Source organism: Camponotus vicinus, unplaced genomic scaffold, assembly GCF_025532165.1.
Source record: "Camponotus vicinus isolate PSW18456_S1 unplaced genomic scaffold, iyCamVici1.0 SCAF_10, whole genome shotgun sequence".
Taxonomy (NCBI): domain Eukaryota; kingdom Metazoa; phylum Arthropoda; class Insecta; order Hymenoptera; family Formicidae; genus Camponotus; species Camponotus vicinus.
The window spans coordinates 15,154,087-15,226,175 of record NW_028141946.1 but is presented as its reverse complement, the minus strand read 5'-3'; the positions used below and the strand labels follow the sequence as shown (position 1 = coordinate 15,226,175).

Below are 72,089 nucleotides of genomic sequence, written 5' to 3'. Positions count from 1 at the left end.
CCAGAAGAAATTGAATTTGTAAAGTTTTTATTGAATGTTGGAGATGATACATTAAATGATCTTAATGATAATATACAAATTCCTGAATGTTGTATAACATCTATTAACGCTGATATTGTGGAAGATATATATGGTGATTTAATAAGAAAAAAAGAATTTGTTAAAATGTCTAAATGTGCCATACTTTCTGCAAGAAATATTGATGTAGATGAAATTAATAAGAAAGTTGTGGAATTATTAGATATAAATGAAAAACGAATTTATACAAGTGTAGATACTGTCGTGAATAATGACAATGGTGACATGAGTGAAGCATTGTTACCAGAATATTTAAATAGTTTATCTCCATCGTCTCTTCCTCCTCATGAATTGCGTTTAAGACCAAATTGTATTATTATGTTAATTAGAAATTTAAGTATCAACGAAGGTCTTTGTAATGGCACTAGATTAATGATTATAGAGCTTACAGATCATTTATTAAAATGTAAGATTTTAACAGGTGACAAAATAGGAGACATTGTTTTTTTGAATCATATAACGTTATATTGCGAAAATGTATTTCCATTTACTTTTTCTAGGAGACAATTTCCAATAAAATTAGCTTTTGCCATGACGATTAATAAATCACAAGGACAGACGTTTGATAGAATTGGATTAGATCTTCGCAAAGATGTTTTTAATCATGGACAACTTTATGTTGCTTTTTCGCGAGTTCGTTCTTGGCAAGCATTAAAAGTTTATCTTGGTAATCAACGAAATAACAAATTTGTTAAAAATTATGTATATAAAGAAATTTATATTTAATTTTTTGTTTTTTAAATGGGAAAAAAATATTTTGTTAAAGTAATAATAATAATAATAATTTGTTCAGGGAATATATAAAAATTTTTTACAAATATAAATTTTAATATTGGAAAATTTTACATCTTATTTACTAATAAAATGCAGTGTGTAACGGAAATAATTTAAAATATTTTTATTAATACAAAAATATTTAATATTTCTATTTTATATATTATAGATTATATAATATTATAGATTAAAAAAAATTATTAGATAGAAAAAAAACACATTTTTAAATATACATAAAAAAGTTTCGTCAAATGGATGTTATAAGTAATGAAAATAATAACCGTATTTTAAATTTAATTATCACACGCTGTTTTTAGCTACGACAAACACTATTTTTTATAATAATATATAAATTTTATACTAATTCTATACTAATTTCATACTAATATAAGAAATATAATAAATCTATATTATTAAAAGTTTGAATTATGTAAAGTAATATTACATAAAAAAAATCACAAGTACAATATCACAAAGAAAATATTTTTATCAATTTTTTGTTGACAAGATAAGGTAAAGTAACAATAACTATGACATTATGTGGAAGTTGGATTCCTCTTATTTTGATCTTATAAAAAAATATATAAATTAATTTTATATATATGTGTGTGTGTGTATGTGTACTATATAATTATAATTATATAATTATATAATAATTATATATAAGTATCAAAATAATGCGTTTCACTAATTGAAAAAAATGGTTAAAAAATATGTATTCTGTCAATACAAAGTGTTTGTGTCTGTTTGATCACAAAGCAATTAATTGACGATTAAATTAATTGAAGTTTAGAAAAAGTCATCCTTGATACGTCTGTATAGCTGACTTATTACTATCATTATAAATATTAACTTATACATTTTTATAAGAGTTTTAACAATATTGTCTGTTAGGACCTTTTAATAAAATAAGATGTGAATAGATTCGTAAAAGCAGGTTTATTAGGAACGGTTAACAAAACGTGGTGTGTCTTATATGCAAGCTATTTGCGAAGCTTACGCGAACTAACTAACGATAACGAAAGTCGTGATAGTAGCGCCACCATGTCAGGAAGCGCGGATTGCAAAATGAACTAAATGACTAAATATAAAAATTAATACCAACACCTCCTCTCAATACGCGCTTTAACAAACATATAGTAGTAAAGAAAAAGGAAATGGTTAGACATCAATGTTCTTTATACCTATAGTATCAATACAAAAATAATGCTTTGTTTTAACAAGAGGTTTAGTAAGTACATCAGCGGGCATTTGTGCGGAAGACATGTAGTTTAAAATAAAATTATATCGCTTTATAGCATCTCTAACAAAATGAAATCTTATATCAATATGTTTTGTTCGAGGATGTACTACATGATTCTTTGCTAAATGTTGAGCTCCTATATTATCATTATAAATTGATAGCTTTGTAAACTTATCTAATCCTAATTCTTTAAAAAATTCGCAAATATATATCCCCTCCTTGGTAGCCTCAGCAAGAGCCATATATTCGGCTTCTGTAGATGAAAGGGCAACCGTGCGCTGTTTTTGTGATTTCCAACTGATGGGACCTCCTGATAAAGTTATTACATAGCCTGAATATGACCTTCTATCCATTTGGCATTTTCCCCAGTCAGCGTCAACGTACAATTGAGCAGGATCTCCAGATTTCTGAAAAACTATTCCATAATTAACAGTACCTTTTAAATATCTAAGAACTCTCTTAGCCGCTGCATAATGAATTGTCGTGTTACAGTCATTAAATTGAGAGAGAACGCTAACAGCATGGGCAATATCGGGTCTCGTTGCGACTGCAAGATACATTAATGCGCCCACTAACTCCCTGTAAGGCCTCCTCTCGTCCCTCTCATTAGTATTCGCTTTATGAAGGATAGTGTCTTTGTCCATAGGTGTAGCTATTGGATTACAATTTTCCATGCCATATCTCTTTAGTAAGTCCAAGATGTATCTTCTTTAGAGATAGAGTAATTCTTCCTTGTTCTTGTTGTATCTCTATCCCTAAACAATAATTAGCCTTTCCTAAGTCCTTCATGTCAAACGTCTTAGATAATTCCATCTTGATGCTTTTAATCCAATTCGGATCGGTAGATGTAATTAACATATCATCCACATATATAATCATATATAAGGTGTGACTTTCCCTTCTGCCACGATACACACATGGATCAGAAATAGTAGGCTCGAGATTTAATTCCTTTAATTTCTTGCTTAGTCTCTCATGCCACTGTCTCCCAGCTTGTTTAAGTCCATAAATGGCCCTTTTTAAATAACATACAGCATTATTACTGTTATTCAAATCCTTAATTAGCTCCTTGGCGACAGCTCGTATTTGTTTCTTTTCATCTCGATCATTTATTAACTCTTTTAAACAATCTTCTAGAATAGGTTTCTCCATATATATATCTTCCTGAAGATATCCATATAGATAGGCACCTGTTATATCTATTTGTTCAATTGACATATTTAACTCAACCGCTGTTGCCATTATCAGACGAATAGATTCTAGTCGTGCCACCGGTGAAAAGGTATCTATAAAATCCACACCAGGCCGTTGAGCGAAACCCTTCGCTACCACTCGTGCTTTTCGCTTTTCAAGACTGCCGTCAGATTTAAATTTGTTAGTTAAGACAACTCGGCAACCAATCACCTTTCCACCTGTGGGACGCTCAACAATTTTGTTACGTCCGATGGACATCGTGATTCTTTTCTTTCTTTGAAGCTATACAAAAACTATACGATAACCATGTGCGCGGGTAACTCTCGGCGATATCCAAATCAAGGAAACGAAAAATAATAAATGAGTCTAGACTACGCGGACAGCATGTTATTATAAATAGAAAATTTCCACTAAAATAAAGAACTGTAATAAAATCAAACTCGCACATGTTTACAGTTGGGACGTCCGTTACCATTGGAACTCTAGTAACAAAGCGATCCTTCTTAAGAATCGCACCAACTATAAACATATGTATATCTAACCCTTGCAGCGGATATCTGAGATCGAGAGACTCGAAGCAAAAATATACAAGAAAAACTAGAACTAAGGATGGTCAGTCGTTGGAACTTAGAAATTTTAAACAAATCGGAACCATAACCGCAATAAAATTTTTATAGCGCTCCACACGTGGAGCTATGAAAATAGAAACCCTCCAGGGCTGCAGAATCTTAAGCTAGTAATCAAAAGGGGAAACTAAACAATTCGCCTGGCCACCCTTAAGCGCTAACCGAAACGCGAAAAGACTCTCGCAAGTCATAAAATCTGTCCGCTAAGCTCCCACTCTCTGCTGGATAGAGCCAAAATTTGGAACCAAAGGGGCAGCCTATTACAATCTTAGAATCGCCTTTCCCTCCAAAATCAGCCTCCTTGTTCTTAAGAAGGGGGGCAACTGAAATTATCTCATTCGCCCAAAAGGGATTCCCACTATCCAGAAAAGAGGAGGAGCAATGACTTTAAAAACTCGAGCGCAAGACGCGAGACACAGTCTTTCCGTACTCAAAAATTCTCCTGGAGCTGCCAGTACTTTTTCCGCAGTTTGAGCGTCTGAGTCTTAGCTTTCGCGAGTTAGATTAACCGAAAAAAAACGCGAAGTGCACGAAGTGAACGGAGTCCAACATCAACCAGGTCACCTGTTCTCCAGCATTGGGGCCTCTCCGACCGCGACTAGAGACTCGCCTTGACTAAATCGTTATATATATATATATATATATATATATATATATATATATCAACGCTCTCAATAAGTAGTAAGTCTAGATCCTCTCTCAGTCCTTATTTCTCCTTCCCATTCGATTGAAAAACGATCTTTAAGTAATTAAAGAGTTGAGTTACAGATCTTTAAGGTAATAAGAGTTTAATCAATAATACTCCCGATCAGTTAAGATTCCATAGTAACCATCAATAGTAATCTATCGTTAACGGTTCAATTCCCCTCTCTCGTGTTAACCAACTGTCATTGGGAATGATCCTTGATTTTTCCTCTAATCTATAGAAGATAAATTTCGACAATTTAATAATCGTTTAATTACTTCTTGTCTCTTTCCTCTTCCTAATCATCCTCCTCATCTCTCCCTGTTCGTCTAGAATCTCCTCAAGGCGGTTCACGAACGATTTCTCGTTCGTCTAGAATCTCCACAAGGCGGTTCACGAACTATCTCTTTGTTCGTCTAGAATCTCCTCAAGGCGGTTCACGAACGATTTCTCGTTCGTCCAGAATCTCCTCAAGGCGGTTCACGAACGATTTCTCGTTCGTCCAGAATCTCCATAAGGCGATTCACGAACGATCTCCCTGTTCGTCTAGAATCTCCACAAGGCGGTTCACGAACGATCCCCCTGTTCGTCTAGAATTTCCTCAAGGCGGTTCACGAACAATTTTTAATCCGGCTCACATCTCCGAAGACTGACTCCCTATCGAACACTCCTAATCTGAAATTTTTCTTAAAATCCATTTGGAATTTACGTTATCTCCTTTCAATTTTTGTTTTCCTCTTTTAACTAACCCTTCACTTATATTTCTTTATCATCAGTAATCCACAATTAAGAACATTTTTTTAAGGATATAAACGGGCTGTTATCCCGTCTAAGATTCAAGTATCTTTTCCCAATGACAACGGTAATATAGTTAATGGTAATTAGTTAGCAACACCTCTTGATGATATTTCAATCTCCCTCATTTACCGTTGAATTATTATTAGTGCCGGGCCACGGTAAACGCAGAGCGCAGTTGCGGCGCAGGAATCGTTGGAATAGGGCTCTCAAAAAGAAATTGGCCAAGAAAACCACACCCCTTCTTGCGAACCAAACCCCGAATAATAGTATAGAAACAGAAAACTTAACGGATTCCCCATCTACCCCACACAACAATAGTAATAATATTACCAATCTTAGTAATAATAGTAATAATAGTAACAATATTAGCGATATTAGCAATAATAGCAACAATAGTAATAATACTAATAATAGTTTACGAAATCTCGACTCACTCGACACTCCCTCGCCTCCTAACTACTCTCCAGTCTCCTCTCCCGAACCCCCTCGTTCCCCCTTACCTCCTGTCTGGGAGCGTACCCCTCCCATACCTGTCATCACCCTTGATTCAGACCCTCCTTCCCCTTCCACCTCCTCAGAGATTTCTGAATTCGGCGAGGCTCTGGAAGATTTTGCGAGAGATCTTCCCGACCTTGAAGAGGATCCCCACGACTTCGACTCCCTTCCCGATTCCCCGTCGGAACATCCTCACCATAACGAAACACTTGAATCTCCCCATCCTGATTCTCTAAATTATTTCTTATCTCAGTTCCCCTTCTTCGATCTCCCCATACCTGAAGGAACATTCTGCGTGGGCCCAGGCCGAGTTAACCACCAAGACCTACTGAATCACATAACCACCGCCCCTTCCAATTCCGTCATCCCCTGGTACTTCCCGGGTTATCAACTCCCTTTAGCTGTCCCTATCCAAGCCCTCTGGAGGAGGTTTCCTCCTTCCACAGTTAGGATTGAAGAACTCTGACCCTTCGCTTTTTCCCTCACCCAATAAATTTGTACATAATCCCCCACTTCCTGTAACCTACACACACTTATCCGCAACCGACGAATTTTATGCCTCTCTTAATTAGTAAGAGTTATTCATCTTTTTTTTTATTTACACATTCACCTTTTTATTTTGCTTTATTTCTTATATTATATTAATTATATGTATATTGTATTAACCAGTCAGAATTTAATTCTTAACGTAAATTCTTCCCTGTATATTCTGATTGATGACCTCCGAACGATTGTAACACCCGCGAGAATATATACACACACACACACAGATACCTACTCACCCATAGCTACAACTGCTAAGATGTATTTTTCTTTCTTTATTTTTGCATAATATATGTATTTTTAATTTAATGTATAATTTAATTATTTAACCCGTTCTCTTCCCTAAATCCTGAGATCGCACTAGGTCCCATCCCGCGTAATAAGGATTAAATTCCTTTATCGAAAAGGGACCACCGAACGAATAGGCTTAAAAACGCAGCGTTATAGAGACCTTCGGTCGCTGACCTGTGTCAGGCCCTTCACATTCGTTCGACCCGATCCATACACACGCCCGAACAAAGTGTGTCACGGGGTAAGTAAGTTGCGACCTTCCATACGGCCCATCCATTCCAGGGTCTGGACGTAACAATTTCAAATGTATTGTTTTTTATTAAAATCTTTATTTCAGATTTAATTGCTTGTCTCCATTCCTTATGATCGTCTCCATTCATTGCCTCGTCCATGGATATCTCTGTCATATTAGCTGCTTACATAACTAAATTTGCTTCATGATCCATATTACCCTCGGATTCATTTTTATTCTTATTATTAAGATTTAATTGTGTCTCTTCTGCATCTTCTTCTTCGATGTCCTCCTCTTCAATACCCTTTTCTGGATTACAATTGTCAGTAGTAGGAGTTATTTGATGATGAAACAATTTTCTGGGACCTCTTTTTCCAGTTCGTAATATCTTTGGTCTTCCACGAGTTCGACATAGATCTTCACATACTTGCTCATTAATTTCTTCCAGTTCTTCTCTTTCGTTATTAGAAGCATCTAGATGAACTTCATCCAATGATTTCGTATCCTCTTCGCTCGATATACAGGGCGATCCTGAAAAACGTTATGTCTTTAAAATGACGTATTCCTGACACCATTCTAAGACAACTTTTCCTTTACCAAAATTTGATTTGAAGCGTAGTTTTTGAATTATGAGCAAAAATACACTCACCCGCAAAAAAAGCGGTACACCTAAAATTTGAGAAAATTTCATCAAATTTTAAATGATCATAACTTGGTAAATAATGATGATAAAAATATGTTTAAAAAAACAAAATGAAGGCTGTAATGTCCACTTTAAGAATATTTAAGTGGCAATTATGCTCAGCCATTGTTTTCAAAATGGCGGATAAGGAAGTGAAAGGATGTAAAATTGATTATTAAAGGATCGAGTTTGGGACGGTGCACGGCGTAAATCAGGTAACGCAGCCCAATGAGACCAAATGCTCGTGAAAGTGTGGAGTGTTATCTTTAAAATGTTTTTTTACCGAGCTCGATACGATGATTTTTCGCTGAGTTATTCCGAATTTAATTAAAAACGCTCTTTTTTCTTCTTCAATTTGCAGCTCAGCGAATAATTATCGTATCGAGCTCGGTAAAAAAGCATTGTAAAGGTGATACTCCACACTTTCACATGCATTTCGTCCCATTGGGCTGCGATACCTGATTCACGCCACGCACTGGAGCAAAGCGGGAACCTTTATTTATCGGTTTTGTATGCTTTCATTTATCCGCTATTTTGAAAAAAAATGGTTGCACATAATTTCAATTTAATTTAGGTGTGTGTGTGCTCGTTTGTATACCACAAGGATAAGGACCCCGTGGTTCGTCAGCTCCACAGTATTTAAAGACTCCAAACCCTCCTTGTGGCGTGTGTGTGTGTGTGTGTGTGTGTGTGTGTGTGTGTGTGTGTGTGTGTGTGTGTGTGTGTACGGGCGCACGCATGTGTGTATTAATAGTGGGTATGACCTCCTCGTGCGCGTATTACCTCATTCATACGATCAGGCATACTCTGTATTAGTCTTTTTATTTCATCCTGCGTAATTGCATCCCATGCATTTTGAAGAACTCTTTGAAATTCTTGCAGTGACTGAGGTGCAGGTACGTGATTTCGTACTTTCTTGCCGAGATTGTCCCACAAATGCTCAATGGGATTTAAATCCGGACTACTTGCTGGCCAAACAAGTCGATTTATGCCAACTTCATCGAGGAAATCAAACACTCTTCTCGCAGTGTGTGGTCGAGCATTGTCTTGCATAAACAAGAAGTTCTCTCCGATAAAGGGTGCATACGGAACAACATACGGAAGGAGTATGTCTTCCACGTATACATCTGCGTTCATGTTCCTGTCAAAAAAGTGCAAATCTGTATGAGCGTCCGCTGAAATACCTGCCCAAACCATCACAGAGCCTCCATTGTAGCTGTACCTTTCACTTACAGTACAATCTGCAAATCGTTCTCCACGACGACGATAAACTCGTTCTCGTCCATCTGGAGAATAGAGACAAAAACGAGATTCATCGCTAAAGAGTACTTTGCCCCAGTCTGCGTAATTCCAGTCTCTATGCGCAACTGCAAAATTGAGTCGAGCTACGCGATGACGACCTGTAAGAAAAGGTACAGCCGCTGGCCTGCGCGAAAACAGATTTTGTTCCGCTAATCTTCTCCGAACGGTGTCAACGGATACATTGCAATTGTGGACATCCCTTAAATTGTTTCGAATTTGAACAGCTGTTCGATGTCTGTCTCTTAATGAATTTAAAACAATAAATCGGTCATCGTTTTCATTGGTACGTCGAGGGCGCCCAGAACCAGGCCTCCTCTTGAAAGAATTGGTGTCTAAGTACCTGGCATAAGCACGTTGCACAGTTGACACTGACAGATCAAGTGCCTCAGCAACGTATCTTCGACTTCTGCCATCTTCAATTAAAGCAACAACTTGAGCAGCTTTTTCTGGAGTTATCGTTGCCATAATCGAGAAGTAATTTCGAGAAGAAGTAATTAATTATGGTTTCAATAGATGAAGTCGCAAGGAGCAACGCGTCTAGAGAGCTAGCAAATCAATCGCATAACTTGTACTTTAGTCTTTCAATGTACCTGGCATAAGCACGTCTCAAACGGAAAAAACATTGAAAGACTATAGTACAAGTTATGCGATTGATTTGCTAGCTCTCTAGACGCGTTGCTCCTTGCGACTTCATCTATTGAAACCATAATTAATTACTTCTTCTCGAAATTACTTCTCGATTATGGCAACGATAACTCCAGAAAAAGCTGCTCAAGTTGTTGCTTTAATTGAAGATGGCAGAAGTCGAAGATACGTTGCTGAGGCACTTGATCTGTCAGTGTCAACTGTGCAACGTGCTTATGCCAGGTACTTAGACACCAATTCTTTCAAGAGGAGGCCTGGTTCTGGGACGCTCATACAGATTTGCACTTTTTTGACAGGAACATGAACGCAGATGTATACGTGGAAGACATACTCCTTCCGTATGTTGTTCCGTATGCACCCTTTATCGGAGAGAACTTCTTGTTTATGCAAGACAATGCTCGACCACACACTGCGAGAAGAGTGTTTGATTTCCTCGATGAAGTTGGCATAAATCGACTTGTTTGGCCAGCAAGTAGTCCGGATTTAAATCCCATTGAGCATTTGTGGGACAATCTCGGCAAGAAAGTACGAAATCACGTACCTGCACCTCAGTCACTGCAAGAACTTCAAAGAGTTCTTCAAAATGCATGGGATGCAATTACGCAGGATGAAATAAAAAGACTAATACAGAGTATGCCTGATCGTATGAATGAGGTAATACGCGCACGAGGAGGTCATACCCACTATTAATACACACATGCGTGCGCCCGTACACACACACACACACACACACACACACACACACACACACACACACACACACACGCCACAAGGAGGGTTTGGAGTCTTTAAATACTGTGGAGCTGACGAACCACGGGGTCCTTATCCTTGTGGTATACAAACGAGCACACACACACCTAAATTAAATTGAAATTATGTGCAACCATTTTTTTTCAAAATAGCGGATAAATGAAAGCATACAAAACCGATAAATAAAGGTTCCCGCTTTGCTCCAGTGCGTGGCGTGAATCAGGTATCGCAGCCCAATGGGACGAAATGCATGTGAAAGTGTGGAGTATCACCTTTACAATGCTTTTTTACCAAGCTCGATACGATAATTATTCGCTGAGCTGCAAATTGAAGAAGAAAAAAGAGCGTTTTTAATTAAATTCGGAATAACTCAGCGAAAAATCATCGTATCGAGCTCGGTAAAAAAACATTTTAAAGATAACACTCCACACTTTCACGAGCATTTGGTCTCATTGGGCTGCGTTACCTGATTTACGCCGTGCACCGTCCCAAACTCGATCCTTTAATAATCAATTTTACATCCTTTCACTTCCTTATCCGCCATTTTGAAAACAATGGCTGAGCATAATTGCCACTTAAATATTCTTAAAGTGGACATTACAGCCTTCATTTTGTTTTTTTAAACATATTTTTATCATCATTATTTACCAAGTTATGATCATTTAAAATTTGATGAAATTTTCTCAAATTTTAGGTGTACCGCTTTTTTTGCGGGTGAGTGTATATATATATATATATATATATATATATATATATATATATAATATTATGTATGTAATATTCTTATTTCTTTTTTAGTTTTTTCCAACTTTATTAATATTTTTTAGTTTTTAACTGTCACAAAAACTTATGTTAAGATGTGCCAAAATGTTATTATTCCAAACTTTTGTGTTATATGTATAGACTCTTTCTGTTTCTTTTATGAGTATTGAAACAATCTTTACAAATATTAATCAATAATTTATTACAAAATATCTTTATAAAATGTTACAAATTATTAATACTATTATACCCGCGATGAATATATAAAAATTAATAATTGATTTAATAATTTGATTAATCAAATCAATTGATGATATATTGTAAATTACCTTTCATTAAAATTTGTATCATTTTATATACTTTGATATTTTACTGTAATATTCTGCATAATTCTTTTTATTGGCGTAAATTTATGTTTTAAAAGCTCGTAAAAGAAACTGATGAAAGAATCGTATATATATATTTGCATTTATATAATTTATACTATCATTTTATTTTATTATATTATTGTATCTTAAGTTAATCAATTGTGATTTGATGTAAACCGAAAGTTAATTCTAAGCCAAAAGGCAAGAAATAAAATAACTGACTATAACTATATATACATATATAAAAAGAAACATTTTTGGTAAATTAAAAGAAACAATAAAGGTAATATATTTAAATCGTATTTCCTCGAATTTGTTACTCATCTTAAATATTAAAATTTTAACTTGTTTGTATTTTTTAATTCTTCAATTATATCTCATGTATGAGCATGTAAAAAATAAGCGCAATATAAATTTATGATCATTAAATAATATTGACTGTAAATATAATTGATACTGTATATATATATATATATATATACATAGTATCAATTGTAAGAAATAAATAGCGCGCGCCTGTATTGTTCTAGTACAATAAAAATGTCATTAAAATAAAAATTCTTTTTTAAAAATATCTACATGTAAAATGCCTTCATATTGTCGCAATGTTGCGGATGAAAATCCGTGTAAAAACATTGGAGCCACCGTGGCTAAGGCTCGCGTCGTGACCCCGATGTTGATATTATTCGAATCAAATATTCGAAATTTTGATAATCGAAAACAGCAGTAAAAATGGAGACAACGAATATTAGCAATGAAACGATTGAAAATGTGCAACTTCTTGCAAAATGTGATATCTCGAAGGAAGACCTGACGGATGCGATCGAATATTTCCGCAGTAAATATATATTATTAACGAATAATTGAAGGAAACGTTTGTTTTTATAATTACATTTTAAATTATAATGTGAAATGATTATTTACAGATATTGTGATAGACTTTAATTTAATTTCTACTGACGCACCACGAAAATTTTCTGACAATGCCAAATTGATTGGCGGCAAATTATTCGAGAAATTTGTTAAATTATTGGATCATCACGAAATTTCAAACGAAGTTGAATATTATAAAGAAGAAGATCAAGAAGACATTATGTGCGAAAATATGCCAAGTACGAGTCAAAGTCAGAGTGAAAGTACATCCGATGAAAATTATGAACCTCCGCTAAAAATGTCAACATATGAAATAGTGCCATTTGATATAAAATTCAAGATTGTAATGACTGCTCATCCGCATTGGTCCTTCCATACATTGCAGAAACGATTTAAAAAGCACTTACGTCGTCCTTCTGATCTGACACGATTTAAAAATGCTGTTCTTTCAGGTGACACTTTTAAAGACAAATTAAATATTATTAAAGCTAATGTGTACGATCGTTTTAAAAAAGCAAGAAACAACAGACAATTAATTACACGACGGTTGCTGCAACAGTGCTATAGCTGCAGCCGCGCAATTTAATGACAAGCAAGAGAAAGGCGAAGATCCTAATGTTTTTCGATTTGTAGCATCGAATGCGTGGTTGACTGCTTTTCTACGTGAATATAGAATTTCTAATCGTCGCGTAGTCCGATATATTTCAAAAAAAGAGGCAATTTCACCAGAAGCTATAATACAATCAGCGGAACATTTTCAAACATTAATCCAAGCAATTTCACCGGATTACAAGCCTGATTTTGTAATTAATACGGATCAAACGAGCTGTGAATATAGAGTCAATGTATCGCGTACTTATACGCACACAGGAGAAAAATTGGTTCAATTGTATATCGGCGATTTAAATAAAGTTTCGCATTCGTATACCGCCCAGTATTCATTAACAAAATCCGGTAAGCTGTTAAATAAAGTGTTCGTTTGCTTACAAGAATACGCTGATACATTTGGAGTGCGTGTACAGAAAGATGTAGATGATTTGTTGAAATTATGTAAAAATGTTATTGTCGTATGTTCCAAGTCTGGAAAATTAACAACTTCACTATATGAACAATATTTGCAAAGTGTTGTTAAGCCGTATGTCAGGAATAATTCTTTTTTATTTATTGTTGATTCCTGGGGAGGACAAAAGAATATTCATATTTATAATCAGATATTCCGCGACGAGAATAACAAATCGATATACAATTTGCAAATTATACCGCCAAAATGTACACCGATTTGCCAGCCTTGCGATGTTTATTTTTATAGACAAGTTAAAATTATTATTAAAAAAATACAAAACTGCCCAGATTTAATTACGGGTGACAAGTATACAATTAAATACTCGAACTGACGCGATTCGCATACAATCGTTAACACATTATTTATTATCAGCACCGAAATTTAAATGCTTCAATATGCGTGGTATGCGACGGAACACCTTGTTCAGAGGCCCTAATTCCATCCGTTGAAGAGAACAAGTCCAACCAGTGTTCCGTGTGCCACGTGTTCCAAATAATTCAGTCCGAAGTCATTGAAGAGTGTTCTCCAGAAAGTCTGCGAAGAAATGATGCTGCGAAGTAGAAATAACACAAGACGAAGTCCACGGCTCCAAGAAAAACAAGAGAGTAAAGAAGATATGGAGAACAAAAAAGCTTCTATGGGAAAGAAAAATAGAGCATTAGGTGATATAACCACCAAAATAAGGCAAAAAGAAAATTCCGAAGAAAAAATTAAAAAAAAAGGAAACATCATCACAAAAAACAGTTCCAAGAATTACAAATTTAAAAAAAAATGAGGAGAAGGAGGAGGAGGAGGAGGAGGAGGAGGCGGCGGCGGCTGCACGGCCTATGGATATGGAGAACAAAAAAGCTTCTATGGGAGAGAAAAATAGAGCATTAGGTGATATAACCACCAAAATAAGGCAAAAAGAAAATTCCGAAGAAAAAATTAAAAAAAAGGAAACATCATCACAAAAAACAGTCCCAAGAATTACAAATTTAAAAAAAAATGAGGAGAAGGAGGAGGAGGAGGAGGAGGAGGAGGAGGAGGAAGAGACGGCGGTGGCTGCATGGCCTGAAGGAAGCGAGTAATAGATAGATCGATGCGTAGATCGATGTGTAGTTCGATTGAGGGGGTACGGAGAGTACAAGATATATAGTGAGAAAGTAGAAGATGGACAGGAAGATGGAAAGTGGAGAGATGGTGGAGGAGATAAGAGAGCTGAGGAAGGTGATGGTGGAGATGGTGCTGGTGCTGAGGAGGTTGGTAAGGGGGATGGAGAGGAGAGAGGAAGCCGGTAGAGAGAGTGGGAGTTGAGGTTAGGACGGAGAGGGAAGGTGCAGGAGAGGACAGCAGAGTGGAAGATGAAAGAAGAGAAAAGAAAGAGAGAAGAGGAGGAAAGGAAGGTATGAAAGTGGAGGAGTCATTGATAGGGAAGGGGAAAACACAGAGGGGAGGAAGGAGACAAGAGAGAAGAAGGCGGAAGGAAGGAGAGCTGTAGATGGAGAGAGGAGGAGCAAGTGGAGTGAGGGGAAGGATGATAGAGGAGGAATAGAAGAGGAGGAAGAAAAGGAGAAGGCACAGGATGGGGAGGGGAAAGAAAGGAAGCGAGGGGAGAGGAAGCGGATGGATGAGGCAGGCGGGAAGAAGGAGGGACGGGGGGTAGAGAGGGAAAGGGAGAGTGGAGGAGAAGGGAGTGTGGAAGATGGGGAACGGGAGGAAGATGGTGGAAGAGGAACAGGAGGAAAGAAGGAAGAAGAAGAAGGCTGGGGTGGGAGAAGGAGAGGAGAAAGGAGATGATTTAGGAAAGGAGGGCAAGAGGATAGCAGAAGAGGACGCTTGGAGGAAGTTTGAAGAGAGAAGGGAGAGAGTGAGGAAGGAAAGAGAGAGAAGGGAGTTAGAGAGGAAGGAAAGGGAGAGAGGGGAAGAGATGGAGAAGTGGAGGGAAAGAAGGAGGAATGTAGTGTGGAGAGGTGTAGAGGGGGGTGGTGCGGAGGAAAGGAAGGGGTTGATGGAGGGGATTGTGAGGGAGGAATTAGGGAGAAAGGTAGAGATTGGGGAGGTTCGGGAGAGGAGGGGGAGCGCGGGTGTGGTGCTAATTGCGAAGATGGGGAAGGTGAAGGATAAGAAAGAGTTGCTGGAGAGGGGATGGGAGATAAGGAGGAATTGGAGGATGGGAGTAGATGAAGACCTGACGATGGAGGAAAGAAGGGTGAGGTGGAAGCTGGTGGAAAGGGCTAAGGCGGAGAGGGCGAGGGGGAGGATAGTAGTAACAACAAATAGGAGAATTTGGATAGATGGAAGGGCATGGGGAAGGGACGTGGAGAGAGATAGATAGTACGAGGAAACAGAGGAGACGGAGGAGGAGAGTGACGAGTAGTAGGAAAGGGTGAGAGGGGAAAGAGGGTGAAGAAGGTAGAGAATGGAGAGGGGGTGGGGGAAGGGGTGGAGGAAGAAGAGGGGGGATGAGTAGGGACAGGGGGGAGGAATAGGGATAGAGGAAGAAAGGTAGGAAAAGGTGGGAGAAGGAGTTGAAGGGAAATGGAGGAAGTGGAGGGTGGGGAGAGGAGGAGTCGATAACCGCTTGGTCGTTGTATAATTTTGTTCTGTTTGATCTTACAGTTATTTTCGGTTCAGGATGGAAAAGGGAAAGGAGAGGATGAGAGCGAAAGGAAACAGAAACGAGATAAGAGGAGAGACAGGACAGAGGAAGCAAAATACAGGAGAAAGGGAGAGGAGGGAGAGAAGGACGGAAAGCGGGCAGCCAAGAAAGGAAATAAAGAATGGGAGAAGAAGGGACAGGAGAGAGGAAAGGAGAGTGTGGGAGGGAGAGCAAGGAGGGGGAGGATGCGTAGGATGGGTGAGGGTAATTAGCATGTAATGGTCGCACAAGGGCCAGGTCGGGGGGGATAAGTTGTTGTATAGATTGTGAAAGGTTCGGGAACGCTCCTTTTAAAAGCGCCTTGTATCCCTAAGGGGAATCAATAAACCAATCATCAATATGCGTGGTATGCGTCCAAATTAGCTGAAGAGAAATCTTTTTTAATGTTAATCAAATATGCTTTCCTCCAAATATTTTTAATGCTAAATGCGTGTGTAAAAAATCTAATTCATTTATAAAATGTTGGTAGTATGAAAAAGTTCTATGTTTCCAATGTTTTTACACGAATTTTCATCCGCAACATTGCGACAATATGAAGGCATTTTACATGTAGATATTTTTAAAAAAGAATTTTTATTTTAATGACATTTTTATTGTATTATATCATTGTGTGTGAAAAATATAATGCGTTACCATGACTGTAAACTTAAGCTTTTATATTATTTTACATTTAAACAGACAAAATTTTCTTATTTTACATAAAAAAAACGGAATAAATTTAAAAAAGAAAGAAATAATTATAATAAACTATTCATTACATGTTCTAACATTAACAATAAAAAAAAAAAGTCATCGGCGGGACTCGAACACCGTCGTCGCCGGCGCAAAAGGGATCACGACGCGAGCCTTAGCCACCACAGTCACGCCGCTTCGGTGAAAGAGACTGCAAGTTTATTGCTTATGTTCATGTCGTTGTCGCGGCACGCCGTTAGCCCAACCATTTCTCCTAAACAAAGGCCCATTCACCCAAATCCTCTTAGGGTTTTCATACTCTAGGTATAACCTACCGAACGAGCTATGTCCCGTTTAAAAAGCGATTTCGCATTTCTAAGCATCTCCTTGTTAGTGCGCGTCTTCGATATATCTTGAAGTCCTCGCCCCGGGCGTAACAATATTATTTACATGACAATTATATATCTTTTTTCGCAATCAATGTGTTATTAATTAGAAGTTAAACTGCTGTTTGTATTTAAATCATTGAATAAAGAATACCAGGAAGGGAGCATGAAGCGAAAACTCAGTGGTAGGGATGGAACGGATTTACGTCATAAAACTGAAGCAATTCCACTAGTGACACCTGGTGGAATACAAGCCAAGTTTGTAACACAACTTCAATTTCGTTGATATGATCGAGTGTGTCGATAAAAAAATTGAAACAATTTTATGATTTATAATGAGTGAATTGGTAGAAAGATGGTAAATTGTTATACAGGGTGATTCTGAACAGACGTTTGTCTTTAAAAAGATAAATTGTCGAGTCTATTCTAAGACGATTTTCCCTTTACTAAAATTGTCTACGAGGCTTAGTTTTTAAATTATTAAATAAAATAGTTCGCGAATTACGGAACGAGTACAAGAGGTAGACAGGGACGGCGCAACTCACCGTCCGATACAGGCGATCATGTGGGGCGCGCGACGCGATCAGCTGATTGCTGCACACGATGAGTGTAACAATCAGTGTGTGTGTGTGTGTGTGTGTGTGTGTGTGTGTGGGGTGTATTTATGCACGCGTATCCACACATGCACCGTACTTTCTCTCTTTCTCTCTCTCTCTCTTTCTCCCTCTTTCTCTCACTCTCTCACTCACTCACTCACTCACTTATTCTTACCTTAATAATGAGATTCTTCATACTGCTGATAAATAGCAGTGCCCAGTGTGTTGCACGATAATAATCGTCGTCGACGAGACGTCGTTTCTTCAACACGCAGTCTGACACAAATAAGCGAAGTTTTTTCTTTCATCACTTTCGACACTTTTACAAATTTACTCGCGCACTTAATCACTCACGATTGATAAAAGGAGGAATTTACCAACGGTTACGGTACGAATTTAATAAACGGTTAACGCATTTAATTATTAATTACACACTCGATTAAAGAAACGCGTTAACAGAACGCGATACTCGATGCAAAGCGCGCGATGCGACGACCGACGACAAGCAGATCAGGTTAGTACTAGCGCGTAATGCTACACGTTTATGTTTGGCAGCGCTAGAGGCGCTAGTACTAACCTGACCTGCTTGTCGTCGGTCGTCGCGTCGCGCGCTTTGCATCGAGTATCGCGTTCTGTTAACGCGTTTCTTTAATCGAGTGTGTAATTAATAATTAAATGCGTTAACCGTTTATTAAATTCGTACCGTAACCGTTGGTAAATTCCTCCTTTTATCGTTCAATCGTGAGTGATTAAGTGCGCGAGTAAATTTGTAAAAGTGTCGAAAGTGATGAAAGAAAAAACTTCGCTTATTTGTGTCAGACTGCGTGTTGAAGAAACGACGTCTCGTCGACGACGATTATTATCGTGCAACACACTGGCACTGCTATTTATCAGCAATATGAAGAATCTCATTATTAAGGTAAGAATAAGTGAGTGAGTGAGTGAGTGAGAGAGTAAGAGAGAAAGAGGGAGAAAGAGAGAGAGAGAGAAAGAGAGAGAGTACGGTGCATGTGTGGATACGCGTGCATAAATACACCCCCCTCCCCCCCACACACACACTAATTGTTACACTCATCGTGTGCAGCAATCAGCTGATCGCGTCGCGCGCCCCACATGATCGCCTGTATCGGACGGTGAGTTGCGCCGTCCCTGTCTACCTCTTGTACTCGTTCCGTAATTCGCGAACTATTTTATTTAATAATTTAAAAACTAAGCCTCGTAGACAATTTTGGTAAAGGGAAAATCGTCTCAGAATAGACTCGACAATTTATCTTTTTAAAGACAAACGTCTGTTCAGAATCACCCTGTATATAAGGATATTCAAAAACTGAAGGACGTACCGAAAGACCTCATATGTAAATATATTTATGTTAATAACAGATTTGCAAATTATATATAAACGTTTGAAATTTACCGCTGTCCTTTCGCTTCCGATGACGTTATAAATACGTCATGAAAATACGTCATAAAACTAAACCATTCCGGCTCCATCCGTATTGGCACATGCTCCTTCCTGGTATTCTTTATTCAATGATTTAAATACATCGCCATATTGAACTGTACCGGTGCACTACCTCAAGACCTAGGGCAGGCAGTGCAGTGAATTGTTGCATTGAACAGCACTGCACTGCTAAAAAGAACAGCAGCATCTGACATCATTTCTGCTAAAAAAGAACGTTTCAGTGTACACTTTCAGAACTAGTGCAGCCAGTTCAGCTAAAAAGAACAAATCTAATATTTTTTTAATATTTACAAAAAAAAACGTAAAATTTGTACTTTTCATTCAAAAACATATTTCTAATAGTTTTCGGCAATTATATCCAGTATAAAACGATTGCTCCTTAATTGCTTCTTATTGCTCCATCGTTACTTTATGATTATTGCATTTTTTTATCGAAAACAAATAATTTTTTTATTGAGCAAAAGCAAGGCATTAGCTCTAGGCCATACAGCGCTGTGTTACATAATTCGTTATCTATAGTAAGTACTTGTCCTGAGTTTGTACTATATGATTTGTACTATACAGTTTAAACTATATAAATAAAATTAAACTTATTACTAAAAGAAAAATTAGATATTGCATAATGATATTGATACAAACATTAAAAGAAAAAATATTAATACATACATAATACCAGAGCTTATTATATAAAATTACGCTGTATAATTAAATGAAAGAAAATAAAAATTCTCAGTGGGTATAACATAATTCACATGTAAAAATCTAAATTAGAAATTAGAAACAATAAGCATCTAAAAATAGGATTAAACTTGAAAATGCTTATAACGGAGCAGAAAATACTAAGAAAAGAAAAATTGAAACTTAAAAATTAAAATATATATGTACATATAAGAAGAAAAGAGAAAATTAAAATTATTCTGAGTAATAAATTAAGTTTAAATAGAAAATTAAAAAGTTTTATAGAAAGTTAAAAATTAGGAATTAGAAGGCACGTTGGTTATAACAATTAGATATTATATATACTTAAGCTAAGTTTTCGAATAGTAGACTGAAATTAACAATTAAATATTACAGTTAATAGCGTTTAAAAATTGACCTAATGCAAATACGATATTTTCATTTTGGAGATTCGTTAATATAGACCTGACTGGAATAGGGAAAGTATTAACTGATATTAGTATTTTTTTAATAAATTGGGTTTTCTGGTTTTGAAAACGTAGACATTCCTAGAAAATGTGATCGAGAATTTCGGGGGAATCACACGTGGAGTATTTTCCTGAAGGAACAATGTTAAACTTAGCCAGGCTGGAATTTAAAGAGGTGCGTCCGGGTGGCACTCGATGACCACGTTATCAATTGGCCAATTCAAAATAGGACTCTCTGATTGATCAATCATTGCTGGTTACTCTAGACACAGGTCGATATTATTGGCTGTAATCAATCGCAACGTGGTCAAACATTCCCGGTGTGTTCGCATTTCATTCTGTTGATCGAGACTATGATTCTACGAGATATGTTGTAAAATTGGAATCATGGGTATCTTGTGGTATTAAAATAATTTTCTATGTATCATGTGATCTTGTTCTCGCCAGAAGATTTACAGCATTTGAAGAAGAGGTCAAACTGATTTTGTTCCCAAATAGCTGAGAAATCCCTATTCGAGGTACAAATTTGAAAGTCAGTGCCTGACCTAGGGGTCTCTTTAGCGAGAGAGTCAGCTCTCTCGTTACCAATTATACCACAATATGACTGGGGATCCGTAATTAACTTGATCATTCCTCCGTTTTTAACAAATTGATTAATACTATCTCTAATTTTGTTGACCAAATGAGATGTGTTATTTTTAAAACTGATATTTTGTAGAGCTTGTAACACAGATTTAGAGTCAGAAAAAATCGTTATATTGTTCATGACGATTAGTTGAAAAAGAAGTGGTTTCTAGAATAGCCATAACTTCTAATGAGAAGATAGAAAAATGACGTGTAGATTTGAATTTTAAATTTATCGATTGACCATTGGAGGTGATTGTAAAGCCCGTAAACTCCTATTCGGCGTTTTAGATCCGTCAGTGAAAAAGCTTTGTGAATTTGATAGTTCTGATTGGAATATTTCTTTGAATAGTGTTTCATTTGAATGAGACTCTTTATCGAACATAATTCCTGAAGAAAGATTAATTTTCAGCAGGAATATAATGTAGTCAAAAGGATTTAAAAATAAAGAGGCCATATGTGCTTTTCGAGTGGGACCCGTTTAACCACATTAATATTGACCACGGTGATATTGACCACGGTGATATTGACCACGGTGATATTGACCACGTTGTGATTGACCACAGTCCCGATTGACCACAGCCCCGATTGACTACAGTCCCGATTGACCACAGTCAATCAATGGCCAATCCAGAGAAGATGCGTATAACACAAGTGAATAGTTATTTATACAATTTTGATGGTTATAGTTTTACATGATAAAATTGATGGTTACAATTTTATCCAGTTTCGAACAGAAATTACGTCTTGTTCATAAATGTAATTGTGTTTTGATAATTCTACCAAATCTTTAAAACAGAAATACATCTTTTTATATAAGGTGTAGAACGAACTGTGACATAAAAGATGATCGAAACGCAGCAAAATCATTGAATCACTTTACTGTCACACGCCATCTCTAGCATCGGGGGTCTCTTTTATCAGATATATGATATTGGATACAGTCACTAACGTTTTATACTTATTCATCTCGCGATCTCTTATCGTGAGCTCCGTGAGTGAGGCGACAGCCTTTCAAGCGATCCGCGACTTGGTCATACACGGTGTGAAGAGAGAGAAAATGCATATTATAATTTAAAAAAATTAAAATATAACATTCATATCGTGCAATGATTAGTTTTTTTTACCTTTGTAAGGTTTTATTTAGAGGGCATAAATATTAGTTTCGATAATTTAAGGTTAGCTTAGCTTTTTAGTTAAGCTTAATTAGAACGAATACGTTTCTTCTTTCGCCTTTTCGCAGACAATACTGTCATAGAAGAAAATAATTTTCTAGGTTTACTTGATACAGTCCGTTGCCAAATAATATAAACAATTCGGAAACACTTGCACTAACAATCGAATTTGTTTTTTTATTGCTTAATTAACTCCCACATTGTAGCCATTTTTTTTTGTGGGTTTTCTTATGTCAAATTTTTTTTATTATAAGTAGTAGTCAGACCCTATTGTAGTTTCTTTATTATAAACTATCATAAATAATATAATTATTTTCCATTATACTGAGATTATAAGTATGTACATTATTTTAAGTTATTATTTTATTACAAATTAGAGTTAGAATTAAAATTATTTTCATGAATTACATTATAGAAAATAGGATATAAAGAATATTTTAACATTGATTGAATGCACGATGAATCTAATCTGCAGATTTCTGTCCTAAATAAATGTCAATCAATGGCTAATCCAGAAAAGATGCGCACAACAGAAGTGAGTAGCTATATAAAATTTTGATGATTATGTACAATTTTATCCAGTTTCGGATAGAAATTACGTCTTATTCATAAAGGTAATTGTGTTTTGATAATTCTATAAAACCTTTAAACAGAAATATGTAGAGTGATGAATCGAATGATTATTTTGTATACAATATATAAGTTTATCATATATAATACACATATAATCACATTTATTATTATAAATTTTAAATTTTACTTTAAATTTTATTTTGAAATTATTTTTTATATTATGGAAATGATACAGGATAAGATTTTACGAAAGAAAAGAAGAGATAAAATTGTATGTTTGATGCAAAACACATTTAGCGATTCTTCCTCTATAACATATTTCAAGAACATTGAAATATTACCTCCCTATAAGATCGCGTCACCGCACCCCAGCCTCTCATCATGAGAAGTGATATTCTTTCTCTTTTAGTAAGATGTTCCATTTTGACTAATAGTATGAACCAGCCAGTAATTAAACTCCGACCAGCAAATAGATACTTCAAACGAAAATTAAAGTCTTTAAAAAGAAAATTCAAATTATATTCTGGTATTTTTATCTAAAAGCTCTACTAGTTCTTTATTTGTAAACTACTGCACTTTAGACTGATATCATTTTTTTTCTTGTATACAAAAAAAGTTTTTGGAAATATTTTCAATGAAACATTTAGGGTTGGAATGACTGGAATTACAGCAATGACTGTTCAACGAACTGTTAGACGGTTTACTGATACAGGCACTGTAAGAGATCTACCTAGATCAGGGAGACCAAGGTTAGCAGGAAATAAGGAGAAATCATTGGATGTTTTATTATCATTCACCGAAAATCCGCATACTTCCGTCCGTAGGGCTGCTCAAGAGCATGAAATAAGTAAATCGTCTGTTCATAACATACTAAAGAGAGCGAAGTTTCATCCGTTTAAAGTGGTACTTGTTCACAAGTTAAATGAAGATGATTTTGATCGCCGTGTTGAGTTTTCTGCGGATATGATGGCACGCATAGATGAAAATCCCAACTTTCCATCAAATATTGTCTTTTCGGATGAAGCAACATTTGAACTAGACGGCACTTTAAATAGGCATAATTGTAGATATTGGGCAGATACAAACCCTCATTGGCCACGAGAAGACAAATCTCAATATCCACAGAAATTAAACGTTTGGGCTGGAATACTCAACAACAGAATAATAGGACCGTTTTTTATTGATGGTAATTTGACTGCTGAAAAGTATGAGGACATGCTACGGAATCAAATAGTTCCTGCAATAAGAGAGATTGCTGGAGACAACTTTGAGGACATATGGTTCCAGCAGGATGGCGCTGCGCCTCATTACGGACGAGATGTTCGCGCTTACTTAGATACAGTGTTTCGTGATCGGTGGATAGGACGTAGGGGCACAATTGAATGGCCAGCTAGATCACCTGACTTGACACCTCTAGATTATTTTTTTTGGGGCTATCTAAAAGATCGAGTCTATAGAACAAAACCTCAAAATTTAGCAGAATTGCAACAAAGAATAGTAGATGAATCAGCTTTAATTCCCATCGAAATCATTGGAAATGCTGTTAGCGCTTTCTATCAGCGGTTGGCTTACTGCCAAGAAGTGAACGGAGAGCAGTTTGAGCATTTGCGTTAAAGATGTTGTGCATCCTAGTGGCTACGACTAAACGTGAGAGGCAAGGGGACTTACGATAATCAAGCACCCCAAAACGTGAGAGGCAAGGGGACTCACGATAATCAAGCACCCCAAAATGTGAGAGGCAAGGGGACTCACGATAATCAAGCACCCCAAAGGGAACAAAATTTACTACGTCCACGTCGTTGTTCCTGGATAACGCTAAAAGTAAATCTAATATTCTAATGGGAAAAAAACTTGAAGGTCAGCGGCAAGGTCGAGTCTGAGGTTACTACTGAATGCACTTTGTTCAAATAAATTACTAAGGTAAGTTTGAATCATTTCCAGAAGCTACGCTTCTCAGAGGTATCCAGACCTTGTTCAAGTTTAAATGACCTTTCAGTGACCGTCAAGGTCACACCTGACCTATGAACTGAGAACATTTTTGGACGTAAAATTTCCCGCTCTTTCGATTGCCGACATCAAAAAAGGGGGTTTCTGTTTAAAAAAATAAAGTTGACCTTGAAATAACCTTGAAGGTCATCGTCAAGTTCAAAACCAAGGTCATCATTGAATTCCTCGTTGAAAGTTACTACAAGAATGACCTTAACATTTTTGGAAAATACTTTATCTTGGGAGTTATTCAGCTGTATCGGAACTTTATACAGGGTGGCCCATTTTAATCCATCCAGTCGAATATCCCGAAAACCAAGCCCGGGAAAGAAAAATGTTTCAGACAAAAGTTGTTTGGTTTCGAGGGGGCCATAAGATGGTACCATTGGTTTGACCTTGAAGAGTCATTTGAAGGTCACATGAAGGTCACCTTCAATTTCTTAAATGGAACATACTATTTATCATTACACATTCTTGTAGCCTATCTCAAAAGCTTTCCAAAACACTATAATTAAGTACCTTTTCGTTAAGTGCTTTTTGAGTTATGAGGCTTGAAATAATTTCTTAATTTTATATAAACCGTAAAAAATCTTGTAAAATATTCATTTTTCGATTATCTTACCTTAATACTTTTATGTACAAAATAATGAGAGGAATCAATTGGTGTAAAGAAAACACATAGTTGTTTTGAAGAAAAAATATGTAATTTGCAATTAACAATTAGAACAATCGAGATTATAATTACAATCGAGATAAGCTACAAGAATATGCAATGACAAAGTAGTAGGTTCCATTTAAGAAATTGAAGGTGACCTTCGCGTGACCTTCAAATGACTCTTCAAGGTCAAACCAATGGTACCATCTTATGGCCCCCTCGAAACCAAACAACTTTTGTCTGAAACATTTTTCTCTCCCGGGCTTGGTTTTCGAGATATTCGACTGGATGGATTAAAATGGGCCATCCTGTATATATATATATATATATATATATATATATATATATATATACAGGGTGACCCATTTTAACTTAGGCAGCCAAATAACTCGAAAAATAAGCAAGATAGAGAAAAATGTTTTAGACAAAAGTTGTATGGTTTCGAGGGGGCCATAAGATGGTATCATTGGTTTGACCTTGAAGAGTCATTTGAAGGTCACGTGAAGGTCACTTCAATTTTTTTAAATGGAATACCCTATATATTTTTGTACATTCTTGTAGCTTATTTCGAGAGCTTTCCAAAACACTATAATTAAGTACCTTTCCGTTAAGTACTTTTTGAGTTATGATGCTTGAAATAATTTCTTAATTTTACATAAACCGTAAAATATCTTGTAAAATATTCATTTTTCGATTATCTTACCTTAATACTTTTATGTACAAAATAATGAGAGGAATCAATTGGTGTAAAGAAAACACATAGTTGTTTTTAAGAAAAAATATGGAATTGTTAATTGCAAATTACATATTTTTTCTTCGAAACAACTATGTGTTTTCTTTACACCAATTGATTCCTCTCATTATTTTGTACATAAAACTATTAAGGTAAGGTAATCGAAAAATGAATATTTTACAAGATATTTTACGGTTTATGTAAAATTAAGAAATTATTTCAAGCCTCATAACTCAAAAAGTACTTAACGAAAATGTACTTAATTATAGTGTTTTGGAAAGCTCTCGAGATGAGCTACAAGAATGTACAAAAATATATAGGATGTTCCATTTAAAAAAATTGAAGTGACCTTCACGTGACCTTCAAATGACTCTTCAAGGTCAAACCAATGATACCATCTTATGGCCCCCTCGAAACCATACAACTTTTGTCTAAAACATTTTTCTCTATCTTGCTTATTTTTCGAGTTATTTGGCTGCCTAAGTTAAAATGGGTCACCCTGTATATTGTGACGTTGCCGTCCCGAGGCGCGTCCATCCGCCCCGGAAATCTTCACGGGGCGCGAGCGGCCGCGCCAGAAAAAGATTGCGAGAGCCGTAGCGAAATCTCCGGAGAGACGAGCCATTATCCTTTTTCGCGCTAGTATTAATTATTTTTTTTGTATCATTTTTGTACGTCGGGCAACCCGCCGGAGGGAAACCAGAAGAGGTCCAAGAGGAATCATTACGACAGCCGATACGACAACGCCGGAGGAACAGAGTCGTGGGTGGATTTCGCCCCCTTCAAATAACGGAGGGAAAACAGCCAAGAAACAGCTGTCTTGAGCCGGAGTAACCGGACCGGATCGGCGCCACCCTCCAAGGACGGAGGACGAAGGACCAGCATCCGGAAGACCGCGGATAACAGGGTCACCGAGATTCGGAATTTTAAATTATCGGGGCCGTTACGGCCCCCGATACGGCGTTGTCGCGGGGCGCAGTAATACCTCGCGTGTCGCGGCGCTATTGGCCGCTAATCCGCGCACCCCTGCGCGCAGAATTGACGCCGCTATCGACCCTGGATCGCGAGATCCAGGGACTCACTCTGGTGCGGGCGCTCTCAGCTTGTAGTCGTTTTGCGAAACGTATATTGTCGTTGTCGTTTTGTGTGTCGCAGCCGAGGTTGTCGAGAGGACGAGACCGAGGATCATCCCCTGTCAACGGGAGCGAGTATCGGTGAGGTTGCCCATCGCTATTTTGTACGCCACGTACGCGATTCCGTCCGCGGACCGGCCGTTCTGTCGCCGTCGCCATTTTCGTGTCTCGTTGTCGCTCGGGCATTGTACCGAGCTCGCGATTTTCGTGTATTTCGGGCGACCGGAGACAAGCGACCGAGGCATCAAGGACGATCGTAACGTCGGCCGTAGCTGATAAAGAACCGTTCGTCTCTCTCCGGGATTCGGGGTGTCGTAAAACGCGTAGTGACCGGCTCTCGTATATCGACCACGTGCGCGGTAAATCGCGGGGAATGCGTTCGCTATCCGTGCTGTCGAAAAGAGTTGTCGAAACCGCGTAAGACCTCCCCGCAATCGATCTCCGGGCAAATTTCGTCTGCAATTAGCGTGTATGTGAGCGTGTGATCGTGTGCGTGTGACGACGTGGCAAATGTCGTGCTGTCCTTGTCGCTCTTGATACTTGTACGAATTGCGTTTATTGCGCGGTATTTGTCGTACGTTGGAGTGTGTCGCGGTGCATAATAGATTAAGAAAGTGTCGAAATTCGAGGGTTTCGCGTAGATAGAAAGCGTTACGCCGAAACGAGGCGAAGCGGCGTCCGACGGCTATCGAATTCCGAGCGAATCGATCTTGCTCGTAGCAAGCGAGATTTTTCGTCTTCGCAAATCGCTTGATTACTATCGCTCAATTATTAAGCCTCATTTCAAGCATAGTGCTGCCGATTAAAAGAGCGAGTAACAAAGGGAATAGATCTGTTAAATGCGTCCTCGAGGAGATTGTCGAAATTTCCGTTACGCTCTCGAAACGCCGTTCGGTTTCGCAAAGTCCGGCCATAAAAACGGGCCGGGAGGACGATAAATATCTCCGCTGTCTTATGATCTCGATTTCGTATTGCTATTGTTATCACCGCTGTCGATCTGTTGTACGTTATTTCAAATTTTCGCATTTATGTTAAACTCAGTTATAGTTCGTTGATTCAGTCTCGCTAATTTATGTCATTATTACTATTTCTTTCTAGAACTTGTTATTTCTTTCCCTTTATATTCTTTTCTATTATATTTCTTTTATTTAAATAAATTTGTTACATTCTCTCTTCTATTAAATTCGCGTAACTTATTTGAGTGTTCGTTTGTCGTGTGTGTTAAATTCCGTTGTGTTCGTCAATTTTCGTAATCACCGACAGCTTCGCATAAAATAATTCTAGATCCTTTTCAACGGACCCTGCCCCTCTACCGTTAGGTGAGCTGGTCGGCCCGTGGCGAAACAGGCTAACGTTCTTCGCGTTATTCTGACGATTTTGCGAACTGATACGTGGAAGACCGTATCTGGCGCCCATCTTCGAGATTTCGAGACGGCCTTCGCTTCGCCGCGGCGCGCGCGAGAACACCCTCCATCTTAGTTCCTCCGAGCGCGAGTATCTCTATCCGCCTTGTGTTTTTGACGGCGTTTTCGCTCCCCATTAACATCCTCCTCTCCAACACCCGAGGAGGATCGAAAAATTAAAAATAAAAAGACGTCGCAATATATACAGGGTGATTCATATAAAGTGACCGATGTGAATATTAGCTAAAGTTGAAGAGCTATGAAAAAATTTTTATACCAAAAGATGTTTGACACAGAGGGGGATATCATATGGTACAAATGATATTCTTATAGATGAAGGCATTAAGGAGATTTCAAGATCAACTTAATTTTTTTAAATGGATCGCCATATTTTTGATCTATTAGACTGACAGTCGATTTTAAGACGAATTCAACGATATATGATTATAAGGTCATTTAAGGTCTTTACACAAGAAGAAAAGTTCATAATTGTAAATGTCATGTATTTTTATTTATAACAATAAATGCTCAAAATTTTGACCTTGAACTTGTAAACAAACATGAATTCTATGTGTTAAATGATTTACTGCTGCTCTTAGGACGTCCGTTGGAATATTTTGAAGAGCTTCGGTAATTCGGACAATCATGTCGTCACGGGTTGTTAGTGGTTGTTCATATACGATAGCTTTGACATGTCCCCATAAAAAATAATCCATTGGAGTTAAATCAGGTGAACGAGGTGACCATTTTACAGGTCCATTACGTCCGATCCATCGATTTGAATATTTCTGATTTAATAAAGTCGTCGATTCTCTTGTAAAATGAGGCGGTGCGCCATCTTGCTGGAACTACATTTGTCTTCGAGTGTATAAATCTATATCTTCTAATAACGTTGGTAGATGATTCATGAGAAAATTTTGATATATTCTACCATTTAATGTTCTTTCGAAAAAATAAAGTCCGATTATGTGGCCATTTAGAATGCCGTACCAAACATTTACACTCCAAATACGTTGATTATCAATTTGCTGCATCCAAAATGGATTCTCTCGCGACCAGTAATGCATATTATGCCGATTTACACTACCATTACTTTTAAAAGTTGCTTCATCGGAAAAACATGAAATGAAAGAATTGTGGATTTTGTTCTAGCATTTGGCAAGCCCAGTTACAAAAATTTATCCTATTTTCAAAATCTGTTCCATGAAGTTCCTGAGTAAGATTTATGTGATATGCGTGATAGCGCCTGAAGCGTAAGATTCTTTGTATTAAGGAATATGGCAAATATATGTTTGGCTTGATATTCTATGGATGCTAATATGCGGATTCAAATTATTTCTTCATTGAGTACTTTTCGAGTTATGAGATTTGAAATAACCCAGTAAGCAAAATGTTAGCAGGTTGGCAGCAGATTGGCAGCAAATTCGATCAGATTTCCATATCAGAACCGTAGCCATCTGTGTCCGCATTAAGCTTTTGTTTTGGCGACAGAGTCTGTAAAACATAACCTGTCAACATATTGTCAGCAGAATCTGTAAAACATGATCTGACAACAGATTGTCGGCAGAACCCGAGCAGAATCTGTGCACGCAATCTGATGGCAAATTTACAGCAGAAACCGAGCAGAATCTACGCATGCAACCTGATGGCAAATTGACAGCAGAAACTGCACAAGATTTGCGCTTACTTTTATTAATACTATATAAATGCAACAAAATTGATTATTACAAGTGCTAAATAAGAATATTATCGGCAAGTTAATTACAATTTTCTTCTAAAATGACATACATGTCATATGTTATATCGTAATATATGTTAATGTAATATATGTTATATCGTAGTTATATCTTATATAGCGAAGGACTAATTTAATTTAATTAAATTAATAATAAAGTAAATGTAACTTGTAAAACTGGAGATGTAATTTATTTAGAATTAAATTCTTGCTTTATGCCTCAAATAGGCAGTACATGAATAATTTTCCATTTAGCATATTGATTCCAATCAGTTTAATATTCTGAATCTCATCTGCTTGTATCAGAAATTAAAGTGATAGAAATTAAAATGATAATTACTATATTTTCAGTCTTATCTTCATATTCGCGACTTTATATATATTTCTGACAAAAATTAGATTACGAGAAAGTACAGCTCCCGTAGCGGTAAGTGAAGGAACTATCGAATCATGCAAACTCTGTTCCGTTTCTGCCGTCAATCTGCTATCAGAGATTGTGTGCGCAGATCCTGCTCGATTTTTGTTATCAATTTGCTATCAAATTGCGCCTCACAGATCGTGTTCAATTTCTACCATCAATCTGCCGTCAGTTATATCAGCAGGCTCTACTCGATATCTGCCGAGAATTTGATATCAAATTTCATTGCGCAGATCCTGCTCGGTTTCTGCAACCAATCTGATATCAAACTGTGTTGCGCAGATCTTGCTCGATTTCTGCCACCAATGTGCCGTCAGTTACATCAGCAGGCTCTACCCGATTTCTGCCGACAATTTGATATAAAATTTCATTGCGCAGATCCTGCTCGGTTTTTGTTATCAATCTGCTGTCAAAATTGCGCCGCACAGATCCTGCTCGGTTTCTGCCATCAATGTGTCGTCAGTTACATCAGCAGGCTCTACCGGATTTCTGCCGACAATTTAATATCAAATTTCATTGCGCAGATCCTGCTCGGTTTTTGTTACCAATCTGCTGTCAAAATTGCGCCGCACAGATCCTGCTCGGTTTCTGTCATCAATGTGCCGTCAATTATATCAACAAGTTCTGCTCGGTTTCTATTGACGATCTGTTGTCCAGTTATGTGAACAGATTTTGTTGTATGTCTGCTGACATGCTGGCAACATGATCGAATACATCAATTCCTCTATGCAAACTGTAGTCTTTCTGCCTTTAAAATTTGTAATGGGTGTTTGACGAAAATCTGTTCTAACAGATTTGGCTATCTGGGAATTTCTTAATTTTACATAAACCGTAAAATATCTAGTAAAATATTTATTTTTCGATTATCTTACCTTAATACTTTTATGTACAAAATAATGAGAGGAATCAATTGGTGTAAAGAAAACACATAGTTATTTTTAAGAAAAAATATGTAATTGCAAATATGTTAATTGCAAATTACATATTTTTTTCTTCAAAACAACTATGTTTTTTCTTTACAACAATTGATTCCTCTCATTATTTTGTACATAAAAGTATTAAGGTAAGATAATCGAAAAATGAATATTTTACTAGATATTTTATGGTTTATGTAAAATTAAGAAATTATTTCAAACCTTATAACTCGAAAAGTACTCAATGAAGAAATACTTTATTATAGTGTTTTGAAAAGCTCTCGAGATAAGCTACAAGAATAAGTAATAAAAAATAGAGAGTTCTGTTTAAAAAATTGAAGGTGACCTTCACGTGACCTTCAAACGACTCTCCAAGATCAAATCATTGCCACCATCTGATGGCTCCATTCAAGCCATACAACTTTTGTTTGAAACATTTTTTTATTTAACGCACCGTTTCGGAGATATTTGAGCGTATTATTTAAAATGGGACACCCTGTATATATATATTAATATATTAATATATATAATTAATATATTAATCATACAATAAATTGTGAATATTTCAGGGAATACGATTTAACACAAAGATATTACAGTATAAAACTTTTTCGATGCTAGATTAGAGGAAATTTTCTAAGAAATTGGAAAACATTTATAAATAAGCCCCATCAACATCGTCTAAGCAATTTTCCTTTTGGAAACATAATAATATTCGTGAAAATTATTGGGGTGAAACTAAAGCAAGACAAATTAAATGCATATTGGACCAAATTATTTTAAATTTTGATTCCTATAACTTAGATTATTCGTGGAAATTAAATCAAGTAGGTATATGCGAACATACGCAGCATATTTTCTTATGTGATATTCTTTCTTATTACAAACTATCGGAAATATTGTAATTATTTCCCATTATATTGAAATTATAAGTTTATTTTCAATTATTTTAAGTTATTATTTTATTACAGATTAGAGAAAGCCATTTTCAAGAGTTATATAATAGAAAACTGTTATGGCTAACATATATCTGCGTGGCGAGAAGAATAGGCGTACATATTGAACTAGCAATATACCCTAGCAATATATTTCCTTCAAAAACTTGTTTGGCGTGGAAACCGAGGTAATATATGTACCTGATCTTGGTTTTGAGATCACTTAATTTTTCTTTTACTCCTATCATACACATATAATTATGTTTACATTCACACAATGTAAGAAAAAGATGTATAATCTAAAAGACTAAAGCATTACAATAAATAATAATTTTTTTCGGTACTTTTGCTAAAAAGAACTTGCTCTAAATAGGCTAAAAAATTTATCATTAAAAATATATAGTATTGATATTTATATATGTCTAACTTTATTGTACTCTTTTTGTTTTATAATCATTTATCCTTAATTCTATCTACCTATATTCGCACGCACGTCTTTAGGCTGTCGTCTCTCAGAGAGAAGAAGGGACGGAAGTACGCAGGCGACGATGTCGCCACTCGGCTACGCCAGCGCCCTTATCTATTATGCGCGCAATACTTAAACGCTTCTGTACATTCTCCCCACCGTTGAACCTTTGTTCAACTAATCTTTTATTATAGGTAAAAGAGCTACATTTTTCGTGGCGCGCTTATATATTCCATTTACTGTTTTTACTTCTATCACTCTAACGATATTGTCTTGCCCAGGGTATAATTTTACAATTCTTCCTGTGGGCCAATACAAGGGTGAAGTTTTATTTTCGCGGAGTATAACTAAATCGCCTATTTGTAACTTTTGTTGTTGCGATTGTTCACTAGGTTTTTTAGTGCGTGTCGTTATTTCCGTGAGATATTCTTTATTCCATCTATTCCAGAAATCACGTTTTAGTTTTTGTATATGTTGCCAATGAGACAATCTATTGCTAGTAGTATTAGTAAAGTCATTTTCTGGAACCGATGAAAGCAAGTCACCAATTAAAAAATGACTCGGGGTTAACACGCTTAAATCGTCTGGTTCAGCTGATAAAGGCGTTAGTGGCCTGGAGTTCAACACAGCTTCGATCTCGATGATTAATGTGTTAAATTGCTCGAATGTAAATAACGTATTTTTGGTAACTCGATATAAGTGATACTTAAAAGATCTGACCGCGGCCTCCCAAATTCCTCCAAAATGAGGAGATCGTGGTATGAATTTCCAGGTCACCTCTTGCTCTCCCAACCAGTGTGTTAGTCGCTCTTTATAAGGTTGAGTATTAATAAACTCATAAAGATCATGCAATTCGTTTCTCGCGCCGACAAAATTAGTGGCATTATCGGACAGTATGATATTTGATTTGCCTCTACGTGAAAAGAATCGTTTAAGCGCCGCTATAAAGGCTTCCGTACTTAAGGGGGGAACCTGGTTTATAGGGCCAAAAATTTCGAAATTTTTTTTTTTACTTTAATCGATAGTAGTACTCTCAAAGAAGATACTCGTAAAGTTATAGAGCGAAATTCGAAATATTTTTATAGTTACAGCTTGAAGAGCAATGTAGGAGCGCGCAAGTATAGGAGCGCGCGGTAAGAATTAAGGTTGTGCTCCATCTTTTGGTTTCTGATACGGTATTATTTTGCTTGGCAAATGTTTGTCGAAGCATATTTGAGTCAGTGTTCATGTACAGGAAGTCTGTGTACATGTTTATATGTGTAAGTGTAGCTGAAATGGCTGATTGATTTATGATTACGATTAAGAAATTTTCAAAAAGAAGGGCTCGTGATGAATATGAAAAAAGCTGTAATAGCAACATTATATCACTATTATTCTACAAATGAACAGCCAAGGCATAAAAATTGTCTGATGGAAGCCGAGAGTTGGTGCGAGTGGTGCAAAGCTGATGCCAGAAGTGAAGAAAAAAATTACGACCATCGCTCTCGAATTATTACATCAGATATTGAAAAACATCTTATTTCTATTTATGAAGAACTGTCAAAAGAAGAATTTTTAACAAGATGCTTAGGCGGACATACGCAAAACTCTAACGAGAGTTTTAATTCAACGATCTGGCGTCTCGTTCCGAAACATTTGAATTCTGACTCGAAAATTATTGAAATCGCCGCTTTTATTGCTGCAGGAATCTTTAATGAAGGATATTCCACTATATTGCAAACAATGATGTTGCTGGAAATAAACATGGGTCAACAATGTAAAATATTCGCCGACAAATACGACGAAGAACGAGTTACGAGACTGGAGCGGCGCTGACTAAGCAGCACAAAAGAGGCTCGTATAGCTCGTAGGCTTCACGAAATCCAACAAAACGAGTTTTATGAGGAAGCGGAAGGCTTGTTATATGGACCTGGTATAGCAGATTAACTGTAAATTACCAATAATTATTCTTTTTTAGTACCGCAAACTTTAAACGCGATTTTCTCGAAACCACTTTTTCCAAATTGGCGGGAAAGATAGAGAAAAAACTATCCTACCAATCGACTTCTTCTAACATTTTTTAGTTACATAATTGTAAACCATTCTATATGAACTAAAAACATTTAAGAAAAAACTAGTTTAAATAATTTATTTTTGCATAAATAGGTCAAAATTTTAGGGTCGAAATCGCTATTTTTTACTAAAGTCCCATAATTTTTATAATTTTATATATTTTTCTTAATTTTTTTTAGTTCATCGACGATAGAATTTTATGACAAGTAAAACCAGATCGATTTTTTTTGTTTCAGACAAGAAATGGAGGCTGTATTTTTCCCGCCAATTCGCAACTTCGGTCACGAGGCACAACCATAATCATCAAAAAACTCAATATAAATATCATTATTTTTTTAATAAAAAATATTTTTTGTATTGTTCAAACATGTAATAAATTGTCCTTAAAGTTTTGAAAAGATCGATTTTATTGTTAGTTCTGAAAAAATTCGCAAAGTTCACCTTATTTTCAGCGTTCTAAACCAGGTTCCCCCCTTAATTCACTGACCAGCTCCAAATGAACTGCTTTAGTCGACAGGCATATAAAGATGGACACATAAGCCTTAACCTTATTACGATTACGTAGTTTTTTCTCTTTTAACAAAAAGGGACCGCAATAATCAACACCTGCGTTCGCAAATGGACGCGTACATTCGAATCGCTCCTTGGGCAGATTACCCATTACATAGTCTATCATTTTCGGTTTTGCTTTAAAGCATATTATACATTCATGAATGATTCGTCTAATTCTATTTTTTACGTGTACTGGCCAAAATTTTCGTCTCACGTGATATAAAGTGGCTTGAGGTCCAGCATGTAATAATGAAACATGGGCTTCTCTAATAATTAAATCTGTTATGTGATGTCTTTCCGGTAAAATCATTTGATGTTTGTGTTCATATTTTAACTCTGCGTTCGCTAATCTACCCCCTACTCGTAAAATTCCATTTAAATCAAAAAAGGGGTGTAAGGCAGTAAGTTTACTGTTTTTCTTAAGTGTTTTATTTGCTTCTAACCGTTTGATTTAATTGTTGAAGGACTCGATTTGAACAAGCCTTATAATCTTATTCATTGCTTGATTTAGTTCTAAATTAGTTAAATTACCTCGTATTTTAGTGTTTGTACGACAGTTATTTGCGAATCTAAGACATCATGCCACCACTCTGCGAAGCATAGTTATCGTTGAAAATTGTTGTAATACGTCAAATTTCTGTTCTGTCTTCAAAATGATCGCTGTCTTTTTCTCTGGTATCTCAGATATTGTTGGTTGAAAGTTAGGCCAATTTTGCTCGGGTTCTGCCAGCCATTCCGGACCTCTGCTCCATAAAAGATTATCAATAAGTTCCGAGGGAAGGACTCCTCTCAGAAACCAAATCAGCTGGGTTATCGTGAGATGCAATATGTCTCCATTAACATTGTTCGCTGAGTTCTTGAATAACAGCAACACGCTACAAATGTCTTCAATTGATGTGGTCTTGTGTTAATCCAGTGTAAAGTTATGGTTGAATCTGACCATAATATGATCTGATCAAAAGGTATCTTGAGCGCTTCCAAAACTGCTTTACAAAGCTGTGCTAGCAACAAGGCTGCACATAATTCCAGTCTAGGTAGTGTAAGTTTTTTAAGCGGTGCGACTCTCGATTTGGAGCAAACCAATACCACTTTGTAAGATTGTTCAGAGTCCGACGACCTTATGTACAAAGTTGCTCCGTAAGCCGCTTCACTCGCATCTGCAAATCCGTGTAATGCAGACTTCTAGATTTAGTTGTACTGATTTGTCGTGGGAAGGTAATGCTATTCAATACTTCCAGTGTGTTTCGAAAGGTTCGCCACTTTTCGTTGATTTCATCAGGAACTGGTTCATCCCAGGTCAATTGTAATTTCCATAGAGCTTGTAATAGTATCTTTGCCTTGACGATGACTGGTCCTAAAAGTTCAAGTGGATCGTATAAAGATGCGACTTGTGCCAATATAGAACGCTTCGTTATCATCTTCTCTCGTTGTTGTAGGTTGATTCGATATAACAAACAGTCTTGTGGACTCCATAGAATTCCTAACGTTTTCTGTACATCAAAGAATTCAAGGCATATAGATTCTTCTGTTGTTTGATCAATCTTCTCAATGAGCTGAGGATGGTTGAAAGACCATTTTCGAAGATTAAAGCCTACTTTTCTTAAAAGACTCGAGATCTGACCCTTTAAAGCTTGAGCCTTCTCCAATGTCTCGGCACCTGTTAAAAGGTCATCCACATACATGTCCTGTGCTATGATGTCTGCTGCTTCTGGATAATTTTGTCGCTCATCAGCTACCAATTGTTGTACTGTACGAATCGCCAGGTAAGGCGACGAAGTCAATCCATATGTTATTGTATTAAGTTTATAAACCTTAATAGGTTCCTCTGGATTATTTCTCCATAAAATCCTTTGGTATTGACGATCATCTTCATTTATGAAAACCTGTCTGAACATTTTTTCAATGTCAGCTGTATAGACTACATTATGTAGTCGAAATCTCGTTATTATAGAAAAAAGATCCCGTTGCGTCACAGGTCCAGTGAACAACGTATCGTTCAACGAAAGGCCAGAAGTAGTTTTCGCTGAGGCATCAAATACTACTCTCAGTCTTGTTGTAGTGCTAGTATTTTTGATGACTGCATGATGTGGAAGGAAATAACCACCATGAAAGCTTGTGTCTTCAATCCTGGACATATGTCCTAAGGCTTCGTATTCATTTAGAAATTTTCTGTAGTCTTCATACAGTTCGGTATTAGTGCTTAATCTTCTTTCTAATCCTTGAAATCTCTTTAAAGCCATATTGTATGACTCGCCTAATTTATCCTTCTGATCGTTGAACGGCAGTCTTACCGTATAATGTCCTGAGGCAGTCCTCTCAACTGTTTGTTTGTAGTGTTCTTCACAGGTTTCCTCTTCAGTCGATAATATTTTCCGTTTAGGTATTTCTTCTGTTTCCCAGAACCTTTGTACGGTCTCTTCTAACGTACTTCAAGAGAGGTGGCATAGATTGTCTACTGTCGGACATAAACTTTACCAGTAACAATCCAACCGAATCTAGTTTCTTGTAATATAGTTGCGTCTGAATTCAATTTGATTTGGCCAGAACATAACAATTGATAAAAGTATTCTGCTCCGATGAGCATATCTATGTGACTAGGTTGATCAAATGTCGGATCTGCTAGTATTATATCTTTCGGAATGTTTAATATCTTACGCTTAATAACTCCTGACGGTAAGGGCTCAGTTACTTTAGGTATAATTAAATAATTAATGTTGAGGGTAAATGCATCAGTTCTGGACTTGATGGTTACTCGAGTAGTGTATCTAATACGGTAAATTGTTTCTCCAATTCCGCTTATGGGAATATCTACTGACTTCTTGGATAGTTTCAACTTATCGCAACATTGTTCGGATATAAAATTGGATTGTAATCCAGAATCTAGAACTACTCTGCATGAGGGATATTGTCCTGTCGCATCTGCAATATTTATCAATGCCGTGGACAGAATTATCTGTGATGTATTTTTCAACGTCGAACTCAAGCTTTGTATAGTTGCTTTTGTTACCGATGATTCTACGTTATGTTCTGTCTCTGTTTCAACTGATTGTGACGTGTCATTAGAACGGACTGCATGTAACATAGTATGATGTCGACGATCACATTTTTTACAACTACTCGCTTTGCATTCATTGACTCTATGATTATCTCTAAAACAATTAAAACAGAGACCTGCCTTTTTTATTGAATCTGATCTTTCGTTGTAATTCATGCCCTTAAACTTTTCGCAATTTTGTATCTTGTGATTTTCTCCGCAAATATGACACTTACATGTAGCTTGTGTTTCTAATAGAACTTATTTTGTTTTACTCGAGGTAGCTTTACTTGAGTTCAACGTTTTATTGTTTGACGTGTTCTCTCGGTTGAACGTTTCATTAGGAATAGTCTCTAATACGTGACATCTATTACGTAAAAATTTAAAATACTGATCTATGGTAGGCATTTCAATGCCGTCTAAAGATTTTTCCCATTCTACTCGTGTTTTCTTATCTACTTTCGAACCAATCAAGTGCAGAAGTAATGCATCCCATCCCTCTACTGGTTGCTCTAGATTTCGTAAGACGTGTATGTGTCTGAGCGCTGTGTCGATCAATGTGCTTAAGCCCGATGCTGATTCTTTCAACATAACCTGTAATTCAAATAATGCTTTAACGTGATTTTGTATAATAATGCATTTATTACTGTATCTTTCTCTCAATAAATTCCACGCGATTTCATAGTTTTCCGCTGTAGCTGATAACGAGTGTATGACTTGAGCAGCATTATCGATTAAACATGACTTTAAATAATTAAACTTTTGAACTGCTTGTATTTTTGTATTATCATGGACTAAAGTTTTGAATGAGTCTTGGAAGTTTAACCAGTCTTCATACTTTCCATCAAATTTCGGTAACGTTATAGTAGGCAATTTAACGCTTACCTCATTTGTATGCAAATTCGTTAATTATCTTAATACTACTCGAATGTCTGCATCGTTGTTCGCATCATTGACCGACGCTGTGCTCCTCTCTCTAACATCCAATAATTCTTGGGCTCTCGCTATTTGCTCATAATAGTTATCTTCGAATAATTGTCTAGAATTGTCGTCACTGCTATCCTGTTATTTCAATCTCCATGTGAATATTTTCGAAATCTGATAACAAAGATTTTGCTTTTTCAAAGCGCGCTTTTAATATGTTATAATCACGATCTGGCACGTAAGTATCTAAAAAACCTTTAAATCTCGTTAAATTTGCCTTGATCATACCACGACGCTTTTTCATTTTAGTTAACTCAATCTCCTCCATGATGTCTCAAAATTAGCAGCTATCGGTAACTCTAACCTCTACGTAACGCAACGTCGACGAATGTGTTTTTATCGTATTAACAAATGTGTTTCCTGATACGCTCTTTATCCGGCTATATGAAGGACCAATTTTATGTCTAACTTTATTGTACTCTTTTTGTTTTATAATCATTTATCCTTAATTCTATCTACCTATATTCGCACGCACGTCCTTAGGCTGTCGTCTCTCAGAGAGAAGAAGGGACAGAAGTACGCAGGCGACGATGTCGCCACTCGGCTACGCCAGCACCCTTATCTATTATGCACGCAATACTTAAACGCTTTTGTACAATATATATATATATATATATATATTTGTATATACATCTATTTACACATATGTCTTTCTTTATTGTCGATACAGAGGTCATACAGGATATACAGAATATTTTAACATTGAGTGGATGTACGATCAATTTAATCGGCAAATTTCTTTCATAAATACATGTCAATCAAATGCAGACGTGCCCAATCGGATGATATCTATAAAACAAGTGAGTAATCCCAAGGAGAACAAAAAGTCACCATAACATCAAAATGATATCATTTTGACTTCAAAACGTCAATTTCATATCAAGACTCCCTGCAGTGACGTCAAAATGACGTCATTGTGACCTGCGTGGACATTTTATTAGAAAAAAAAAATGATTAGCTTTATATGTATTTGCAAACAAGCCATTCAATTTTTTTTTTATGGTATACGCTTATATATCCCCGGGAAAAAAAAGTCCATGTCTATTTATATAAAAAAAAATAAAATTATATACAGTCTTATATGATTATATATAATATCACATATGATTTTATCAGAGCATACGTTTTTGTATATGCTTAGATATGATGTCCATCTCTGACCATTTCTGATCATAAAAAATGATATTAGATACCTCACGTCATTTTGTACAATCAGGCATAGTCAGATACTGATATCATATCTAAGCATGTATAAAACCAAAGCAAAGGTTAGTTTCATGTATGCTTTGATATAAATCATATATGATATTATATATAATCATTTAAGATTATATATGATTTTACCTTTTTTTATATAGACAAATATAATTTTTCCTAAAAATTATATCTTGCATTACATATTTAATTAATTATTATGCAGTATTTAAAAACAACAGTTATATTTATATTATTATAGAACCCTAGTAGCACAAAACATTGGCAAAATATTGGTATACCTTGGCTCAATATTGGTTATATTGGAAATGTCTTGGCCAATATTTGCCAATGTAAAATTAATATTGGTTGTTAACAAAATGCAAGTGTTCTGCCAATATTGCAGTGCCCATGATGACCAATATTGGCTACTAAATAAATATAAATGTGTTGCCAATATGGTTGCATCCATTATAATACCAATACTAGTTATGAAGTAAATGTAAATGTGTGCCAATATTGCATGTTCACACATTATATGTGAGCTTCGCGCGTCGCCACTAGGTGGCGAAAAGGAAAACACCTAACCCGAGAGTGGGACTCCATCTAAAGCAGTATATAAGGCCGCGGCACAAGTCCCACGAGTCACGACTTATCAATCAAAGAGTGCGGACTATTATAGCCGCACCTCCTCTAGCTTTTGCGAGGAACTCCAGAGCTCCATAAATTAACCACAGATGGTTAATTTTTTTTTTTGATGGCGAATTCCGTCATATATTAGAACTGATCTATATCCAATGTAAAAATATTTGGGTATGTATAATTAGCCAATCTTGGTTAAAGATGAAAATAAATATATTCGTCCAATATTACAATTCAATATTGGCTCAAAATGAAATCGCGTCTACTTTGCAATATTGGACCAACATTGGAAATATTGGATATATATTGTTAGCCAATATTGCTCCAATAAAGTGCTACTAGGGAAGCAGCTAAGTGGTACTTAAAATTAATGTGTGACAGGCTTAGAAAGAAGATTACAGATACAATTAATGTAGTATATGAGAAATATATGAGAAAAGTGCTGTAATTTTCAGATCTGATAATATTTATTCATACATGATATCATATATGACTATATTTGGCAAAACATAATTAGATATTGACAAAATCCATATATGGCCAATTTTATATGGACTTTTTTTTCCCGGGTCTAGTATAATTATGTTAATATGTCTGTATAATGTCATATATATAGGCCCATATTCTGAATCCTCTTTTATCAATAAAAGTGCTTCTAAAAGCGGCCTATAGCCAATCAGAAGGCTTATATACCGCTTTTAGAGGCACTTTTATCGATAAAAGAAGATTCAGAATATAGGCTATAATAGAAGCATGTCAAGGTTGAGAGTCACTCGCGAAAGAGGCGCTGTTTATTTTAGAACATGCGCGTCTTATATGTACAATAAGATCGTGCTTTAGAACAAAGAAGCCTGCTTTTAAAATCAAGAGAAAAAAGGATTAAGAAAAAAACATTCGCGTTTTCGCCATTAGTCTTGTGTTGCGGTTCAGCGTGGTTTGACTATATAGAAGAAAATGAATCCATCAAAGGTATATTAATTGTATTAATATTAATATAGTCCCTTGATTCTGTTTGATAGAGGTTATATGGATGTTGTGTTTAGTGTGTGCTTAATAAGTGTCTGTTTAGTTTTTTCTTATAATTAGATTTTATGTGTGTATTAACAACGTAGAGATTAGAATAAAACTGTTGTAATGTACCGATCGACCTATCTAACCTCACTCTTTGGTTGTATTTAGAATTATAATAGAAAAGACACCTATTTATTAACTTGATAATTTTCTGCCATTCATTTTCTGTCATTTTATTAAGTTTTTTTTTGTATGAAATACAAAATTTTGTATGAAATTTTATTAAGTTTTTATATGTTTTTGAGAATAAGACTGAAGTTTTTTTCTTTATATTTTTTAAAAGACTGATACTTATATTCTCATAGAGTTTATACATAATATTAAGTAAGTTTATACATAATATTAGTAAGTTATACATGTATAATATAGTTGATATATAGTATACAGGGTGGACCATTTTAACCTTTAATGGAGAATAACTCGGAAACCAAGCCCGGGAGAGAAAAATGTTTCAGACAAAAGTTATTTGGTTTCGAGGAGGCCATAAGATGGTATCATTGGTTTGACCTTGAAGAGTTATTTGAAGGTCACATGAAGGTCACCTTCAATTTCTTAAATGGAACCTACTATTTGTCATTGCATATTCTTGTAGCTTATCTCGAGAGCTTTCCAAAACACTATAATTAAGTACCTTTTCGTTAAGTACTTTTTGAGTTGAGGCTTGAAATAATTTCTTAATTTTACATAAACCGTAAAATATCTTGTAAAATATTCATTTTTCGATTATCTTACCTTAATACTTTTATGTACAAAATAATGAGAGGAATCAATTGGTATAAAGAAAACACATAGTTGTTTTTAAGAAAAAATATGGAATTGTTAATTGCAAATTATATATTTTTTCTTCAAAACAACTATGTGTTTTCTTGTTTACTGATGATATTTTATAATTGATCTAAAATTTAATAACTAATCTTTTTTTTTAGCTAATCTATGAACTAGGAAAAGTTTTTAAAAATTATATACCGACAGATATTTCTTTTACGTTTCTCTCAGAAACAGATATAAATAATGATATGTGTGGTAGATACTTTTTCATATGTTATTATACATATCACTTTGAAGATAGTTTATTATATACATAAAGCACATTAATATATAATCATATTCGTTATAATTATAAATTATTAATTATCTATAATCCAAATCAAAACTACAAAAAGCGATTTAAAATTTAGTTAAAAAAAAACGTCAATTATATATTCTAATTTTTCAGTGTACATATCTTCTTATTGAAAAGTGTGGTGAAAGAAAATCGGATAAAGTAAAATTTGCAATTGGAATGGTTGTTAGATTTGAAGATAATTATGAAAGTAAAGGTAGTTACATTGGTGCTATAATTGGATGGCATAACAAATATCAAACTGAATGGTTTTCTTTTCCTCCGTATCTAGAGTTCAAATGTGACATTCGGAACCATTTACAACCGTATTATATCATATTGATGGATTATGACATCATGTATTACCACAAAATATGAATATCAAACGTTTCTTTCTATTTATATATCATATAATATATATTTTCATTATGTATTATTTGTATAACGTATAAAAATATATGTCCTATTTTAGGCTTTATAACATCGATATGCATGTTACGATAGATATATAATACAGAGATTGGGCGATATTTCTGTAAAATTAAAAATACCCATTATGTACCAAATGAAATGCTAGCAAGACACTATCCAGGAGATGCTGCAGTTATTCTCAAAACATTTAATAATAATAATTTATAATATTTTAAGTGATTGTAGAATGTATAATAATTTGTACTAAAAATATTAAAATGTGACATCATCTTAATATAAAGTGCAATAACGGTTCATATTAAGTAATGTTTTATATTGAGTAATATCTCAGGTAGCAAGCACACGTCATTTTGACGTTTCAAATTGGTCATTCACTGACTACTCTTGATGTCACGAATTGACGTTTTTATGACGTAAAAGTGACGGTCTAATGTCACAGATTCTTGATGTCATGACATGTACCGCATTTTGACGTCATAAAATGTACCATATTTTGACGTAATGGAATGACGTCTTTTTCTTAGTATAATAATATATTTAATAGCGTTGTCGAATAAAGCAGATTAACCGATTCGAGAGCACCATTGAATAATTACAGCCATTCTATTCTTCAGAAGAATCTCGGATCGATTAAACTGCTTTATTCGAAAACGCTTGAAAACGCAAATATGGTAAGAAAATAGATCACAAGTTTTATATTTGTTATTATTTTATTTAAACATGAATAAAGTTATATATTCTTATAAATAAATATTCTTATAAAACTATTATAAATAAAGTTATATAAGTTATATAGTTTGTAACGGTCGTATTTTATGGACGTTTTTCGCTCAGGATAGATCGCCGGTGCAAGGGTTTTTTGCAATGAAATGCGCTGTGTATGTGTGAATGTAAGTCTTTATTGATTGTATGTAATGTACAGAGTGTATGTGTGAGTGTGTGTGTGTGTGTGCGTGTGTGCGAGTGTTAGCGCAGAAGTTATAAATGCGACGAGGTATCTTGTAAATGCCCTGTTTCGATATATTGGACTACGGGCTTTAATGTGCACGTGTTTATGTATCTTCGCGTGAAACTAGGCCAGTGTGCCTTTAAGAGTTTTTGCAGCACTTCTTACGCGAGGAATCCCGGCGTTCCGAGAATCCCCGGTCTTCGCGTGATCGACGGTTGCTTTCGCGGAAATAATAATTCGCGTTGGTGAATTGCAGCAATATGACAATCGTTTCCGGCTTTATTTAACGACGGCGGCGGAGATCGCGATAATTGGATGCGCTTATACGCTCGGTGCGGTTGATATACGCGGCGGCGGATGCCGCGATAATTGAATGCGCTTTTGCGCTCGGTGTTCAAAAATGCGCGAGATAGGATCGCGTCGCGAAGGATGGAAATCGCGTTGCAGCTGGGTCGAGATCTCTCGACTCGGGGCGGCTCTGAGCTCCACCTTCCGTGATGGCCCAGCTGCAGGATTAGGCGGATGTACGCGTACTTGTGGTATCGAGATCGCTCGTCTAAGACAGAGTTCGCTCCACCTTTCGTCCGCAGTACTTGTGCTTGAAAAGGATTTTCGGATTGTTCTCTGTAGCTTACTGCTAAGAGCGGATCTGGATAATGGTGATTAGACGCCGAAATGTGCCCTTTTTATACACCGGCTAATTGCCCGCGTCGGCGCGCGCGGCGGCGTAACCCCTTCCGAACGGTTTTTCGGAATCGGTGCAGTCGGGCCCGTTCGGAGGGGTTCGAGTTGCGCGCCGAACGCGGGTTTTCGCCAGTCGGCGGTTCGGGCCACGTCGGCTATGATCGGCGGTATTCGGCCGAATATTAACGGCTTAGGAGCCGTATGCGGAAAGATTAAAAAAGGTGGGCGCACCGCGCCCCTGCCTTTGCCCGGCGGGTGTTCTGCCGGGCGACAGCTTCCGGCTGGTGTTCTGCCGGGAATTCGGAACGATGCATCGGGATGCATCGTTACAAGTTTAATATCATATAAAATTTTAACAGTTTTTCGTTGCCTGCGTTTTATAATTTTGCCAACTATATTATAAAAAAATATATATTTTTTGGCACTTGAATTACACTTGATTGATATATTTCATTTAAATATACAAAATGCGATAAAGATCTAAAGAAAACTATGTACGATTGGTTGCATCGCACACAAAACTATGGATTTCAATCTTCTACCGATTTTCGATCATTGATAATAAATAGTTAAAAATAAATAGGTGAAATAGATAAATAAATAAATAAATAGATAAAATAGTTAAATAAATATTTAATATTAATATTTTATATGATAATAGTAAAAGTAATAAATATTTTAAAAACACTTATTTAATCTAATTAATTTTTAAATAGATATCATACGATGTATGGATATCACACACATTCATGATAATAATAATATTAATATGTTAAATGTTTATTATGTTTACCGCATTCTTCAATCGAACACATGATCGCGTTCGATAGCGCCAGTAGTACATTAACCTACCGCAACCTACCATGACAAAAAACTGCTTGCAGTCGCCGAATAATTACCGTCGCATTGTCGCGTCGTCGCGTCGTGTAGTAACGTGTCCGCGCGTGTTTCTTTCATCGAGTGATTTTTAATCGCCAACAGTTATTATTCGACAGTGATTAATAGTGATTAGTGATAGAGTCATTAGTAAATTTCTCGTCTCATCGAGTGAGTAAATAAATGTGATTACGTTAAAGTTTATAAAAGAATACAGTTCATGAAATAAGAAAAACTTTCAGTTAATAATTTAGTGTGGATTTCTTGTCTTTTGCAACGTGATATCTACGTTAAATTTGAGAACGTACGATCTATCGGAAAATTCATTTCTCCTTCAAGCAATTACAGCAATACATCAAAAGTCATCGAACAAGGTAATGATAACTATTTTTTGACGTTATGTGAAAACAGATCTCGGGAAGTCAGAGGGACAGTGTGTCAAAGGAAATTCGTGAAAAGAGAGGGGTTTTTAATGGGTAGGGAGTACCGAGTTGGTAATTCGACTTGGTACTCGAGTCCCACATAATTCACTGGATCGACCGGTGGGTATGCATAAAATGCATTTTCCCCTCTCTCGTAAAAAAAAAAAAAAAAAAAATTACAGGTGAGTGAGCGAATGAGAGAGAGAGAGAGAGACAGACAGACAGACAGAGAGAGAATGTATGTGTTCGCATGTGTGTCTGTATGTGTATAGCGACCAGCTGATCGCAGCAGGCGCCCCGCGTAAGCACCTGCGTCTGACGGTGAATCGCGCCACCCTTGCCTGCCTCTTGTATTCGACCCGTCATATGTTAACTACTTCCTTTAATAATTCAAAAACTACGCTTCAAATCAAATTTTGGTAAAGGAAAAATTGTCTTAGAATGTCAGGAATACGTCATTTTATAGACGGATCGTTTTTCGGGATCGCCCTGTATATGCATGATACGTACCACAAGCAAAAAATATACGTTTGACGTCATATAATGTCCACGTATTTTTTACTTCTTCTCTAATGAAAAGTGCTTTTTTTAATTGAGCACTTGTTTTATATGGAGGCCACCAGACCTGATTCTTTAAAGGCGTAAACCATGATTGATGGACCAATGCAATTATGCCTATTTCCTCATCACCATCGCTAACAAACTCAACTCCTACAAAAGTCATTTGGTACTATGTTTACAAAATAGCAAACAATTATTTTATTAATTTCATTAAAACTTAATTTTATTGAGCATATTCAGTAGAAATGCGATTGTTTATGATTTTTTGCTTGTAATTGTAAAAAATATATCTTAAATCCATATAATATATAAATCTACGAAAATATAGTTCTCTCTTTATATCCATTTCTACTACTGTAGATTAATTTTAATCTTGGTTTAACTTTTACTTTTCATCTTATTCTAATTCTAAAAATTAGAAAGAGACGAAAAGTAAGTTAAACCGAGATTAAAATTAATCTACGTTGGTAGAAATAGACATAAATAAGACAGTTGCAATAATGATTGCGTTCTGCTAAATATACTTATTAATATATTAGGTGCGCAACTAAGTTCCCGCTGTTTGTCAATAGATTGCGCCACCAATAAGTGTTGGTCGATTTCGACATATCCAAAACGTCATGAACCAAGCTTAGACATATGGTAAACAAACCGTTTTGACACAGTAGTGATTTTGTTTTGGCGTCATATACTTTTGGTTGTGTGAAAATGTCTGATTTTGTGCTAAATAATCGTCATTTGCGGGAAGTGTTGATTTTCTTCTTTCATTCGAGGAAAACGGCGGCTGAAGCGCATCGAGAGCTCCACAAAGTTTACGGAGATGCTGCTCTAAGTGAAACAACGTGCCGTGATTGGTTCCGATCGCTTCAAAGACGGTGATTTCGATGTTGACGACCGTCCGCGTGAAGGAAGGCCAAAAACCTTCGAAGACGCTGAATTGGAGGCATTGCTCGATGAGGATCCATGCCAAACGCAACAAGAGCTTTCATCAGCATTAGGAGTTACCCGCCAAGCCATTTCCAAGCGATTGCATGCGTTGGGAATGATTCAAAAGCAAGGAACTTGGGTTCCTTATGATTTGAAGCCAAGGGACGTTGAGCGTCGTTTTTTCGCCTGTGAACAACTGCTCCAGCGGCAAAAAAGGAAGGGTTTTCTTCATCGCATCGTGACGAGTGATGAAAAATGGATTCATTACAGCAACCCAAAGAAAAGAAAGTCATGGGGACTGCCCGGTCATGCTTCTACGTCGTCGGCTCGGCCGAATATTCACGCTGCGAAGGTTATGCTGTGTATTTGGTGGGACCAGGTCGATGTTATTTATTATGAGCTGTTGAAACCGAACGAAACCATCACTGGGGAACGGTATCGACTTCAATTGATGCGATTGAGCCGAGCACTGCGCGAGAAACGGCCACAATACGAGCAGAGGCACGAAAAAGTGATTCTACAGCATGACAACGCTCGGCCTAACGTTGCCAAACCCGTTAAAACCTACCTGGAAACGCTCAAATGGGAAGTCCTACCCCACCCGCCATATTCCCCAGATATTGCGCCGTCCGATTATTACTTGTTCCGTTCGATGGCACATGGTCTGGCTGATCAGCAGTTCCGCTCATATGAAGACATCAAAAAATGGCTTGATTCGTGGATAGCCTCAAAAGATGAACACTTTTACCGTAACGGTATTCGAGCTCTGCCAGAAAGATGGGAAAAAGTTGTAGCTAGCGATGGGCAATACTTTGAATGATTCATTTGTAACCATTTTTTCACAATAAAGTTGCATTTTCATAAAAAAAACAGCGAGAACTTAGTTGCGCACCTAATACAAATTTAATTACTTTATTGAAAAGAAGAATAATTCTGTTATAAATCTTACCACTGAGACGACCGCTAAAATACACAATTTCGACAAGATAGCGATCCGATTTTCTTTCACTTGACGGTTTTTTGACACATTCTGTTCATAAAGTATTCAGTATTCCTTCAATCTATTATGAGTCCGACTTCATTAATTGTCCAACTAATATTTTCACTGTGCAATTTAATTTAATGAATACTTGAGTAGGTGGCTGTGAGTGGCGAGCACGTGGCGATCGAGTTAGGCAAGCACCAGCAAGCACTAAGGGCCTGAGCAGAATGGCTGCCTTAAGATTTTAAAACTATGTTTTATGCCTTAGGTCTTTGTTTTAGGTAACGCACAATACTGTGTGTTACCTAAGACAAAGACTTAAGGCATAAAACATAGTCTTAAAATTATAAGGCAGCCATTCTGCTCAGGCCCTAAATGATGACTGCGACCTGCGACTACTGGTCACAACTTGCGCGCTATCTCTACTCCGCGCGTGTAACTATGCAGCAACATGAGTCGTGCACAAATAAACGCTTGCGTCGAAAGAAAAATTGTTAAAGTCTGATCGCGAAAGTCATATTATATAAAAAATTTTAAAAGATTTTTTTATGGGATCGACGTACTAACTAATTACATTAATAATAAAATAATCGTCAATTCATGACTGAAATATGACGTCAAAATCATGTTATATCAAGACGTCAATATAAAGTCATGTAAGAAATCAGTCATTTTGACGACATATGACCAAAAATGACCAGTTTGGAACGTCAAAATGACGTGTGCTTGCTACCTGGGATGTTACAAGAAATCAAACTGCTCGTACATAACATGCTTTGTAATATTCTAACAGTCATAATTATCAGTTTCTTTTTTTGCATAAGAGAATAATTTTAGAATAGATAAAATAGTACTACTATAAGTTCATATATAATATCGTTATATAGAATAGATAAAATACATAGATTAGAATAGATATAATAGTACTGCTGCTCAAGTTCATATGTAATATCGTTATATATAAAACAGCATTTTTATATTGTTATATGTAAAACATTTGTATGTTGTAAAATGTAAAACAGCATACAATAAATTGTAAATGTTTCACAATGCGATTTAATACAAATATATTACAGTATAAAACTTTTTCAACGCTGAATTAGACAAAATTTTACAAGAAATTAGAAAAAACTTAAAAATAAATCCAATCAGCAACAAATTTCGGAAGAAGTACTTATATGTAATACAATGTTGTCAACCAGAGAAATATATTTTTCATTTGCATTTAAATTTAGAAATTCATTGTCAATATCATGCAAAAACTATTAAAGCATCTTAGAAAGGAAAATCCCACGCATGAAGTATTCTCGACATGATCTTAGTGAACAATTTTCCTTTTGGAAACATAGAATTATCAATGACAATTATTGAGATGAAATTAAAGCAAAGCCGATTAAATGCATATTGGACAATATTATTTTAAATTTCGATTCCTATAAATTAGATTATCCGTGGAAATCAGATCAAGTAGATATATGCGGTCATATATGCGGAATATTTTCTTATGTCACACTCTTTTTTATTATAAAATAGTAATAATAGTAGTCAGTCCCTACTGTAGTTTTCTTATTATAAACTATCATAAATATTATAATTATTTTTCATTATACTGAAATTATAATTATGTATATTATGTATATAATTATGTATATTATCTTAAATTATTGTTTTATTATAAATTAGAGTTAGAATTAAAATTATTTTCATGAGTTACATATCCCTCTCTAAGAAAGGCATGTTATTGACATTGTTGCCTCTTTTCCGCGCTGCTGATTGGTTATTGGTCGTCAATAGTAATTTGCTGAGCGACTTGCTTCACTCGTGTCGTTTGACAGTTCGACAGTTTGACAGGTTGACTGTTACGTTAAGGAAAGAAGAAAAATAAAATAAATTAAAGTTAAAGAGAAAAAGGGTGGAAGAAGCGGAAAGACAAATAGAGAAAGGTATTATATAAATATATAGAGAGGCAGGGACGGAGAGAGATTATCATATCATTATAATTATCATTATTAATTATGTTGTGTTATGTTGTATTCAATATTTTAATATTATTAATTATATTTATAATTATATGTTATTTATGGTAAATGTTTTATTTAAAGTTATATAAAAGAGACGAGAGAGAGAAAGAGAGAGAGAGAAAGAAGAGAGACAGAGAAAGAAAAAGAAAAGGAGGTAATTATGTTGTGTTATGTTGTATACAATATTTTAATATTATTATTTATAATTATGTTATTTATGGTAAATGTTTTATTTAAAATTATATAGAAGAGACGAGAGAGAGAAAGAGAGAGAGAAAGAAGAGAGACAGAGAAAGAGATAAAGAAGTTTTATTAAAAGAAGCAGAGAGAGAGAGAGAGAAAGAGAGAGAGGAGAGACAGAGAAATAGAGAAAGAAACTTTATTAAAAGAAGCAGAAAAGGAGAGAGACAGAAAAAGAGAAAGAAAAGAAGAGAGGAATATTAGATAATAAATATTATTACTAAATATTATTATCTTTAATTTATTTAATTTTTGTAAATAAATGAACAACATGTTTAATTAACACATATATACATATATATGTATATAAATATATATATGTACATATTTGTATATTTATATACATACATTATATATATATATATATGTATATATATATGTGTATATATATATATATATATATATATATATATATATATATATATATATAGGTCCATATTCTGAATCCTCTTTTATCGATAAAAGTGCCTCTAAAAGTGGTTTATAGCCAATCAGAAGGCTTATAAGCCACTTTTAGAGGCACTTTTATCGATAAAAGAGGATTCAGAATATGGACCATAAAGTTTATAAAAAGTATTAAAAGTATAAAAAGTGTTAAAAGAGTAAAAAAAAGAGATAGTGAAAAAGGGATATTAGTATAAATGTTTTATTTATTTAAAGTCAAAGAAGAATAAGCATAAAAAGCGAGAAAAAATTTCGTAAAATATTCACTGTTCGATGATCTTACTTCAATACTTTTAGACATAAAATAATGAGAAGAATCCATTGGTGTAAAAAAATATATAGTTATCTTTATGAGAAGATATGTAACTGTTAATTGCAAATTACATATTTTTCTTTTTAAACTATCCCCAATAGCCAAGTCTGCTAAAGCAGATCTTGTCAGGTAATCTGTTACAAATTTTTGTCGACAGAAAGATTACAGAATTGATGCAGGTTCTGATATATCATGTGATGTCGGCAGAATGTCAACAGAAATATAACAAAATCTGTTCACATAACTGGACAACAGATTATCAACAGAAACCGAGCAGAACTTGTTGATATAATTGACGGCACATTGATGGCAGAAACTGAACAGGATCTGTGCGGCGCAATTTTGACAGCAGATTGGTAACAAAAATCGAGCAGGATCTGCGCAATGAAATTTGATATCAAATTGTCAGCAGAACCCGAGTAGAGCCTGCTGATGTAACTGACGGCAGATTGATGGCAGAAATGGAACAGGATCTGTGCGGTGAAATTTGATGTCAGATTGCCTGTAGAAACCGAGCAGGATTTGCGCACACAATATCTGATAGCAGATTGACGGCAGAAGCAGAACAGGGTTTGCATGATTCGATAGTTCCTTCGTTTACCGCTATGTGACATACCCAGTCAGCAAAGTCTGTTCAAACAGATTTTGTCAATTTCTGCTACAAATTTTTGTCGACAGTAAGATTGCAGATTGTATAAAAAATTTGTTATATCAAATAATGATAACAGAATGTCAACAGAAATGTTACAAAACCTGCTGACATAATTTGATAGCAGAAACTGAACAGGATTTGTTTAAAATTATCATAGCAGATTGGTGGCAGAAATCGAGCAAGATCTGCGCAACACAGTTTGATATCAGATTGGTTGCAGAAACCGAGCAGGATCTGCGCAATGAAATTTGATATCAAATTCTCGGCAGATATCGAGTAGAGCCTGCTGATATAACTGACGGCAGATTGATGGCAGAAATTGAACAGGATCTGTGCGACGCAATTTGACAACAGATTGTCGGCAGAAACCAAGCAGGATCTGCGCAATGAAATTTGATGTCAAATTATCGGCAGAAATCGAGTAAAGCCTGTAGATATAACTGACGGCAAATTGATAGCAGAAATTTAACAGGATCTGTGAGGCGCAATTTGATAGCAAATTGATAACAAAAATCGAGCAGGATCTGCGCACACAATCTCTGATAGCAGATTGACGGCAGAAACGGAACAGAGTTTGCATGATTCGATAGTTTCTTCACTTACCGCTACGTGAGCTGTACTTTCTCGTAATCTAATTTCTGTCAGAAATATGTATAAAGTCGCGAATATGAATAAAAGACTAAAAATATAGTAATTATCATTTTAATTTCTATCACTTTAATTTCTGATATCTGATACAAGCAGATGAGAATATTAAACTGATTGGAATCAATATGATAAATGGAAAATTATTCATGTACTGCCTATTTGAGGCATAAAGCAAGAATTTAATTCTAAATAAATTACATCTCCAGTTTTATAAGTTACATTTACTTTTATCATTTACTTTATTATTAATTTAATTTAATTTAATTAGTCCTTCGTTATATGAGATATAACTACGATATAACATATATTACATTAACATATATTACGATATAACATATGACATATATGTCATTTTAGAAGAAAATTGTAATTAACTTGCCGATAATATTCTTATTTAGCACTTGTAATAATCAATTTTGTTGCATTTATATAATATTAATAAAAGTAAGCGCAAATCTTGTGCAGTTTCTGCTGTCAATTTGCCATCAGGTTGCATGCGCAGATTCTGCTCGGTTTCTGCTGGCAATCTAACATCAAATTGCATCGCGCAGATCCTACTCGGTTTCTGCCGACAGTTTGTTGACAGGTTATGTTTTACAGACTCTGTCACCAAAACAAAAGCTTAATGCGGACACAGATGGCTACGGTTCTGGTGTGGGATTTTGATCGAATTTGCTGCCAATCTGCTGCCAACCTGCTAACGTTTTGTTTACTGGGTACTTTCTCGCAATCAAATCTTTGTCAAAAATATATATAAAGTCGCAATTATTAATAAAAGATCAAAAATATAGTAACTATTTTTATCACTTTAATTTCTGACATCTGATACAAGCAGATGAGATTCAGAATATTAAACTGATTAGAATCAATAGGATAAATGGTAAATTATTCTTTTACTGCCTATTTGAAGCATAAAGCAAGAATTAATTCTAAATAAATTATATCTTGTTTTATAAATTAAATTACTTTTACTTTATTATTAATTTAATTAAATTGAACTAGTCCTTCGTTATGTGAGAATAATTACAATATAACATATATTATTATACATTATGTCATATCAGAAAAAATTGTAATTAACCGATAACTCACCGATAATACTCTTATTTAGCACCTGTAATAATCAATTTTATTGCATTTATACAACATTAATATAAGTAAGCCCAAATCTTGTTCGGTTTCTGCTGTCAATTTGCCATCAGATTGCGTGCGCAGATCCTGCTCGATTTCTGCCGACAATCTGTTGTCAGATTATGTTTACAGATTCTGCTTGGTTTTTGCCGCCAATCGAGCGTGAAGTCATGTTTACAGATCCTGCTGGATTTCTGCTACCAATCTGCTGTCAGATTCTGTGAGCAGGCTCTGTCAGCAGAATATAAGCTGAATGAGGACGCAGTTGATGTCAGTCTGCTGATATACTTTGATTAAATCTGTTACCAGTCTGCCGACATACTGCTAACATTTTGCTTACGGGGATGTCTTTTTTTTATAACAATGGATTACTCTAAATATTTTGTGTCTAAAGTAAGATCGAATAATGAATATTTTATGAGATATTTTATGATTTATATAAATTTGAGAAATTTTTTCAAGCCTCATAACTGAAAAATACTGAATGAAGAATAACTTAATTATAGTGTTTTCGAAAGCTCTTGAGATAAGCTACAAGAATATGTAATGAAAAGTAGGGATTAAGGATTTTTAAATACTTTTTTTATTTGAGTTATTTAAATGAAATTAGCTGTGTAGTAAAAATCAATATCACTTAACGTGAAAAAATCAATAACAGATGACAGATCGCTATACATGTAAATGTATAAACGTTGTTACGGACCTGAGCGCGCGAATTCTACACGATATCATTTGCAAATTTTAATTGCTTATAATTCAAAAATTATTGTAGCCTCAAAATTTTTGTAAAATTTATAAAAAATATAATGAAGTTTAATAGAGTATTAAAAGAGAGATAGTGAAAGAGGGATATTAATATAAATGTTTTATTTATTTAAAGTCAAAGAAGAATAAGCATAAAAAGCGAGACAAAAAGAGAAAGAGAGAGAAGATAAAGGAAAGATAGAACAGAGAGAGAATATAGAGAAAGAGAGAGAGAGAAAGAGAGAGAAAAAAGAAGGAATATAATATTAGGTAATTATATATTTATTACACAATTTATTTATATAACTACATTATTTACATATCTTATATATTTTGTTAAATATAATTAATAAGGATTTTTAAATATTTTTTTTATTTGTTATTTATATTTTTTTATTTGAAGTATTTGTTTGAGTTTTTATCATCGATAATCATAATATATAATTAATGTAAATGTTTTATTTAAAGTTATAAAATCGACGAAAAAACAGAGTGAGAGAGAGAGAGAGAGAGAGAGAGAGAGGTCATACAAAACTCATTAAAAATTTATTTAATATACGTAAGCGTCTTGCTATACAGCACTGGTGCTACCGCCATTTTGTGCACATAGCACGGAACAGAACCAGAAATTGTGCACCTTATGGCTGCGTTCGTTTTGGACGCTTTCAGTGCTGAAAGCATCGTTCTATCTTTGTTTGATATTCGATGTGCAATAAAGACAAAATGATGCTCACAGCGCTAATAGCGTCTCCCCGAACGCACCCTATATGTTACCCTCTGAGAACATTCGTGCACCTTGGCTTCGTAGTTTAGGTGCACGTTTTTAAGGTCCCACAGAGGGCGTATCGCTTTCAGGGATCACCTAAAAGCGGGCCATGACCAGAGCTGCCAAGTCCGAGACGCAAGCAACGGGCAACACGTAATGGAGGGGGTAACGGGCATGTACGCGTAAGCGTACGTGTGAGCTCGGCGCTTCGGCTAGCTTCGGATAGTAGAAGAGGACAGAATACAGTTTTCTGTCTCCTTCCTACCAAGCTGGCAACGAAAGACGGGCGACGCTGCTCGCGTCTCGATATCTCAATACGTACGATAGCGTTAAACGTTTTTCTCGTTCAGCTTGTTATATTAGATATTTTTTATAACTGATAAATATATTATATATTTGCTAATTGTAAGAAAATATATATTTTTCATATTAAAAAATCAAATCGTATAATTCTTAAAAATGAATATATGTATATATATATATATATATATATATATATATATATATATTTGTTTATAAGAATTATGACATTTAATTTTTCATATGAAAAAATATATCAATATTTTCATACAACTGATAAATGTATAATATATTTATCAGTTAAAAATATATTAAATATATTAAATATATTTAATAGATTAATATTTATCAGATAAAAAATACATTTATCGGTTAAAAAATGTGTATAATATAAAAAGCTGTAAGGAAAAAACATTTAATGCTGTCGCACGCATTGAGATATCGAGAAGCGAGCAGCGTCGCCTGTTTCCGGCTTGGTAGGAAGGAGACAAAAAACTGTATTCTGTCTTCGTCCTATCAAGCAGACAACGAAAGCGACGGGCGACGCGCGACGCGCGACGCTGCTCGCTCCTCGATATCTCGATATGCGCTCGATCGTTTTTCTCTTACAGCTTTCCTTTATGTTATAAATTTTTTACAATTAGTAAATATACATATATATACATATGTATATATAAATATATATATACATATACATATGTATATATAAATGTATATATGAAACGTAAAAATATATTATAAAGCTATAATATTTAATATAAATATTTTTAATATAAATATTTGACTTTCTTTTTACATATATATACGTATATATTTAAAATAATAAAATAATAAAAATGAGTGGCGATTTTCCACACCACCCACGAGGTATCACCAATGGCGCGTTAGGTTTCTTTTACGTGGACCTTCGCCTGGAGCCCTATTGTACCACATTGTATTGTATTATATTATCTAGAAGGAAAAAAGGATAAAGAAAATATTTGGAAAGGAAGAAATAAATATTCCCTGAATTATTTTTTAATATTTATTTTCACAAAAAATATAATTAATAATAATAATAATTATTTATGATATTGCCTCCCCTGCCTCGGCCGCCTCCCCTGCCTCGGTCGCCTCCCCTGCCTCGGCCGCCTCCCCTGCTTCGGCCGTCTCTCCTGCCTCGGCCGCCTCCTCGGCCTCCTCTATTTGGGGCGCTTGCGCCGCCCCTGATGCCCGTGTTCCGCCGGGCGTACCAGAGGACACGGGATTTCCCGCCTCCTCTTTTTTTTGGTTTGTTTTCTGAAAAACAAAAAATAATAAATTATAACAAATAATAAACATAATAAACATAAATAATAAATAAATTATAATAATGCATATATATATACATATATATATATATATATATATATATATATATATATATATATAATTTAATAAAATAGAATTTAATATAAAAAATAACATACCATTTCGCTGCTGCGCCTGCACTTCCTGCTGCTGCTGCTGCTGCTGCTGCTGCTGCTGCTGTAGCTGCATATACCCTTGCAGTTGATGCAATAATTGTTGCATCAACTGCATATCGGGAACATCCCGGAGAACGAGTGCCCCCATTTCAGCATTTATGTCTCCTGTAAAATTGAAAAAAATTATAACATAAAAATTAAAAAGATTAAAGTTTCTTAATATTTTTCTATAAATAATGATTTACTTACGAGACATGTTGACGTTTAGCGCGGGACGTATGTTGCGTTTGTCGCCGTGCTTTGATGGACTGAGAATAAGGCACACTCGGCACTTGTTTATTTGTTTCATGTCGTTTCATTTGTTTTATGCCGATCATTTTTTTCGTAGCATCTCCATCAAATTATCTTGTCGCCTTGTACTCTCGAGTAAACGTATTTTTTTATACGTGCGTCGTGAAATCTTGGTGTTCAGAAAACTGTCACAATCCCGCTTGTGAGTTCTGATTATTTAAAATTGCTATATATCTTTATCTTGTTTAATCTTTATTTTCTTTTATTCACTCTTCTTTGATTCTTTATTTCTGCCTATTTTTTGTTTCATAAACATGTGTGATGAATCAAAAAAAAAACCTAAGCGAAGCTTTTCAGATGCTTGGCTCAATGATGATCGAATTAAATGTTGGATACGTAGAGTATCTTTTGATGAGAGCTTGTATCACTTATTATATGCAATAAAAATATTTCGTGCAATACACATGTTTTGAGACATGCGGATTCTGCGTGTCATAAAAATAATCTTAAAGAAAATACTTCATCTTCATTAAATATTGAAAATACAATTTCAAATAAAAAAATATCCGAAAAAATTAACATAAATTTAAAGACTAAATTTAAAGAAAAATGGTTGGAAATCGAATTATTTAAACCATGGCTACGCAAAGTATCACACGATGAAAATTCATTTTTTTGTTCATTCTGTGATAAATCCATGGTTGGTGGTTTATCGCAAATTTATCGTCACACAGAATCCAAAACACATATGGAAATATCTAAAAAACATGAAACAGAAATAAAGAATACGAATGAAAATATAAATATAATAAATGATTCACTTTTGTCGTTTGATGAGCGAAAAAAAACAGCAGAAATTCGGTATGCGGCATTAATTGCTGATAAAAATATTTCGCATCAAACTGCAAAAGAAATCCTTAGTTTCTTTCAACATATAGGAAAAGATCCTAATGTATTACAAAACATGAGAATGGGCCGAACGAAATGTAAAAACATTATTACAAATGTTTTATGCCCAGTTGAAACAGATCGTGTCGTCAATAAGCTTTAAAATACAAAATTTACAATTTTTATTGACGAAACATCTGATATAACAAATAATAAATGGATGACTTTTCTTGTTCGATACGTTGATCCAGAGACATTAGATATTCGCTCACAATTAGTTAAATTAATCGATATTGATGCCAAAGATTCAAGCGCAGAAAAGTTGTTTCAGGCATTTAAATGTGAAATGTGGAAATTACAGATACCGTTTTTAAATATCATAGCCTTATCATGCGATAATGCATCTGTTATGACAGGAAAACACTTATCGTTTAAAAAAAAATTAGAAGAAATATGTCCACATTTATTAACATTTTCATGCCCATGTCATTCCTCCGCATTAGCAGCGCATGCTGCTTGCTCTAAAATGCCTACATATTGCGACGAATTTCTAAAAAAAATTGCTACTTATCTCAATAGTAGTCCAAAACGTTCGGCTATTTTTCGTGACTTTTGTGAATGTCTCCAAACAAATCGCAAAATATTGAAATTATGTGATACGCGCTGGCTTTCGCACTATTTATGTATCGAAAGGCTTCTTGAATCTTGGGATACAATTAAATACTTTCTTACTGAAATGGTTGTGAGCGAGAAAACAAATTCTGGAGAATATCTGCTATCTATGATGGACAACGTAGAGATGAAAGCTTATTTTCTGTTTTTAAAATACGTTTTGAATTTTTTTAATGCATTTAATGCATTCTTTCAAGCATTAGAAACAAGGATTCATTTGTTACATCCAAAATCTATAAACTTTCTTTTCCAAATCTGTCGGAATTTTTTAAAAGAAGAATATTTAAAACCATTTTCTACAAATATAATATTCTCACTAAAAGAAAATCAAAAAGCTATAAATGAAATTATTTTAGGATCAGAATGTGAGGAATATCTCAAGGAATTAACGCTCAAAGGTCACATAAACATAGTTAGAATTATTCGAGAGAATTGTTTAATATTTTATGTGACTGCTGCAGAAGAAATACGTAAAAGATTACCTATAAATAATATATTTTTATCAAAGTTACAAGTTTTTCAATCATATATAAGTTTATTTGATAATAATAGAGAAACATCATTCAATGATGTTTCTTTTATAGCTAAAACTATCGGCGGTTTTGATGAAGATGGTTTAAAGAAAGAATGGATTGCCTTACCATTAGATTTTACAATGGAAGAAAAACAAAGCTTTTCTAAATTAAATTTCGACAGCATGTGGAAAGAAATTTTACAAAGTCGTTGTAATAATCTTGTTAAATATCCCAATTTAACAAATGTTATAAATACTATAAGATCGCTTCCAAATTCAAATGCCGATTCGGAGAGAATGTTTTCTCTTTTAAATAATTTAAAAACGAAAAAACGTAACAGTTTTTCGTCGGCTACTGTTAATGCAATTTGTGTTTTTAAATCTGCATTAAAAACGAGAGGAGAAACAGCTATAAAAATGAAAATTGATGAAAAACATTTGTCTCTAATGTCAACGGACAAATTATATGCTCCTGCTCTTAAGAAAGATAAAAGTACTTTAAGACTACATGCTGCAGATACCACTGACATAGCTGGTTCTTCGTCTCACAAATAATAAATTCTGTCTGTGTAACAGACACTACACTTCTAAAAAGTATAGAAAATATCTTGTCTGTGTAACAGACACAACACACACACACTTCTAAAAAGCAAAAGTATAGAAAATATCTTGTCTGTGTAACAGACACAACACACACACACACACACACACACACACACACACACTTCTAAAAAGCAAAAGTATAGAAAATATCTTGTCTGTGTAACAGACACAACACACACTTCTAAAAAGCAAAAGTATAAAAAATATCTTGTCTGTGTAACAGACACAACACACACTTCTAAAAAGCAAAAGTATAAAAAATATCTTGTCTGTGTAACAGACACAACACACACACACACACTTCTAAAAAGCAAAAGTATAAAAAATATCTTGTCTGTGTAACAGACACAACACACACACACACACACTTCTAAAAAGCAAAAGTATAAAAAATATCTTGTCTGTGTAACAGACACAACACACACACACACACACACTTCTAAAAAGCAAAAGTATAAAAAATATCTTGTCTGTGTAACAGACACAACACACACACACACACTTCTAAAAAGCAAAAGTATAAAAAATATCTTATCTGTGTAACAGACATCACACTTCTAAAAAGTGTATCAAAAATATTTTGTCTGTATAACAGACATACTTGTAAATGACGAAATAATATAATATAATACAATACAATGTGGTACAATAGGGCTCCAGGCGAAGGTCCACGTAAAAGAAACCTAACGCGCCATTGGTGATACCTCGTGGGTGGTGTGGAAAATCGCCACTCATTTTTATTATTTTATTATTTTAAATATATACGTATATATATGTAGAAAAAAAGTCAAATATTTATATTAAATATTATAGCTTTATAATATATTTTTACGTTTCATATATACATTTATATATACATATGTATATGTATATATATATATATATATATATATATATTTATATGTACATATATATATATATATATACATATACATACGATCAAGCGTATATCGAGATATCAAAGAGCGAGCAGTGTCGCGCGTCGCGCGTCGCCCGTCGCTTTCGTTGTCTGCTTGGTAAGAAGGAGACAGAAAACTGTATTCTGTCCTTTTCTACTATCCGAAGCTAGCCGAAGCGCCGAGCTCACACGTACGCTTACGCGTACATGCCCGTTACCCCCTCCACTACGTGTTGCCCGTTGCTTGCGTCTCGGACTTGGCAGCTCTGGCCATGACCAGTGTTGGCAGGCGGGTCAGGTTTTTCGCACATGCGCGACAGTAGTGGCGGCTAACCAGCGATGTACCACATGTGAAAAATTTGGCGGGCTCGAGGAAAATTACTTAGCATACAGACATAGTTGAGTGAGACACAGTTTATTAAAAGTTTTGTGATATTTAATAAATAGTCGTGAGTTATTCGTATAGTGTATGGTAAAAATGTGTGCTGTTGATCACCCGAAACAATTTTCTAAGAGAAAATTTTTTCGGGCGACCAGTGGCACACCTTTTTGTCTGTATTAGACACTTTATTGAGGCCTCGTTTGCCGCGCATGCGCGAAAAACCTAACCCGCTTGCCAACACTGGCCATGACACCTCTCAGTCTTCACTCTGCTGTGGTTAACCCAAAGAGCACTGGTGCACTAGGCCAAAACTGGCACCGTGGCTGGGATAGCGCCACGTGGCCAGATTCCGTCCAGACAAGCCAAAAAGAAGAATTAGAGAAAGAATAAAACTTAATATAAAACTTAATAAATTATGCCGCTGAAGAAGAAAGATGAAGGTTAGTAATTAAAATTATTATATATATATATATATATATATATATATATATATATATATATATATATATATATATTGTAAGATGGCAGCACCTGCCGGAATATGCGTGGACGCAATGCGTGCGATCCTTATAGCGCAGCGCTCACGGATGGCGCTCAATTAGCGGATGTTACGATGTATCCTGAATATTCGAGATCCTTCGATAACAGGATCAATTTCCGAAAAAGATGCGGATGGATCACTCTCACTCCGAGCGGTACACAGAGCACACGCGTAATTGAACAGTCGAGTCATTTTGTGAACAGTTAATAAAGTGAATCGTGTAAGGTTTAAAACAGTGTCACACCTTTATTTCCATCCTGATACAAATCCTTTTCAAAACGAAAACAACCTTACAACATATATAAGGACCCCGCCTATATTATAGTTACCGGAGTCTACCACGTGGAGGTCATATTTCAATTTCAACCGTTTTCGCCGGGACCCATTTCCACGTGGTTTAGTGCGGGATCCTTTGTAATACTACATTATATTTATTATTTTATACCCTATTTATTATTTTAAGCCTTCCCTATTATACAGGGTGACCCATTTTAACTTAGGCAGCCAAATAACTCGAAAAATAAGCAAGATAGAGAAAAATGTTTTAGACAAAAGTTGTATGGTTTCGAGGGGGCCATAAGATGGTATCATTGGTTTGACCTTGAAGAGTCATTTGAAGGTTACGTGAAGGTCACTTCAATTTTTTTAAATGGAACATCCTATATATTTTTGTAGATTCTTGTAGCTCATCTCGAGAGATTTCCAAAACACTATAATTAAGTACATTTTCGTTAAGTACTTTTTGAGTTATGAGGCTTGAAATAATTTCTTAATTTTACATAAACCGTAAAATATCTTGTAAAATATTCATTTTTCGATTACCTTACCTTAATAGTTTTATGTACAAAATAATGAGAGGAATCAATTGGTGTAAAGAAAACACATAGTTGTTTCGAAGAAAAAATATGTAATTTGCAATTAACAATTCCATATTTTTTCTTAAAAACAACTATGTGTTTTCTTTACACCAATTGATTCCTCTCATTATTTTGTACATAAAAGTATTAAGGTAAGATAATCGAAAAATGAATATTTTACAAGATATTTTACGGTTTATGTAAAATTAAGAAATTATTTCAAGCATCATAACTCAAAAAGTACTTAACGGAAAGGTACTTAATTACAGTGTTTTGGAAAGCTCTCGAAATAAGCTACAAGAATGTACAAAAATATATAGGGTATTCCATTTAAAAAAATTGAAGTGACCTTCACGTGACCTTCAAATGACTCTTCAAGGTCAAACCAATGATACCATCTTATGGCCCCCTCGAAACCATACAACTTTTGTCTAAAACATTTTTCTCTATCTTGCTTATTTTTCGAGTTATTTGGCTGCCTAAGTTAAAATGGGTCACCCTGTATATTTATATATACATATATTATGGTAATTATTCAGTTTAGCTACCTCACCTCAAATATCAATAAATTTAGGGTCAATCGACGCGTTTTTGCATAAAATTAAAGAATCTGTCAAAAAAAAGCGGTGCAGAGCGACGCTCTTTTTTGACAGATTCTTTAATTTTATGCAAAAACGCGTCGATTGACCCTAAATTTATTGATATTTGAGGTGAGGTAGCTAAACTGAATAATTACCTATATTATATATTGTTATTATATATGTGGCGTTTTACTATACGCCACAAAAGCGTTACGGCCGAACGCACGGGGCGCCTACCGCACGGCAGCCCGCGCGCACGATACGCGCACGGTAGCGCGAACGTTAAGGGGATTCCCCCGAGCAGAATCGCAGGCCGGCCGACAGATGGCAACGAAGGCGAACCTTTTCGCATAAGTGAAGCCTGGCAAACTGGTATATAAGACCGGGCGCCGCAGAGGAAAATCGAGTCACGGCCAGGGATGCAAGATCTTCTCCGCAAGCAACATGCCACGCGTAGTGGAGAGGGTAACGGAGATATGAGCGTAAGCGTACGTGTGAGCTCGGCGCTTCGGCGAGCTGCGGATAGAAGAAGACAGAATACAGTTTTCTGTCTCTTTCTTACCAAGCAGGCAACGAAAGCGACGGGCGACGCGCGACGCGGGACGCTGCTCGCTCTTCGATATCTCAATATGTTTTTCTCTCACAGCTTTTCTTTATGTTTTATATTTTTGTTACAAATATATATAAATATGTATATACATAAACGTATAATATATTTATAATGTATATATTACATATATATACACACACATACACACACGTTTTGTAATATATTAAATATAATTAATTTTTTTATATATTTAAAATATGAAATTAAGAAAAATAATGAGTGTCGACTTTCCACACCACCCATGAGGTATCACCAATAGCGCGTTAGGTTTTTTATGTGGACCTTCGCCTGAAGCCCTATTATACCACATTGTTTTATAATATATTTTAGGAGGAAAAAAGGATAAAGGAAGAAAGTATGGGAAAGTAAAAATAAATACACCCTGAATTATTTTTTGTTAGTTATTTAATAATTATGAAAATATTTAATATAATTTATAATTTAATAATAATAGTAATTTTTAATAATGATCGGGCCTCCTCGGCCTCGGCCGCCTCCTCGGCCTCAGCCGCCTCTTCGGTCTCGTCCGCCTCCCCTGCCTCCATTATTTCGGGCGACGCCCCATCCGCCCCTGGTGCCCTGGTTCCGCCGGGCATATCACCGGGCACGGGACTGGCTGGCCGCCTCCTCTTTTTTTTGGATTATTTTCTGAAAAAAATTAATAAATTATAATAATGCATATATATATATATATATATATATATATATATATAATTTTATTATATATTTATTGTGTTGTTTTAACTCTTAGAAACGGTGAATATTAACTCAATGCAGAAAAGTCAAAATAACACAACGACAATATGTTACATTAACATAAGAGTATGTTAAAAATTGAACACAAAAATTTCTACACAAGAAAAATCTACAGAAATACAAAATGTTTTTTACCGTGTATAAATATATAATGATTTACTTACGAGCCATTATGTTGACGTTCAGTCCAAATCCGTTTATCGCCGTCCTTTCGTGTACTGAGAATGAGGCACACTCGGCATTTGTTCATTTGTTTATATACGTGCCTTGTGAAACCTTGGTGTTCAAGAGACTATCACGATCCCGATTGTGAGTTATTATTTAAAATTTCTATTATCTTTATCCATTTGATTCTTTATCTTCTTTTATTCACTCTTCTTTAATTCTTTATTTCTGCCTATTTTTTATTTCATAAAAATGTGCGATGAATTAAAAAAAAATCTAAGCGAAGCTTTTCAGAGTATTGGCTCAATGATGAGCGAATTAAATGTTGGATACGCAAAGTATCTTTTGATGAGAGCTTGTATCATTGTACAATATGTAATAAAAATATTTCGTGCAATACACATGTTTTGAGACATGCGAATTCTGCGAGTCATAAAAATAATATTAAAGAAAATACTTCATCTTTAAATACTGATAATAAAAATTCAGATAAAAAAACATCAGAAAAATGTAAATTTCAAGAACATTGGCTAGATATTGAATTATTTAAGCCATGGCTACGAAAAGTGTCACATGACATAAATTTATTCTTTTGTTCATTTTGTGATAAATCCATGGTTGCTGATTTATCGAAAATTTATCGTCACGCAGAATCCAAAGCACATATAGAAATATGTAAAATTAAAACAGAAACAAAGAATATAACGAACGAAAATATAAACGTAGTAGATGATTCACTTTTGTCGTTTAAAGAGCGAAAGAAAATAGCAGAAATTCGGTATGCTGCGTTAATTGCTGATAAAAATATTTCGCATCAAACGGCAAAAGAAATCCTCAGTTTTTTTCAACATATAGGAGAAGATCCTAATGTGTTAAAAAGCATGAGCATGAGCCGAACAAAATGCAAAAACATTATTACAAATGTTTTGTGCCCGGTCGAAACAGATCGTGTGGTCAATAAGCTTCAAAATACAAAATTTTTATTGACGAAACATCTGATGTAACAAATAATAAATGGATGACTTTTCTTGTTCGATACGTTGATCCAGAGACATTAGATATTCGCTCACATATCGATATTGATGCCAAAGATTCAAGCGCAGAAAAGTTGTTTGAGGCATTTAAATGTGAAATGTGGAAATTACAGATACCGTTTTTAAATATCGTAGCCTTATCATGCGATAATGCATCTGTTATGACAGGAAAACATTTATCGTTTAAAAAAAATTGGAAGAAATATGTCCACATTTATTAACATTTTCATGCCCATGCCATTCTTCTGCATTAGCAGCGCATGCTGCTTGTTCTAAAATGCCTGCATATTGCGAAGAATTTCTAAAAAAAATTGCTACTTATCTCAATAGCAGTCCAAAACGTACGGCTATTTTTCGGGAATTTTGTGAGTGTTTCCAAGAAACAAATCGCAAAATATTGAAATTATGTGATACACGCTGGCTTTCGCACTATTTATGCATCGAAAGGCTTCTTGAATCTTGGGATACAATTAAATACTTTCCTACTGAAATGGTTGTAAGTGAAAAAACAAATTCTGGAGAATATCTATTGTCTATGATGGACAACGTAGAGATGAAAGCTTATTTCCTGTTTTTAAAATACGTTTTAAATTTCTTTAATGCATTTAATGCATTCTTTCAAGTATTAGAAACAAGGATTCATTTATTACATCCAAAATCTAGAAACTTTCTTTTCCAAATCTGTCGAAATTTTTTAAAAGAAAAATATTTAAAACCATTTTCTACAAATATTATATTCTCACTAAAAGAAAATCAAAAAGTTATAAATGAAATTATTTTGGGATCAGAATGTGAAGAATATCTAAACGAATTAACACTTAAAGGTCACATAAACATAGTTAGAATTGTTCAAGAGAACTGTTTAACATTTTATGTGACTGCTGCGGAAGAAATTCGTAAAAGATTACCTATAAATAACATGTTTTTATCAAAGTTACAAGTTTTTCGACCATACATAACTTTATTTGATAATAATAGAGAAACATCATTCAATGATGTTTCTTTTATAGCTAAAACTATTGGCGGTTTTGATGAAAATGGTTTAAAAAAAGAATGGATTGCTTTACCATTAGATTTTACAATGGAAGAAAAACAAAGCTTTTCTAAATTAAATTTCGACAGCATGTGGAAAAAAATTTTACAAAATCGACACAATAATTTTACTAAATATCCTAATTTAACAAATGTTATAAGTACTATAAGATCTCTTCCAAATTCAAATGCCGATCTAGAAAGAATGTTTTCTTTTTTAAATAATTTAAAAACGAAAAACCGTAACAAGTTTTCGTCAACTACTGTTAATGCTATTTGTGTATTTAAATCGGCATTAAAAACGAGGGGCGAAACAGCTATAAAAATGAAAATTGACAAAAAGCATTTATCTCTTATGTCAGCGGACAAATTATATGCTCCCGCTGCTAAGAAAAATAAAAGTATTTTAAGGATACATGCTGCAGATACTGACATAGCTGGCCCCTCATCTCAATAATAAATTTATTAAAGATATTACGCTTGTAAAAAACATCTTGTCTGTCTAACAGACACCATACTTGTAAGAAGCAAGAATATAAAATATATCTTGTCTGTATAACAGACACCATATTTGTAAAAGCAAGAATATAAAAAACATCTTGTGTGTGTGTGTGTGTGTGTGTGTGTGTGTGTGTGTCTGTGTCTGTCTGTATAACAGACACCCAGATACTTGAATACACTAAAGTATAAAAAATATTTTGTCTGTATAACAGACACCATATTTGTAAGAAGCAAGAATATAAAATATATCTTGTCTGTATAACAGGCACCATATTTGTAAAAGCAAGAATATAAAAAACATCTTTTGTGTGTGTGTGTGTGTGTGTGTGTGTCTGTCTGTATAACAGACACCCAGATACTTGAATAAACTAAAGTATAAAAAATATTTTGTCTGTATAACAGACACCATACTTGTAAATGACAAAATAATGCAATGTGGTATAATAGGGCTCCAGGCGAAGGTCCACATAAAAAACCTAACGCGCCATTGGTGATACCTCATGGGTGGTGTGGAAAATCGGCACTCATTATTTTTCATATTTTAAATATAAAAAAAAATTAATTATATTTAATATATTACAAAACGTGTGTGTATGTATGTGTATATATATGTAATATATATATTATAAATATATTATACGTTTATGTATGTACATATTTATATATATTTGCAACAAAAATATAAAACATAAAGAAAAGCTGTGAGAGAGAAACATATTGAGATATCGAAGAGCGAGCAGCGTCCCGCGTCGCGCGTCGCCCGTCGCTTTCGTTGCCTGCTTGGTAAGAAAGAGACAGAAAACTGTATTCTGTCCTCTTCTTCTATCTGAAGCTCGCCGAAGCGCCGAGCTCACACGTACGCTTACGCTCACATCTCCGTTACCCTCTCCACTACGCGTGGCATGTTGCTTGCGGAGAAGATCTTGCATCCCTGGTCACGGCCATAGATGCCAGTTTTGGCCCGCTGCACGCTACGCACACAAAGAAAGAACCGTGTACGTGTGACGCTACAGCCACTCGTCGCCGTCGAGCGCCACACGTACACGGTTCTTTCTTTGTGTACGTAGCGTGCAGCGGGCCAAAACTGGCATCTATGGTCACGGCTCAGCGAGGCTAGAGAATACTCGAACCGCAGCTACGCCAAAACTCTTTTGATAGAGCCTCAGAGCTCCGTAAAGCGAAGCATTACGCTACGCATTTTTCCTCCAGGACCTTTTGGGTCCACAGGATTCACCGTCGGCAGAGCCGAATTCCACGGCCGCTCATCTCACCCCGATCACCCGGATTAGTGAGGCAGCCGTGTGAACCAGCGGAGGCGCCGACAAGACGAGTAGCCTTCCAGCTACTGCCGTGGAAGCTAACGCCGTTGGACCTGGAGCCGCCTAGATTCACCAGGCCTACCAGGGATCTCCTTGGCCCGTGGGACATCCGAGTACGCCGATACACCTCTCCGACTGGCCCTTGGAATTGTCCAGAGCTCCTATCTCCATTGCCAGCATCGCCGGTCAGAACGAGAGACCACAGCACGCAGACCCGCTCAGCCAAGGTGCATAGGGGAATTCAGGCGCAGCCAATCATCATCGACCGAGCCGTCCAGTCGGACAGTGACTGGGAGACACCTTCCGCTTCCGTTGCAGTGCAGACGGAGACACCAACGGTCGACGAGAACAACAACACTCGCCTGGGGTCTTTGCGGGTTACACAAACGCTTCCGCCGATCACCTACCGGGAGCGATTAACCTAGAGAGCGACCGGCCTAAGGCCTTGTACATAAAACTAGATATTAAGCATGTACATTATGTAAATACACACACCTTTAATAGTCATCAGTCTATGAAACCTGAATCTCTCTCACCTAATCATCCTCTGCGAGAAACACACTTAAACGAACACAACCACATATATATTTTATCAATTAAATTTATAATTTATTTATATTAGTTCTACATATTAAAACATTACGAAGAAGTCCACATTTTCTTCAACACGAAGTCGAAGAGGAAGTTAATTGTGTAATTGAAAAAAGAACAGCTTTAAATGATGTCAGCAACAAAAAAAGGTATGGTATTATTTATTTATAATTTGTATAATTTCTTGGTTTATATGTAAATTCTCCTTTTGAGTCCCAATCTCCTCTTTGAGTCCCATTTAAAATATAACCACCTATCTCTTCTATTAAATTTATCATTTTCCTATCTGTCGGTCCTATTATCTTGTCCTTACTACTTTTACCTCGCTAATTTTAATATCTTAAATCACTTACTCACACACTCAACCGCACACTCACATGCCCTCTAACCAAGTCCATCTAAAATTTATATGTATATTAAACTAATTTATATATTAAAATTTTTATTTCTGGCCAAAGACAAATTCAAATTGAATCTGGTGCTCAAATTGAATCTGGTGCTACTAAAAAAGCGGTTAAACAAAAGGACAAACAACAAATAAAAAATATTGATGAAGATAAGCCTATAAAGGAAGTTAAAATTAAAGTTAATGAAGCTACAAAAGAAAATAATTGGCCAGTAAGTAAAAATATTTATATCATATTAAAAATAATAGATTAAATTTTAGATTTTTAATATTTTTATTTTATTATATCATATTTTGGTTTTTTATATTCCTCCCCCGCCTTCATAAATGTAAATATGTGGTAATGATCAAATATCTTTTTTTAGGTTTTTTTTTGTGAATGTTATAATTATGAGACGCCACACAGGGCTAACCTAATGCGCCATTTTTATGTCAAAAACTCATCATTTCATGTCATTTCAAGTCGAAAACTCATGTCATTTTAAGTCAAAAACTCATCAAAAACAAGAAGAAAAAATGGTAAATGTATATATTATTATATATTATTTTTCATTTTTTTTTAAATATTTATAAATTTTTTTTGTTCTTTTTTAATTCCAGAATGTAAATGAGTAAAATTCCAGAATGAAATGAGTAAAAATTATAAAGATCTATTTAATGAATATTTAATATATTTAATATATGTAAAAAAAAATATTTTGTAAAAAAAATTTAATTTTTATTTATTAATTTTTATTAAATTTTATTAATTTGCAATTTTATTAATTAAATACAAAAAAATTTAAAAAGTGTTTTAAATAATAAATTCATACAAAATGTAAAAAGTGTTTTGAATAATAATTTCATACAAAAAATTTCAATATCAAAATAACGATTTTAATTGAATACACAAATACCCTTGTAAAAATAAAATTTTTGTTATATTCTATAGTAGATAGATAGATAATCTTTATTGCAAAAGCTGAAGAATAAAGATATGCTATACTACTATACTATTACTACTACTATTATACTCTATAAAAAATAAATTTTTTCTTATTTATTATAAAACACAGTAAAATACAGTCACATACAAAAGCTAGAAAATAATAAAGAAATTCTAATATACAGGGTGATTCTGAACAAACGTTTGTCTTTAAAATATCAAATTCTTGAATGAATTCTAAAACGATTTTTCCTCTTGCAAAATTTTGCCCGGAGCTTAGTTTTTAAACTATAAAGGAA

The 72,089-nt window shown here is 35.1% G+C and overlaps 1 protein-coding gene and 1 long non-coding RNA gene across 2 annotated transcripts; both read right to left on the bottom strand.

Annotated features, from left to right (window-relative positions):
• Positions 1 to 36,237: 36,237 nt before the first annotated feature.
• LOC145960133 (uncharacterized) lies at positions 36,238 to 39,946 on the bottom strand. The gene is made up of 7 exons (XM_083079400.1): positions 39,896 to 39,946; positions 39,619 to 39,756; positions 38,985 to 39,288; positions 38,136 to 38,729; positions 36,859 to 38,049; positions 36,601 to 36,817; positions 36,238 to 36,535 (listed from the first exon to the last, which is right to left on the bottom strand). Exons 1-7 carry the CDS (start codon positions 39,944 to 39,946, stop codon positions 36,238 to 36,240), a joined length of 2,793 nt encoding a protein of 930 aa, XP_082935526.1.
• Positions 39,947 to 47,406: 7,460 nt separating this feature from the next.
• Positions 47,407 to 49,764, bottom strand: LOC145959981 (uncharacterized). Its single transcript, XR_014435240.1, has 3 exons — positions 49,488 to 49,764; positions 47,561 to 47,761; positions 47,407 to 47,430 (listed from the first exon to the last, which is right to left on the bottom strand). It is a non-coding gene; the product is annotated as an uncharacterized LOC145959981 (long non-coding RNA).
• Between the last annotated feature and the right edge of the window lie 22,325 nt (positions 49,765 to 72,089).

What these genes read in the sequence shown, in the direction of transcription:
- LOC145960133 (XM_083079400.1), bottom strand. Translation starts at nt 39,946, where the DNA reads ATGGAGGAGATTGAGTTAACTAAAATGAAAAAGCGTCGTGGTATGATC. An exon ending in ATTCGGTTGGATTGTTACTG is followed by an intron (nt 38,050 to 38,135) that starts GTAAAGTTTATG and finishes TCTGGGAAACAG; the next exon opens with AAGAAATACCTAAACGGAAA. An exon ending in TTTGATCAGATCATATTATG is followed by an intron (nt 36,536 to 36,600) that starts GTCAGATTCAAC and finishes AGACATTTGTAG; the next exon opens with CGTGTTGCTGTTATTCAAGA.